Genomic DNA, 72,089 nt, shown 5'->3' with positions numbered 1-72,089 from the left:
TGGAAAAGTGTCTGTTCATATCTTCTGCCCATTTTTTGATATGATTATCTGTTTTGTGTGTGTTGAGTTTGAGAAGTTTTTTATAGATCCTGGATATCAACCTTTTGTCTGTACTGTCATTTGCAAATATCTTCTCCCATTCCTTGGGTTGCCGTTTTGTTTTGTTGACTGTTTCCTTTGCTGTGCAGAAGCTTTTGATCTTGATGAAGTCCCAAAAGTTCATTTTCGCTTCTGTTTCCTTGGCCTTTGGAGACATATCTTGAAAGAAGTTGCTGTGGCTGATATCGAAGAGGTTACTGCCTATGTTCTCCTCTAGGACTCTGACAGATTCCTGTCTCACGTTGAGGTCTTTTATCCATTTTGAGTTTATCTTTGTGTACAGTGTAAGAGAATGGTTGAGTTTCATTCTTCTACAAATCACTGTCCAGTTTTCCCAGCATCATTTATTGAAGAGACTGTCTTTTTTCCATTGAATATTTGTTCCTGTATTGTCGAAGCTTGTTTCACCATAGAGTGAGGGTCCATATCTGGGCTCTCCACCCTATTCCACTGGTCAATGTGTCCGTTTTTATGCCAGGACCACGCTGTCTTGGTGATCACAGATTTGTAGTAAAGCTTGAAATCGGGGTAACGTGATGCCGCCAGTTTTGTTTTTGTTTTTCAACATTTCCTTAGCATTTCGGGGTCTCTTCTGATTCCATACAAATTTGAGGATTATTTGCTCCAGCTCTTCGAAAAAAAAAAGGTGGAATTTTGATAGGAATGGCATTAAAAGTATAGAATGCTCTAGGCAGCCTCAGGAGAATTGGGGTTATTTCTTCTTTGAAAGTTTGGTAGAATTCCCCAGGGAATCCGTCAGGTCCTGGGCTCAAAAAACATCTTGGTATGTTTTTGATCACTGCTTCAATCTCGTTAATAGATAGCGGTCTATTCAGGTTGTCAATTTATTCCTGGTTCAATTTGGGGAGTTTGTAGTTTTCCAGGAATGCATCCATTTCATGTAGGTTGCTTAGATTATTGGCAAATAACTGTTGGTAATAAATTCTGATGATTGTTTCTATTTCCTTGGTGTTAGTTGTGACCTCTCCCTTTTCATTCATAATTTTATTAATTTGGGCTTTCTCTCTTTTCTTTTGGATTAGTGTGGCCAATGCTTTATCGATCTTATTGATTCTTTCAAAAAACCAGCTTCTAGTTTCATTGATACGTTCTACTGTATCTCTTGATTCTACCTCATTGATCTCTGCTCTAATCTTGATTATTTCCCTTTTTGCATGTGGAGTTGGTTTGATTTGTTGTTGATTCTCCAATTCTTTAAGGTGTAGAGACAGCTGGTGTATTCTGGATTTTTCAATCTTTTTGAGGGAGGCTTGGATGGCTATGTATTTCCCCCTTAGAACCGACTTTGCTCTTTCCCATAGGTTTTGCAATGAAGTGTCCTCATTCTCATTGGTTTCCATGAATTGTTTAAGTTCATCTTTGAGCTCCTGGCTGATCCAAGCATTCTGAAGCAAGGTGGTCTTTAGCTTCCAGGTGTTTGAGTTCCTTCTGAACTTTTCCTTGTGATTGAGTTCCAGTTTCAAAGCATTGTGATCTGAGAATATGCAGGGAATAATGTCAGTCTTTTGGTATCGGTTGAGTCCTGCTTTGTGACCCAGTATGTGGTCTATTCTGGAGAAGGTTCCATGTGCACTTGAGAAGAATGAGTATTCTGTTGTTTTAGGGTGGAATGTTCTGTATATGTCTATGAGGTCCATCTGGTCCAATGTTTCATTCAATGCTCTTATTTCTTTATTAATTTTCTGCTTTGATGATCTGTCTATTTCTGAGAGAGGTGAATTAAGATCTCCTACTATTATTGGATTCATATTAATATGACTCTTTATCTTGATTAATAGTTTTCTTATGTAATTGGGTGCTCCCATATTGGGGGCATAGATATTCACTATTGTTAGATCATCTTGGTGGATAGTCCCTTTAAGAATAATGTAGTGTCCTTCTGTATCTCTGACTACAGTCTTTAGTTTAAAATCTAATTTATCTGATATGAGAATCACTACCCCGGCCTTCTTTTGAGGCCCATTGGCATGAAAGATGCTTCTCCATCCCTTCACTTTCAGTCTGGGTGTATCCTTAGGTTCAGAATGGGTCTCTTGTAGACAACATATGGATGGGTCCTGTCGTTTTAACCAATCTACAACCCTGTGTCGTTTTATGGGCGCATTTAGGCCATTCACATTGAGAGTGATTATTGAGAGATAGGTTTTTATTGACATCGTGTTGCCTTTGAAGTCTTTCTGTCTGTAGATTGTTTCTATATTTCTGTTCAATGATATTCTTAGGATTTTTTCTCTTTTATAGGACCCCCCTTAATATTTCCTGCAGTGTCGGCTTGGTGGTTGCATAGTGTTTTAAGCCTTGCCGGTCTTGGAAACTCTTTATCTCTCCATCCATTTTAAATGTCAGTCTTGCTGGATAGAGTATTCTTAGTTGCATGTTCTTCTCATTTTGTACTCTGAATATATTTTACCAGCCCTTCCTGGCTTGCCAGGTCTCTGTGGAAAGGTCTGATGTTATTCTAATGGGTTTTCCTCTGTATGTAAGGAGCTTCGTTGTCCTAGCTGCTTTTAAGAGGGTCTGTCGTGAAACTTAATTCCTCATTCTAAGTATAAGGTGTCGTGAGGAATTTCGAGAATCTAAAATCTTGGGAGGAAATCTCTTTGCTTCTAGTACATGAACGTTGTTTCCATTCGTGAGATTGGGAAAATTTTCATAGACAACTTCTTCCACTATATCTTCTAGACTTCTTTCTTTTTCCTCCCCTTCAGGGATTCCAATAATTCTGACATTGGAACGTTTCATGGCATCATTTATTTCCCTGATTCTGTTCTCGTGGCTTCTGAGCTGTTTGTTCCAGGCTTCCTCCTGATCCTTTCTCTCTATCTGTTTGTCCTCCAGATCACTAATTCTATCTTCTGTCTCAGTTACCCTAGCTTTAACAGAATTTAGATTAGATTGGAACTCCTTGAGAGCATTTTGAACATCATCCCTGGTGGCTTTCAGTTCTGCCCTAACATTGTGAGCATCATCCCTGGTGGCTTTCAGTTCTGCCCTAATCAATTCTGTTTGGTCATCCATGGCTTTCTCCAACCTAGCTATTGCCTGGATAATTGTTAGTCTGAATTCCTTTTCTGACATATTGTCTATGTCGATAGCCATTAGTTCTGTTGCAGAAGGCCCATCCTCTGTATTTTTCTTCTGTTGGGCATTCCTCCTCCTAGTCATTTTGGTAAGAGATGACTGAACAGATGCAGCTGGACTTATCGATTGTGGTGCAGTCAATGTGCACCCTGGAATGCTTCTGTGCAATCAGGATTCCCCACCCAATGAGAGAAAAAAGAAAAGAAAAAGAAATAGAGAAGAAGAAAGAAAAAAAAAGGGAAAGAAAAGGGGAAAAAAAGAGAGAGAGAGAGAGAGAGAGGAAAAAGGGGAAGATAAAAGAGAAGGCTCAGCCCAAATGGGCCACAAGGTAAGATTTATGAAGTATACAAACAAAAACAGACAAACAAAAAGACTGATAAAAGTATATGACAAGAGAAAAAAATATATATATAAGTAAAAAAAGGGAAGAAACTCATCAGAAAGAACCCCAAGTATAAGATTTATATATTATTGGGACAAACACAAATTCACAGAAACACTGACAGAAGGAAAAATTGGGAGAGTGGTTATAAATTCTCATTGTGGGTGAGGAAGGTTATTTTGATTCTTCCTGAAGGTATCTTGATGTTTTTGTTAAGGGACTCAACTTTCCTAAGTTACAGGGGGATTAGAAACTGGTTTGCCTATAGGGGTAGCATTGATTGGGGAAAGTGGATTATCTTGAAGTTTAACTCTATATGTATAGTAGAAAATAAAAATTAAAAAAGAATAAACTAGACTAAACTAAGTTAAAATTAAAAAAGAATTAAAAAAATAGAAAAGCAAAAGAAAAACACGGGTGTATGTATCAAAAAGTTCATGTTAGAAGGTTATTAAAGAATTTGATGTACTGGACATCTCAGTGTGGTGGTAAATAGGTTAAAAATTATCTGTATGTATAAAAAAAAAGAACCAGAATATTGGTAAAGAGTTAAAAATAAAAGTTGTATTTATGAAGTAGTGGTGGTTGTTCTCTTGTAGTCTTTTTTTTTTTTCTTCCTTCCTGGTTGGTTTTCTGGGGTAGGGTCCTGCCACTTGGGTTTTCAGACAATGATGTTCCCTGAGTTAGGTCCTCCTGCTCCCCTCAAGGGCGTGAGCTCTGAGGAAACTGTTTTTTTCAGACCTTTGTTCTCTGGGGGTTTTTATGTTCTTTCATCTGCTTTCTCTTGCCTTGACAGCTTTTGATGGTTTTTGGAGGTTTAGAGGAGAGCAAACTGCACCCCGACCTCCCTCTCAGAGAGAAGCCTCAGAATGTTTTGCAAAAGCTGCTGGCAGAGTCAGTTCTGAGTCACTGTTCCTGGGGATGCAGGAGCTCCTCCTTGTACCCAAAACCAGGGCAGCGGTGGCTGTCTAGGCAGCTCCAGACCGCCAGAGAGGTTTGGAGCAGAGATCGCACACTGAGGTTTTCCCGCTGTCCCGGGCTGGGAATGTCTGGTTTTTCCTGCTGCCAGAGCTCCAGGCTAGCGCCTATGAGCATGTATCCCAAGGGAGGGTGTGGGACGCGCGTGTTTCAGTATTGCTGTCTGGCCAGGCTCCCAGCCCCTCACGGGAGCCAGACCCCACTCGTTCTCGGGCATGCTGGGGTTCAGGAGCACTGGCGGCTCAGGGACTGAGACCCGATTTCTCCGCTGCACTCTCTGGCTCAGCGCCAGTGGTGGCTGTCTTGGGTCCGGGGACTTAGGTCCCTGACCCTAACCGCCCAGGTTCCCACTATTACTCCCCCCCTCCCGCGATCCTTTGCTCTTTGTTTTTTGAGTGCTTTCAACCAGACTCCAAGTTAATGCTGGTCCCCAGACGCAGAGCACTCTCGTGTTGGGGTATTACTTTCCAATCGGTCACCTCTGGTGGCTCCCTCCCCCTTTTGTTTATCTTCTGATATCAGTCCGAAGCTCCCAGTCTGCTTTACCTGCCACTCGCGTCTTCTGCTCCTGTAGAGATCCAGACATGTATACTTCTCATCTCAGTCTGATTTCATGGGTGGTCGGAGTTCTTTGGTAGGTAATCAGCTCACTTTAGGGTACAGGTTGAAATGGTGCCTCCTCCTACTTCCCCACCATCTTGACTCCCCGAATACTCATTTTTCTTGAATGCACATGGAAGTTTCCCCAGAACAGACCACATACTGGGTCACAAATGAGAACTCAACTGATACCAAATGATTGAGATTTTCCCCTGCATATTCTCAGACCACAATGCTTTGACACTGGAATCTTATGGTTCTTGGTGCTATAGTAAATGGAATAGATCCTGTAATGACACATTCATTTGCTGTCTACAAGAGACTCATTTTGAACCTAAAGACACCACCAGACTGAAAGTGAGTGCTTGAAGATTTTTTCATTCCATCGGTCCTTAAGAGAAAGCAAGCTTGGGTAGCAATTCTCATGGCAGATAAATTATATTTTAAGCTAGCTTGTAGCATGAAATACAGAAGGACCCTATATTATTCTCAAGTGGTCTATAGAATAAGAAAATCTAAAAATTATACGTATCTAAGTCTCTAAAAGGGGAGCAGCCAACTACATAAGCCAGCTGTTACCAAAGATCAAGAGACATATTGATAATACTTAAATAATAGGAGAGCTCAACACTCCTCTCTCAAGAATAGACAGATCATCAAGGTGGAAGATCAACAAAGAAACATGAGGTTTGAATGACACAACGGATTAGATGGACTTCATAGATGTATACAGAACATTCCACCCTAATACAATAGAATACAAATTCTTCTTGAACACACATGGAACTTTCTCCAAAATAGACTACATACTGGGTCACAAGTGAGGTCTCAACCAATATGAAGAGATTGATATGATTCCCTGCATAGTCTCAGACCACAAAGCTTTGAAACTGGAACTCATTCACAAGAACAAAAAATGGAAGGAACTAAAACACTTAGAAGCTAAAGACCATCCTGCTCAAGAATGTTTGCATCAACCAGGAAATTTAAGAATAACTTAAACAATTCATGGAAACCAATGAGAATGAAAACACATTTCCAAAACCCATGGGACACTGCAAAGACGGACCTATGGGGAAAATACATAGACATCCAAGCCTCACTCAAAAAAGTAGAAAAATTCCTGAAATCACAAGCTAACTATTCATCTTAAAGAACTGGAGAAAGAATAAGAAATAACGCCTAAGCCATGTAGGAGAAAAGAAATAATAAAGATTAGAACAGGGATCAATGATTTAGAAACCACAAATACAGTACAGCATATCAATGAACCTAGATGCCTGTTCATCGAAAGAATTAACAAAAACAATAAACTCCTGGCCAGACTTATCCTAAAGAAAAGAGAAAAGACCCAAATTAACAAAATTATGAATGAAAGGGAAGAGATCATAACTAACACCAGGGAACTATAAATAATTATTAGAAATTATTATCAACAACTATATGCCAATAAATTAAGCAACATGGAAGAAATAGATGCCTTCCTGGAAACCTATAAACTGCCAAGACTGAAAGAGGAAGAAATTTGACAATCTGAATAGACCAATAACCAATGAGGAAATTGGAGCAGTGATCAAAAAACTCCCAGAGAGCAAAAGTCCAGAGTCTGAAGGATTCCCAAGGAAATTCTACCAAACATTTCAAGAAGAAATAAAACTTCTTCTTATGAAGCTTGTCCAAAATAGAAACAAAAGGAAAACTTCCAATCTTGTTTTATGAGGCCAACATTACCTTGAACCCAAAACCCAACAAGAGCGCCATCAAAAAGGAGAATTAGAGACAAATATCCCTGATCAATGTGGATAACAAAATTTCAACAAGATCCTAACTAATAGGATCCCACAGTATCTTACAATGAATACCCACCACAACTAGGTCAGATTTATTCCTGGATACAAGGGTGGTTTAACATTTGAGAATCAATCAGTGTGATAGAACACATAAATAAAAAAAAGACAAGCACCATATGATACTCTCAACTGATGCAGAAAAAGCATATGACAAAATACAGTGTCCTTTCTGGATTAAAAGTCTTCAGAATGTAGGGCTAGAGAGGATACTCCTCAGTTTCATAGATACCATCTACAACAAGCCCACAGCAAATACCATTCTCAGTGAGGAAAGGCTGAGAACATTTTAATTAAGGTCAGGAACACAACAAGGATACCAATTCTCACAACTATTGTTCAACAAAGTGCTAGAGGTCCTAGCATCAACAATCAGACAACAAAAATAAATAAAACGTATTCAAATTGGCATGAAGAGAGGAGTCAAGATAGCAGAGGAGTAGCAGGCTGAGATGACATTAGGTATCAGGAGATCAGCTAGATAGTTTATCAAACCATTCCAAATACCTACAAATCCAACAGGAGATCAAAGAGAAGAGCAGCAATTCTAGAAACAGAAAATCGACCACTTTCTGAAAGGTAGGACCTGCGGAGAGGTGAATTCAAAGCGACAGGAAGACAGACCGTGGGGGGAGGGGCTGGCTCCCAGCAAGTGGCAGAACAATGGAGCACAAAATCAGAACTTTTAAAAGTCTGCTCCACTGAGGGACATCACTCCAGAGGCTAACCAGAGTGAAGCCCCAGTGGGGACAATGTGGTCTCAGGTCCCGTGGGGTCACAGAAAGATTGGGGGTGTCTGAGTGTCACAGAGCTCACAGGTATCAGAGCGGGTAAGCCGCCTACGGAGAGCGAGCTGAGGAGTGAGCTCTCAACTCAGGGTTACCTTAAATTGTGATCCGTGGCACAGTCAAACCACTGCTCTTTGAGCAGGGACCCCACAGGATCCAGGGAGACCCCGCCCCCAGAAGAGTGCAGGGATCTGCTGGGTTTGGAGACACCAGGCGGGGCTGTGCGCCAAAGAGTAAGATGCTTGGTCACAGGCTTGGTGAGCTCGGAGCATGGCCGGTGGCCAGGGAGATGGGAGTGATTGGGCACTTTCCTCCAAGGCTGCACTAAGGTGTGGGGCCCCGAGCTCTTGGCACCTCCAGGGCAGAGATTGGGAGGCTATCATTTTTATTCCCATCCTTCAGAACTCTATGGAAAGTATTCAGTGAACAAAAGCTCCCAAGAGTGAACCCAAACAGACTACTTAACCTGGCCCCTGGTAAGGGCGATGCAATTCTGCCTTACGCAAAGACACACATGAATCACTACAAGAGCCCCCTCCCACAGAAGATCAGCAAGAAATCCAGCCAAGGCCAATTTCACTTACCAAGAAGAACAGTGGGATTCCAGAGGAGGAGAAAGCAAAGCATGGAATTCATGACTTTCTCCCCAAGATCCTTTAGTCTTACAAAGTTAATTGTTTTTTTTAATTTTATTTTTATGCTAATTTTATTTTTACGCTAATTATTTAACTTTTACTCTTTCTTCTTTTAACATTTTTAACTAGTTTATTATAACAATACCTTTCATAAAAAATATCTTTTTGGGGCGCCTGGGTGGCTCAGTGCGTTGGGCCGCTGACTTCGGCTCAGGTCATGATCTCAGGGTCCTGGGATCGAGTCCTGCATCGGGCTCTCTGCTCGGCGGAGAGCCTGCTTCCCTCTCTCTCTCTCTGCCTGCCTCTCTGTCTACTTGTGATCTCTCTCTGTCAAATAAATAAATCTACAAAAAAATATATCTTTTTGAACCTTCATTATTATAGACATATTTTATCCTTTATTGTATATAATTTTATTTTTTGTATACACATAGGGTTTTTTCTCTTTAAAAAATTTGGGATACAACTTCTTTTAATAGATCAATATATACCCTAAATCCAGCACAGGGCTTTGTTCTAGTCTCCAGTCTGAACAAATTCTCTCCACTTTCGTTTTCTTTATTCTCCCAAACAATATAACTTATCAACTTCTCTTTTAGAAATTTCTTAAACAAATTTTCATCTTTATATTCGTATTCCATACGCTCATTGTGGTTACCATTATTTTGTGCATACGTATGTATATGTATATATATTTTTTTTTCTTTAAAATTCTGGAAGGTAGTTTCTTCTAAGAGACCAAAATACTCCCAGAATTAAGTGGGTGACTCTCTTCTATTCACGAGTCAAATATATATATATATATTTTTTCTTTATTTATTATATTTATTAATTTTTTTTCTGAACTTCTTTTAATCCTTTTTCTTTCCCCCATGATTTGGGGTCTCCTCTGATTTAGTTAAAGCACATTTTCCTGGGGGCTTTGCCATCCTTTTAGTATTTTATTCTCTCCTTCATATATTCTTATCTGGATAAAATGACAAGTCAGAAAAACTCACAAAAACAACAAAAAAAAAGGACAAGAGGCAGTACCGAAGGCTGGAGACCTAATCAATATGGACATTGTTAATATGTGAGATCTAGAGTTCAGAAGGACGATTCTCAAGGTGCTAGCTGGGCTTGAAAAAGGAATGGAAGATACAAGAGAAACCCTGTCTGGAGAAATAAAAGTCCTTTCTGGAGAAATAAAAGAACTAAAATATAACCAAGTTGAAATAAAAAAAGCTATTAATGAGGTGCAATAAAAAGTGAAAGATCTCACTGCTAGGATAAACAAGAAAAAAGAGAGAATTAGTGATATAGATGACCAAATGATGGAGAATAAAAAACCTGAGCAAAAGAGAGATATACAACTACTGGACCACAAGGAGAGAATTTGAGAGATAAGTGATACCATAAGATGAAACAACATTAGAATAATTGGGATTCCGGAAGAAGAAAAAAGGGGGGGGCAGAAGGTATATTGGAGAGAATTATTGTGGAGAATTTCCCTAATATCACAAAGGGAGCAAGGATCAAAATCCAGGAGGCACAGAGAACACCCTTCAAAATTAATAAGAATAGGTAAACACCCCGTCATCTGATAGTAAAACATATAGGTCTTAGTGACAAAAAAAAAATCCTGAAAGCAGCCTAGAACAAGAAGTCTGTAACATACAACGTTAAAAATATTAGATTGGCAGCAGACTTATCCACAGAGACCTGGCAGGCCAGGAGGAACTGGCATGATATATTCAGAGCACTAAACAAGGAAAACATACAGTCAAGAATACTATATCCATCTAGGCTATCATTGAAAATAGAAGGAGACCATGACCTGAGCCAAAGGCAGAGGTTTAACCCACTGAGCCATCCAGGCATCCCTGAACCAGACAAGGATCCCACCAAAAAAGAGAACTACAGACCAATATCCTTGATGAACACAGACGCAAAAATTCTCGCCAAAATACTAGCCAATAGGATTCAACAGTACATTAAAAGGATTATTCACCACAATCAAGTGGGATTTATTCCAGGGCTGCAGGGTTGGTTCAGCATCCGCAAATCAATCAATGTGATAGAACACATTAATAAAAGAAAGAACAAGAACCATGTGATACTCTCAATAGATGCTGAAAAAGCATTTGACAAAGTACAGCATCCCTTCCTGATCAAAACTCTTCAAAGTGTAGGGATAGAGGGCACATACCTCAATATTATCAAAACCATCTATGAAAAACCCACCGCAAATATCATTCTCAATGGAGAAAAACTGAAAGCTTTTCCGCTAAGGTCAGGAACATGGCAGGGATGTCCATTATCACCACTGCCATTCAACATAGTACTAGAAGTCCTAGCCTCAGCAATCAGACAACAAAAAGAAATTAAAGGCATCCAAATTGGTAAAGAAGAAGTCAAACTATCACTCTTCGCAGATGATATGATACTATATGTGGAAAACCCAAAAGACTCCACTCCAAAACTGCTAGAACGTGTACAGGAATTCAGTAAAGTGTCAGGATATAAAATTAATGCACAGAAATCAGTTGCATTTCTGTACACCAACAACAAGACTGAAGAAAGAGAAATTAAGGAGTCAATCCCATTTACAATTGTACCCAAAACTATAAGATACCTAGGAATAAACCTAACCAAAGAGACTAAGAATCTATACACAGAAAATTATAAAGTACTCATGAAAGAAATCGAGGAAGACACAAAAAAATGGAAAAATGTTCCATGCTCCTGGATTGGAAGAATAAATATTGTGAAAATGTCTATGCTACCTAAAGCAATCTACACATTTAATGCAATCCCTATCAAAATACCATCCATTTTTTTCAAAGAAATGGAACAAATAATTCTCAAATTTATATGGAACCAGAAAAGACCTCGAATAGCCAAAGGAATATTGAAAAAGAAAGCCAAAGTTGGTGGCATCACAATTCCGGACTTCAAGCTCTATTACAAAGCTGTCATCATCAAGACAGCATGGTACTGGCACAAAAACAGACACACAGATCAGTGGAACAGAATAGAGAGCCCAGAAATCGACCCTCAACTCTATGGTCAGCTAATCTTCGACAAAGCAGGAAAGAATGTCCAATGGAAAAAAGACAGCCTCTTCAATAAATGGTGCTGGGAAAATTGGACAGCCACATGCAGAAAAATGAAATTGGACCACTTCCTTACACCACACACGAAAATAGACTCCAAATGGATGAAGGACCTCAGTGTGAGAAAGGAATCCATCCAAATCCTTGAGGAGAACGCAGGCAGCATCCTCTTCGACCTCAGCCGTAGCAACATCTTCCTAGGAACAACGGCGAAGGCAAGGGAAGCAAGGGCAAAAATGAACTATTGGGATTTCATCAAGATCAAAAGCTTTTGCACAGCAAAGGAAACAGTTAACAAAACCAAAAGACAACTGACAGAACGGGAGAAGATATTTGCAAACGACATATCAGATAAAGGGCTAGTATCCAAAATCCATAAGGAACTTAGCAAACTCAACACCCAAAGAACAAACAATCCAATCAAGAAATGGGCAGAGGACATGAACAGACATTTCTGCAAAGAAGACATCCAGATGGCCAACAGACACATGAAAAAGTGCTCCACGTCACTCGGCATCAGGGAAATACAAATCAAAACCACAATGAGATATCACCTCACACCAGTCAGAATGGCTAAAATTAACAAGTCAGGAAATGACAGATGCTGGCGAGGATGCGGAGAAAGGGGAACCCTCCTCCACTGTTGGTGGGAATGCAAGCTGGTGCAACCACTCTGGAAAACAGCATGGAGGTTCCTCAAAATGTTGAAAATAGAACTACCCTATGACCCAGCAATTGCACTACTGGGTATTTACCCTAAAGATACAAACATAGTGATCCGAAGGGGCACGTGTATCCCAATGTTTATAACAGCAATGTCTACAATAGCCAAACTATGGAAAGAACCTAGATGTCCATCAACAGATGAATGGATAAAGAAGATGTGGTATATATACACAATGGAATACTATGCAGCCATCAAAAGAAATGAAATCATGCCATTTGCGACAACGTGGATGGAACTAGAGCGTATCATGCTTAGTGAAATAAGTCAATCGGAGAAAGACAACTATCATATGATCTCCCTGATATGAGGACATGGAGAAGCAACATGGGGGGGTAGGGGGATAGGAGAAGAATAAATGAAACAAGATGGGATTGGGAGGGAGACAAACCATAAATGACTCTTAATCTCACAAAACAAACTGGGGGTTGCTGGGGGGAGGTGGGATTGGGAGAGGGGGAGGGGGCTATGGACATTGGGGAGGGTAAGTGCTATCGTGAGTGCTGTGAAGTGTGTAAACCTGGCGATTCACAGACCTGTACCCCTGGGGATAAAAATACATTATATGTTTATTAAAAAAAAAAATTTGGAAGGGGAGGCGAACCATAAGAGACTATGGACTCTCAAAAACAACCTGAGGGTTTTGAAGGGTCAGGGGTGGGAGGTTGGGGGAACAGGTGTTGGGTAATGGGGAGGGCACGTTTTGCATGGAGCACTGGGTGTTGTGCAAAAAGAATGAATACTGTTACGCTGAAAAAATAAATAAAATGGAAAAAAAAAGAAAATAGAAGGAGAGACAAAAAGCTTCCAGGACAAATGAAAACTAAAAGAATTTGTAAACACCAAACCAGCTCTACAGGAAATATTGAAAGGGGTCCTCTAAGCAAAGAGAGACCCTAAATGTAGTAGATCAGAAAGGAACAGAGACAATATACAGGAACAGTCACCCTACAGGCAATACAATAGCACTAAATATATATATCTCAATAGTTACCCTGAATGTAAATGGGCTAAATGCCCCAATCAAAAGACACGGGCTATCAGAATGGATAAAAAAAACAAAACGCATCAATATGCTTCCTACAAGAAACTCATTTTAGACCCGAAGACACCTCCAGATTTAAAGTGAGGGGGTGGAAAACAATTTACCATGCCAATGGACATCAGAAGAAAGCTGGGGTGGCAATCCTTATATCAGATCAATTAGATTTTAAGCCAAAGACTATAATAAGAGATGAGGAAGGACACTATATCATACTCAAAGGGTCTTTCCAAAAAGAAGATCTAATAATTTTAAATATCTATGCCCTTAACATGGGAACAGCCAACTACATAAACCAATTAATAATCCAAGCAAAGAAAGATATCGCCAATAATATGAGGAGATTTTAACACCCCTCTCACTGAAATGGACAGATCATCCAAGCAAAAGATCAATAAGGAAATAAAGGCTTTTCTCTGACAGGGAGGTCAGGGGGGAGTTTGCTTTCCTCTAAACCTCCAAAAACCATCAAAAGCTGTCAAGGCGAGAGAAAACAGATGAACAAACACAAAACCCTTCAGATAACAAAAGCCTGAAAAAAGCGGTTTACTCAGAGTCCACCCCCCTGAGGGGAGAGGGAGGACCTAACTAAGGGAACATCATTGACTGAAAACCCACGTGGCAGGCGCCTTCCCAAGAAAACCAACCAAGAAGGTAGGAAAAACAAAAAGAAAAAAAAAGACAACAAGATAACAATCACCACTAATTCATAAATAAAACTTTTATTTTTAACTTTTTACCACTATTATAGTTCATTGCTTTTTATACATATAGATAATATTTTAACCTGTTTACAATCACAGTGAGATATCCAGTACATCAAATTCCTTAATACCCTTGTAACTTGAACTTTTTGATATATACACCCGTTACTGCATCACAGTTGATAAATCCAGCTGTATCCGTTCATTGATCTCTTACCAAAATGACTAGAAGGAGGAATACACAATAGAAGAAAAATACAGAGGATGGACCTTCTGCAACAGAGCTAATGGCTATCGACATAGACAACATGTCAGAAAAGGAATTCAGTCTAACAATTATCCAGGCAATATCTAGGTTGGAGAAAGCCATGGATGACCAAACAGAATTGATTAGGGCAGAACTGAAAGCCACCAGGGATGATGTTCACAATGTTAGGGCAGAACTGAAAGCCACCAGGGATGATGTTCAAAATGCTCTCAATGAGTTCCAATCTAATCTAAATTCTCTAAAAGCTAGGGTAACTGAGACAGAAGATTGAAATAGTGATCTGGAGGACAAACAGATAGAGAAAAAGGATCAGGAGGAAACCTGGAACAAACAGCTCAGAAGCCATGAAAAGAGAATCAGGGAAATAAATGATGCCATGAAACGTACCAACGTCAGAATTATTGGAATCCCGGAAGGGGAGGAAAAAGAAAGAAGTCTAGGAGATATAGTGGAACAAGTTTTTTTTTTTTTTTTAAGATATATTTATTTGACAGATAGAGATTACAAGTAGGCAGAGAGGCAGGCAGAGAGAGAGAGAGAGGAGGAAGCAGGCTCCCAGCCAAGCAAAGAGCCCAATGCGGGGCTCGATCCCAGGACCCTGGGATCATGACCTGATCTGAAGGCAGAGGCTTTAACCCGCTGAGCCACCTAGGCGCCCCTGGAACAAGTTTTCTATGAAAATTTTCCCAATCTCATGAATGGAAACAATGTTCACGTACTAGAGGCAGAAAGATTTGCCCCCAAGATTATAGATTCTCGAAAGTCCTCAAGACACCTGATAGTTAGAATGAAGAATTAAATTCTAGAAAGACCCTCTTAAAAGCAGCTAAGACAACGAAGCTCCTTACATACAGAGGAAAGCCCATTAGAATAACGTCAGACCTGTCCACAGAGACCTGACAAGCCATGAAGGGCTGGAAAAATATATTCAGAGTAATAAATGAGAAGAACATGCAGCCACAAATACTTTAGCCAGCAAGACTGACATTCAAAATGGATGGAGAGATAAAGAGTTTCCAAGACCGGCAAGGTTTAAAAGACTATGCAACCACCAAGCCGACTATGCAACCACCAAGCTGACACTGCAGGAAATATTAAGGGGGGGGGGTCCTATAAATGAGAAAAAATCCTAAGAATATCATTGAACAGAAATATAGAGACAATCTACAGACAGAAAGACCTCAAAGGTCACACGATGTCAAAAAAAAAAAACTTATCTATCAATAATTACTCTCAATGTGAATGGCCTAAACGGGCCCATAAAATGACACAGGGTTGCAGAATGGATAAAATGATAGGAGCCATCCATATGTTGTCTACAAGAGACCCATTTTGAACCTAAGGATACACCCAGAATGAAAGTGAAGGGATGGAGAAGCATCTTTCATGCCAATGGGCCTCGAAATAAGGCCTGGGTAGAGATTCTCTTATCAGAAAAATTAGATTTTAAACTAAAGAGTGTAGTCAGAGATACAGAAGGACACTACATAATTCTTAACGGGACTATCCACCAAGATGATCTAACAATTGAAAATATCTATGCCCCCAATATGGGAGCAGCCAATTACAGAAGAAAACTATCAATCAAGATAAAGAGTCATATTGATATGACTATATTAATATTAGGAGATCTTAATACCCCTCTCTCAGAAATAGAAAGATCATTGAAGCAGGAAATCAATAAAGAAATAAGAGCATTGAATGAAACATTGGACCAGATGGACCTCATAGACATATACAGAACATTCCACCCTAAAACAACAGAATACTCATTCTTCTCAAGTGCACATGGAACCTTCTCCAGAATAGACCACATATTCGGTCACAAAGCAGGATTAAACAGACACCAAAAGACTGAGATTATTCCCTGCATATTCTCAGATCACAATGCTTTGAAACGGGAGCTCAATCACAAGGAAAATTTCGGAAGGAACTCAAACACCTGGAAGCTAAAGACCACCTTGCTTAAGAATGCTTGGATCAACCAGCAGATCAAAGAAGAACTTAAACAATTCATGGAAACCAATGAGAATGAAGACACTTCATTGCAAAACCTAAGGGAAACAACAAAGGCGGTCATAAGGGGGAAATACATAGCCATCCAAGCCTCCCTCAAAAAAATTGAAAAATCCAGAATACACCAGCTGTCTCTACACCTTAAAGAACTGGAGAATCAACAACAAATAAAATCAACTCCAAACCCAAGAAGGGAAATAGTCAAGATTACAGCAGAGATCACTGAGGTAGAACCGAGAGATACAGTATAACGTATCAATGAAACTAGAAGCTGTTTTTTTTTAAAGAATCAATAAGATCAATAAACCATTGGCCACACTAATCCAAAAGAAAAGAGAGAAAGCCCAAATGAATAAAAGTATGAATGAAAAGGAAAAGGTCACAACTAACACCAAGGAAATAGAAACAATCATCAGAAATTATTACCAACAGTTATATGCCAATAAGCTAAGCAACCTAGATGAAATGGATGCATTCCTGGAAAACTATAAACTCCCAAAACTGAACCAGGAAGAAATTGACAACCTGAATAGACCGATATCTCATAACGAGATTAAAGCAGTGATCAAAAACCTCCCAAAAAACAAGAGCCCAGGACCTGATGGATTCCCTGGGGAATTCTATCAAACTTTCAAAGAAGAAATAACACCAATTCTCCAGAAGATGTTCCAAAAAATTGAAGCAGAAGGAAAACTTCCAGACTCTTTTGATGAAGCCAGCATTACCCTGATCCCCAAACCAGGCATAGACACTACCAAAAAGGAGAATTTCAGACCAATATCACTGATGAATATGGATGCAAAGATTCTCAACAAGATCCTAGCAAACAGGATCCAGCAGCACATTAAAAAGATTATCCACCATGGCCAGGTGGGATTCATCCCTGGGTTGCAAGTGTGGCTCAACATTCACAAATCAATCAATGCGATAGAACAAATCAATAAGAGAAAAGAGAAGAACCACATGGTCCTCTCAATTGATGCATAAAAAGCATTTGACAAAATCCAGCATCCGTTCCTGATGAAAACGCTTCAAAGTATAGGGATGGAGGGAACATTCCTGGACTTCATAAAATCTATCTATGAAAGACCCACAGCAAATATCATCTTCAATGGGAAAAAGCTTGCAGCCTTCCCGTTGAGATCAGGAACATGACAAGGATGCCCACTCTCACCACTCTTGTTCAACATAGTATTAGAAGTTCTAGCAACGACAATCAGACAACAAAGAGAAATAAAAGGTATCCAAATTGACAAGGAAGAAGTCAAACTCTCTCTCTTCGCAGATGACATGATTCTTTATATGGAAAACCCCAAAGACTCCACCCCCAAACTACTAGAACTCATACAGCAATTCAGTAACGTGGCAGAATACAAAGTCAATGTACAGAAATCAGTGGCTTTCTTATACACTAACAATGAAAATACAGAAAGGGAAATTAGAGATTCGATTCCATTTACTATAGCACCAAGAACCATAAGATACCTGGGAATACATCTAACCAAAGAGGTAAAGGACCTGTACTCGAGGAACTACAGAACACTCATGAAAGAAATTGAAGAAGACACAAAAAGATGGAAGACCGTTCCATGCTCCTGGATTGGAAGAATAAACATTGTTAAAATGTCTATACTGCCTAGAACAATCTATGCTTTTAATGCTGGTCCGATCAAAATTCCACTGGTACTTTTCCAAGAGCTGCAGCAAATAATCCTAAAATTTGTATGGAATCAGAAGAGACCCCCGAATTGCTAAGGAAATGTTGAAAAACAAAAACAAAACTGGCGGCATCACGTTACCTGATTTCAAGCTTTACTACAAAGCTGTGATCACCAAGACAGCATGGTCCTGGCATAAAAATAGACACAGACACCTGTGGAACAGAGTGAAGAGCCCAGATATGGACCCTCAACTCTATTGTGAAATGATCTTCGACAAAACAGGAAAAAATATTCAGTGGAAAAAAGACAGTCTCTTCAATAAATGGTGCTGGGAAAACTGGACAGCGATATGTATAAGAATGAAACTCGACCATTCTCTTACACCGTACACAAAGATAAACTCGAAATGGATAAAAGACCTCAACGTGAGACAGGAATCTATCAGAATCCTAGAGGAGAACATAGGCAGTAACCTCTTCGATATCAGCCACAGCAACTTCTTTGAAGATATGTCTCCAAAGGCCAAGGAAACAAAAGCAAAAATGAACTTTTGGGACTTCATCAAGATCAAAAGCTTCTGCACAGCAAAGGAAACAGTCAACAAAACAAAAAGGCAACTCACGGAATGGGAGAACATATTTGCAAATGACAGTACAGACAAAAGGTTGATATCCAGGATCTATAAAGAACTTCTCAAACTCAACACACATAAAACAGATAATCATATCGAAAAATGGGCAGAAGATATGAACAGACACTTCTCCAATGAAGACATACAAATGGCTATCAGACACATGACAAAATGTTCATCATCACTAGCCAACAGGGAGATTCAAATTAAAACAACATTGAGATACCACCTGACACCAGTTAGAATGGCCAAAATTAGCAAGACAGGAAAGAACGTGTGTTGGAGAGGATGTGAAGAAAGGGGATCCCTCTTACACTGTTGGTGGGAATGCAAGTTAGTGCAGCCACTTTGGAGAACAGTGTGGAGATTCCTGAAGAAATTAAGAATAGAGCTTCCCTATGACCCTGCAGTTGCACTGCTGGGCATTTACCCCAAAGATACAGATGTAGTGAAAAGAAGGGCCATCTGTACCCAAATGTTTATTGCAGCCATGGCTACGGTCGCCAAACTGTGGAAAGAACCAAGATGCCTTTCAACGGATGAATGGATAAGGAAGATGTGGTCCATATACACAATGGAGTATTATGCCTCCATCAGAAAGGATGAATACCCAACTTTTGTAGCAACATGGACGGGACTGGAAGAGATTATGCTGAGCGAAATAAGTCAAGCAGAGAGAATCAAGTATCATATGGTCTCACTTATTTGTGGAGCATAACAAAGAACATGGAGGACATGGGGAGATGGAGAGGAGAGGGAGTTGAGGGAAACTGGAAGGGGAGATGAACCATGAGAGACTATGGACTTTGAAAAACAACCTGAGGGTTTTGAAGCGGCGGGGGGTGGGTGGTTGATGTACCAGGTGTTGGCTAATAGGGAGGGCACGTACTGCATGGAGCACTGGGTGTGATGCCAAAACAATGAACACTGTTATGCTACAAATAAACAAATAAAAAAAAATAAAATTTAAGAAAAAGAAGAAGAAGAGACATCAAAATGCCTTCCAACTCTCTCGCTCTCACTCTTGTTCTCACTCTCATTTCCTCTCTCTCTCTCCTTCTTCAAGAGTGCACAGAGAAAAGGCCATGTGAGAACAAAAGAAGAAGGAAGGGAGGTATCACCAAAAACTAACCCTAACATTATTTTTATTTGAGGCTTTTAGCCTCCAGAACTATGAGAAAACAAATTTCTGTTGCTTTAACCACCCAATATATGATATTTTTAAAAAGATTTTATTCACTTCTTTGAGAGAGAGAGAGTACAAGTAGGGAGTGGGGCAGAGGGAAATCAGACTCTCCACTGAATAGGGAATTCCAAAACAAGGCTCAATCCCAGGACCCTGGGATCAGGATGTGAGCCAAAGACAGGTGCTTAACCAACTGAGCTACCTCGGCTCTTCCAATATATGATATTTTGCTATGGAAGCCTGAGTAGACTAATACAGGTGGATATATGATATATGTATCTGTCAAAATCCACTGAATTTTATAGAGTATGAAAAACAAACCTTATGCAATCTTAAAAAGAATAATTTAGAAAGTAAGTGATACCAGATTATCAGATTAATGCAGACTGTAACACAAATAATGAATGCAGACTGTAACACAAATATCAAACTGTGCTTACAAATGTATTAAACAATGCACTGAAGGGGGTAGGCAGATAAGTTGCTCACCTATTTAACTTCGGAGATAAGTAGAACCTGTATATAGAACTGTGCTATATTCTGGTTTGATAAAGTAGTTTCCTAAAAATGGTTTAGGCTTAGCAAATCTGAATCAATATATACGTGTATTATAATTGAGCAATTTAGAAATGATTACGTGGATGTTGGGAGCCAGGTTTCTTGCTTTTAGAGTGAGAAGTTACAGAGAAACAAGGTAAACTACTCTACATGGCAATTGTTTTGATTTGAAGGCACTGCTACAGGTTCATGTTTAGTTTAATATAGGTACAGGTGGTTACATTTAAAAGTTTTTATAGCTACGTGTATGTATACACAAATTAGTATACACACATATATCTTCCTTCTCTGTCAGCTGAGAAAGCCTAGAAGAAATGACACTCCAGGAGCAATGAGCGCATCTATTACCCAGATCTTGTTTCTAATGTTATTTTCCAATAAAAGGTACCAGGACCTGCAACTGCCCCTCATAACAATGTATTACTTAAAATATGGGAAATTGGAGGGGGAGATGAACCATGAGAGACTGTGGACTCTGAAAAACAACCTGAGGGTTTTGAAGCGGCGGGGGGGTGGGAGGTTGGGGAACGAGGTGAAAGGTAATAGAGAGGGCACGTATTGCATGAAGCACTGGGTGTGGTGCAAAAACAATGAGTACTGTTATGCTGAAAATAAATAAATCAATTAATTAAAAAATATAACCCCAGGGAAATTTTACTAGTTACCAAGCACATTTAGATACATCCTTAAGAAAAACAGATACTGCAACAGTCCTCTGGGGGAGAGGACAATATACAGCCTTGAGGCTGAGCAGCTGGGGATGCCCGGCTCGCTCAGGGCAGAATGCCGCCTGCTTCATTTTTCTGTTATCTCCCCTTTCTCCCTGGACAGCACCTGTGACTACTTAGATAAGTCCTTTGAATGTGCTTGTTCAACTATAAACTTTATACTGCTTGTACAGTCATATTTTGCCCTCCTTTTTTATCTACAAGACATATGACTAATATTTGACCTTCATTGACTATTCTGTTGGTTACTGTTTCTATCTAAAAAAAGCAAGACTGAGGAGTTACTTGGGGCATCAGTCTTTTCGACTGTTGTCCCCTGCTCCCTTTCTCTTGCAGCTGACTTGTTTGTGCCTAATTCTTCTTCTGTTTGCCAACTGGAAGCGGCAAGGACCCCTTTGAGAAATTTATGATTCCAGGATTAGGGCATATAATATACAAGATAAGCCTAGAGAATCTTATAGTGTCAAAAAGTAAAGAGTTGCTCAAAAACAACATCCAAAATGATGCGGTATGTTAACAAAGCATAGGAGCTAACTGAAACACTCTTGTTGGTCAAAGCTAGAACTATTAGAGTAACAAAATAAATAACACAGTATTGGATTATAACACAAACTATAAAATAAATATCCATGGACCTAAACTGACATAAACAAATGATTAAATAGATGAATGATTAAATAAATGAATGAATAAATAATAAGGAAGAACAGAAAATCTCCCATGCAAAATAATTCAAAGTCATGTATATATATCTTTTTTTATTTTTTATTTTTTTATTTTTTTTTAATTAATTTATTTATTTTTATTTGCTTATTTACAGCATAACAGTGTTCATTGTTCTGGCATCACACCCAGTGCTCCATGCGGTACGTGCCCTCCCTATTACCCACCACCTGGTTCCTCAACCTCCCACCACACCCCACCCCCTCCCGCCGCCCCTTCATAACCCTCTGGTTGTTTTTCAGAGTCCACAGTCTCTCATGGTTCATCTCCCCTTCCAGTTTCCCTCAACTCCCTCTCCTCTCCATCTCCCCATGTCCTCCATGTTATTTGTTATGCTCCACAAATAAGTGAGACCATATGATACTTGACTCTCTCTGCTTGACTTATTTCGCTCAGCATAATCTCTTCCAGTCCCGTCCATGTTGCTACAAAAGTTGGGTATTCGTCCTTTCTGATGGAGGCATAATACTCCATTGTGTATATGGACCACATCTTCCTTATCCATTCATCCGTTGAAGGGCATCTTGGTTCTTTCCACAGTTTGGCGACCGTAGCCATTGCTGCAATAAACATTGGGGTACAAATGGCCCTTCTTTTCACTACATCTGTATCTTTGGGGTAAATACCCAGCAGTGCAATTGCAGGGTCATAGGGAAGCTCTATTTTTAATTTCTTCAGGAATCTCCACACTGTTCTCCAAAGTGGCTGCACTAACTTGCATTCCCACCAACAGTGTAAGAGGGTTCCTCTTTCTCCACATCCTCTCCAACACACGTTGTTTCCTGTCTTGCTAATTTTGGCCATTCTAACTGGTGTTAGGTGGTATCTCAATGTTGTTTTAATTTGAATCTCCCTGATGGCTAGTGATGATGAACATTTTTTCATGTGTCTGATAGCCATTTGTATGTCTTCATTGGAGAAGTGTCTGTTCATATCTTCTGCCCATTTTTTGATACAATTATCTGTTTTGTGTGTGTTGAGTTTGAGAAGTTCTTTGTAGATCCTGGATATCAACCTTTTGTCTGTACTGTCATTTACAAATATCTTCTCCCATTCTGTGGGTTGCCTCTTTGTTTTGTTGACTGTTTCCTTTGCTGTGCAGAAGCTTTTGATCTTGATGAAGTCCCAAAAGTTCATTTTTGCTTTTGTTTCCTTGGCCTTTGGAGACTTATCTTGAAAGAAGTTGCTGTGGCTGATATCGAAGAGGTTACTGCCTATGTTCTCCTCTAGGATTCTGATAGATTCCTGTCTCACGTTGAGGTCTTTTATCCATTTCGAGTTTATCTTTGTGAACGGTGTAAGAGAATGGTCGAGTTTCATTCTTATACATATCACTGTCCAGTTTTCCCAGCACCATTTATTGAAGAGACTGTCTTTTTTCCATTGAATATTTTTTCCTGTTTTGTCGAAGATTATTTGACCATAGAGTTGAGGGTCCATATCTGGGCTCTCCACTCTGTTCCACTGGTCTATGTGTCTGTTTTTATGCCAGTACCACGCTGTCTTGGTGATCACAGCTTTGTAGTAAAGCTTGAAATCGGGTAACGTGATGCCGCCAGTTTTGTTTTTGTTTTTCAACATTTCCTTAGCAATTCGGGGTCTCTTCTGACTCCATACAAATTTTAGGATTATTTGCTCCAGCTCTTTGAAAAATATCGGTGGAATTTTGATCAGAATGGCATTAAAAGTATAGATTGCTCTAGGCAGTACAGACATTTTAACAATGTTTATTCTTCCAATCCAAGAGCATGGAACAGTCTTCCATCTTTTTGTGTCTTCTTCAATTTCTTTCATGAGTGTTCTGTAGTTCCTCGAGTACAGGTCCTTTACTTCTTTGGTTAGGTTTATGCCCAGGTATCTTATGGTTCTTGGTGCTATAGTAAATGGAATCGAATCTCTAATTTCCCTTTCTGTATTTTCATTGTTAGTGTATAAGAAAGCCACTGATTTCTGTACATTGACTTTGTATCCTGCCACGTTACTGAATTGCTGTATGAGTTCTAGTAGTTTGGGGGTGGAGTCTTTGGGGTTTTCCATATAAAGAATCATGTCATCTGCGAAGAGAGAGAGTTTGACTTCTTCCTTGCCAATATGGATACCTTTTATTTCTCTTTGTTGTCTGATTGCCGTTGCTAGAACTTCTAATACTATGTTGAACAAGAGTGGTGAGAGTGGGCATCCTTGTCATGTTCCTGATCTCAACGGGAAGGCTGCAAGCTTTTTCCCATTGAGGATGATATTTGAACAGTTATATGCCAATAAGCTAAGCAACCTAGATGAAATGGATGCATTCCTGGAAAGCTACAAACTCCCAAAATTGAACCAGGAAGAAATGGACAACCTGAATAGACCGATATCTAGTAATGAGATTGAAGCAGTGATCAAAAACCTCCCAAAAAACAAGAGCCCAGGACCTGACGGATTCCCTGGGGAATTCTACCAAACTTTCAAAGAAGAAATAACACCAATTCTCCTGAAGCTGTTCCAAAAAATTGAAGCAGAAGGAAAACTTCCAGACTCTTTTTATGAAGCCAGCATTACCCTGATCCCCAAACCAGGCAAAGACCCTACCAAAAAGGAGAATTTCAGACCAATATCACTGATGAATATGGATGCAAAGATTCTCAACAAGATCCTAGCAAACAGGATCCAGCAGCACATTAAAAAGATTATCCACCATGACCAGGTGGGATTCATCCCTGGGTTGCAAGGTTGGTTCAACATTCGCAAATCAATCAGTGTGATAGAACACATCAATAAGAGAAGAGAGAAGAACCACATGGTCCTCTCAATTGATGCAGAAAAAGCATTTGACAAAATCCAGCATCCGTTCCTGATGAAAACGCTTCAAAGTATAGGGATAGAGGGAACATTCTTGAACTTCATAAAATCTATCTATCTTTTTTAAATTAATTAATTTTTTTCAGTGTAACAGTATTTTTTTTAAAGATTTTATTTATTTACTTGACAGAGAGAGATCACAAGTAGACAGAGAGGCAGGCAGAGAGAGAAAGAGGGAAGCAGGCTCGCCGCTGAGCAGAGAGCCCAATGCGGGACTCGATCCCAGGACCCCGAGACCACGACCCGAGCCAAAGGCAGCGGCCCAACCCACTGAGCCACCCAGACGCCCCAGTATTTATTGTTTTTGCACCACACCCAGTGCTCCATGCAATACGTGCCCTCTCTATTACCCTCCACCTGGTTCCCCAACCTCCCACCCCCGCCCCTTCAAAACCTTCAGGTTCTTTTTCAGAATCCATAGTCTCTCATGGTTCACCTCCCCTTCCAATTTCCCTCAACTTCCTTCTATCCATCTCCCAATATCGTCCATGTCATTTATATCTTAATTATACAGGGCTGCCTGTGTGGCTCAGGCAGTTGAGTGTATGTCTTCAGCTCAGGTCATGATCTTAGTTTCCTGGGATGGAATCCCACTTTGAGTTCCCTGTGGGGAGTCTGCTTCCCCCTCTCCGTCTGCTCCTTTCCACTACTTGTGCTTATTCTCTGTCTCCCTTAAATAAATAAATTAATAAATAATCTTTTTTAAAAATCCAAATGATGTCTGTAGATGAAAGAGATGGAACACAACTTAACTAGAGACTATAGATAGTGACTTCCTTCTAAAGAGTATGGGGAGAAAAAGTCTAACTTAACTGTGGAGTAACTGGATGAACATTACCTCAGCCAGGTAATGAAGGTTAGCATCAGCAGTGATAAGTCTCCTAGACAGTATGTACCCTTGATATGATGTGACAAGAATAGAAATTTATGTTTATATTCTTGCTACTAAAAATCCATGAACCCAGATTTAATCATTAGGGAAACATCAGACAAAACACAATTGTGGTATATTCTACAAAATACCCATAAGAACTTCTCAAAACTTTCAAGATCATCAAAAGAAAGAAAGTCTGAGAAACTGTCACAGCCAAGAGGAAGCATAGGCAACTAAATGAAATGTGACATCCTGGGTGGGATCCTGAAACAGAGGAAGGACTTTGAGTAAAAACAGAAAATGTGAATAAAGTATGGATTTGGTTAAAAATAATATATTAATATTTGTTTTGTAAATTGTGACAAATATACCATACTGATGTTAAATGTTAATTATAGGGGGAATTGGATGCATAGGAATTCTCCTGTATAATCTTTGCAATTTTCTGGAAATCTAAAACTATTCTAAAATAAAGGAGCTTATTTTTAAAATACCTCATTAGTGTTGAGAAGGTGATTGACTCTAGCGAATGGGTAACAAATACTTTTGTAAGTCAGGTTGTTTACAATTTGAAAGCAATTTCTTTTTGTGAAAGATCACTAAGTATTTTTGTGCCATTACTAAGTGTTTATGTTTGGAATTTAGAGAATTGTGTGATATTGTTATATCAAAATTCCTTCCAGTCACATCTAATTATTATGTGAAGAAGTATTTTCTGTACTTAAATCCATAGAAATGAGAAATAGATCTGGTATTGGTTATGAATTCTTTCTCATTCTAGCAATAAAAAACATTCATTAATGTGCATATGAACTAATAGTGTGGGGGGGAAAGAACCACAAACTGTATCAAGATGCATTTCCAGGGGCCCCCTGGTGATTCTGTGGGTTGGTCATCTGCCTTCAGTTCAGGTCCTTTGATGGAGCCCTAAGTCCTGCTCTCTGCTTAGCTGAGAGTCTGCTTCTCTCTCTCCCTCTGCCGCTGCACCTAACTCTGCTCTTGGTATCTCTCTCTCTCTCTCTCTCAAGTAAATTAAAAAAAAACTTTTTAAAAAAGATGTATTTCCACTAAAGTTTTATTTTTTTATGTTCCAAAATATATTTTATAATATATTTATGTCATTGCAAGCATTTACATACCAGTAATAATTGTAATAACTCAATGTATAAGAAAAAAAATAACTGTTAGTGATTTTTTGGGGTGGGGGAGGAGAAAAAAGAACACATCAAATATTCATTCTCCAACAAAACAAATAGCATCAGGAGGTAAAATTACAGGCATTTTTCTCCCTAGATCATACATTCACAAGGGCATCATATGCTTAACAGTGAGGAAGTTTCCAATGTGTTCTCTGTAGCAATATCCACTTCACAGTGTAAACAGGTACTAGCATTGTGTTCAGCTTACAGTTCCAGGAAGAAAAAAAAATTTGGATCCTGAAGTCAGGTGCAATAACACAGACAAACTTTTTTTTTATTCCAATATAGTTAACATACACTGTTATATTAGTTTCAAGGGTACAATATAGTAATTCAACAACTGTATACATCAACCACGGCTCATCAGGACAAATGCACTCCATAATCCCCATCACCTATTTCACCCATCCTTCCACCCACCTTCCCTCTGGTAATCATTTGTTCGTTCTCTATAGTAAAGAGTCTGTTCCCAAACTTTCGATTACAGTCTTGGTCTACTTGTCCATGAAGAGGGAGACTTTTCCACTCAAAAATTAAGGTATTTCTTTCTCTTTCTTTGTTAAACCCTTAGAGCATGTTTCATCATTACATATACAAAAAAAAAGGAGAGTTCAGGAAAAAAGAGTCATAAAAATATTTTAAAGGTAGAGCAGCTCCCACCACAGATCAACTCAGGTTTAAGACAGGGCATCAGAACACTTCAGTCATCATAAAATAGGAAAATAGATGCTATGGCTACAAAAATAAAACTTAAATGAGGTAGATAAATTGAAGATTTCACACCCATGACTCGTCTGTTCCAACTTCATAGACTTCATCCAATACCCAAGAACAGTCTTTATAATAACTTGGCATCAGCTGTGCCAAGGACATTTTTGTAAAAATTATTATGTGAACCTGTGAGGAACATGCCCTTTCATGAGTTTCTTCAAGAATGAAAACCCAGTTCTTCAAACAGTAGACACTGGTGAACCAAATTAAGTTACCTGAGGGTCCCTGCTCAGGTGCCCACCTCTCCTGATGGTTCAGCAAGGAGGCATTTGGAAAGCATAGCGAGTACATTTGCACTCTTGGGGCTCTAACCAAACTGTATTTCAATAAACAACAACAGGCACTGGCTCCCTAAGGACTAAACTCAGTCCATTTAAGGGCATCCTACTTAAGGTTCCAATGTTGAAGGAATTTTGTAATTCTACAAATTTAGTTTTAAAAAAGTACATTCACACACACACAAAAAGGAAAGGATGGATGCTGGGTTGGGGGTCATAAAAAACAGGTCCCTAAACAGATGCCAGATCTTGTCCATGCACCTGCATAGAGTCACAGGGAAGCATATAGTGCCACCCACCAAAGGCTAACAGTTGTCTTTTCCATTGTAGTTCAGTAAGTTCCAACTTGAAATAGGGGGATAATCTTTAAAAATAGTTACTCTAGTTGTATAAGGTTTTATGTATACAGTTTGTGGCAAGTAACAAAGCTACTTTGTAAGACCCACTTCCTTTCCAAAATTAAAGGGAAAAAAATCTAGTATTTGTTTTAGTATGTATTATCTTTTTTCCTGTTTTTGTTTGTGTTTTTTTTTTTTTTGCAAAGCAGCATAACAAAATCTAATTGTAGGACTCACCTGAGTTTGTGATCACAACTGTAAACATCATTTGTGCATCAGTAAGAAAACAAACAGGAGGAAATGGGTTCTTTTAAAAAGGGAAAAAAAAGGAAAAATAAATTTCTAGAGAGGTCGTTCTGCCTGCATTTCTCTTTCAACAATAGTTCTAGAATTTAGCTGACTGTGATCTTGTTTTTCTTGAGGAAAAGAAGGAACTGGTGTTTGGGGGCACTGTCAGCAGCACCTGGTTTTTCCACTTCAGCACTGATAGCGGACTGGGAGTCATCCATCTTAGAGATAGTGATGTTGTTCAAATGGAGATGGCCTCTGGGGAAACAGAAAGGATAGGAATATCACCATTCTGGATCACAGAGGTTTAGTTTGTCATCATGGCCAGACCTCCACTGAGCATAGTGGTGTACTTTTTTAAAGCTAACCTTTCCACGGGAAAGCTAACTGGTTCCACGGGAAAGGGTCCAGAGTCATCAAAGGGGCCAGGATTTCCTTTGAAAACATCTCAGGGACTCTCTTCCCTTCAGTTCTTAACAGAGACATAGTGTTCTCAGTGGCCAACTTCCTCCCACAAAGAATGGAGCTATTGTTGGCCCCATGCATCGTACAGTGGACCATCAAGTTGCCTTTGGTGGCAAAAGCTCGCCCATATATGTTATACATGAAAAGCTTGTGGGTCCATTTGTGAATCTGAAAAGCATTTGCAGAGAAGTTATTTCCTGCACCATGTGCAGCCATGTTGTTTGACCTGTTGGTGTGGCTGGGCCACTAACAAAGGTGTCATGCCTGGGGATATGGTCGAAGTCCAACAAATGTGCCAGGGACTTCAACTTTGACATAGGTTGCATGGGCTCAGATAAATGTTGATGGCAGACTATGACCTTCCATCTCAGTGCTGCTGTTCTCAGAGCTATCTGCTTTGCCACCAGCATCAGGAGATCTGGACTTGATGCTTTATGCCTGCCTACTGGCTGGGGACAGTGCCTGGAAGGATACAGTCTCCAGGACATCTGGACTTCAGCTCCAGTACTCCTGGTCTCCCATCACTAAGGGTGACAAGTGTCACATCAAACCATCTCTCTCCCCTGAACTGTTTTTCTGCTGTTCTGCTACTGCAGACAAAAGGAGCAGGACCCACCTTTCACAGAGCATCTAGGGAAGCCATAACAGCAAATCCAAGAGTGGATAGTGCCAAGTGTATGCTGGGAAGAGGCACGGGGACCTTAAAGGAGCTACTAGGGGCATCCTGCAGGCCAACCTCCTCAACATCCATGCTTTCAATAATGTCATCATGACAGACAGCACCTGCATTGCCATTTTCACCAATCATCATGGACTTGGACCCATAAAGTCACAGGGATTCTCAGGCAGTGGCATGTTGGAAATCTGGCCACCCATGTGCATCCGGAAATGCTGTTCCAGCAAGATCACGTTGGTAAACTTCTGGCAGATGGGGCACAAATGCTACTTCTTTATGGATGTGTTTGTTCTGTGGACCTTGAGGTGCATCTTCAGGTTGCCCTTGGTGGAGAGGACACGACAATAGTTTTTACACTGGAATGGTCTTTTCCCAGCATGAGTGGGGGGAATACATTTTGAGGGCTCTTTGGCAGCTTAAGGCCTGGTGGCAAATGAGACATCCATTGGAGTCAGTGATGGCATTGTTGATGTTCTCCACCAACTACTGCAATTTCAGAGTCTCTGACCCCAGTTTAGGTGTTCTACTCCCTTGGAAGCAACCAACACTTGGGAAATTGTGGTTTAGCCCCACTCCAGATAGTAGGGAGCCATCCTCACTTTCTGAGGAAGGCCTGGGCTGTAGGTACTTACCCATGAGTTTCTTGGGTTAGTTCCTGAATAGAGATTTTGATGTAGCCCTATGTTGGGTTCCCTGTTATAAGGACAGGTTTGCTGTCTAAAGAGAGACATGCTTCATCTATGGGAACAGGTACATAGAATGCATAGGGAATGCCGCAGCCAGCCACCATTTTGTTGTGGAACTTAGGAAACACCTGGGGGCTCAGCTTCCCCTGGGGATGTTGATAAAAGTGCACACGTAGGTTGCCCTTGGTGGTCAACCTGTGGCCACAGACAGAGCACATGAAGGGTCTTTCTCCTGTATGGGAGGGGAGGTGGATCTGCAAGTAGCTATCAGTCCAAAAAATATTGCTACAGTACTTATACTTGTGCTTACAGAAGATGGCCTCGTCTTTGGATTTGAACTCCACTAGAGGCATGTTTTCTGGCTTTCCTTTCCTTTTCTAGGATGGGTCTAACATCAGTGGATGGAAACAGTGGAGGAAATAGTGGAGGAAAAAGTTGCTATGGCTGAGGTCGAAGAGGTTGCTGCCTGTGTTCTCCTCAAGGATTTGGATGGATTCCTTTCACACATTGAGGTCCTTCATCCATTTTGAGTCTATTTTCATTTGCGGTGTAAGGAAATGGTCCAATTTCATTTTTCTGCATGTGGCTGTCCAATTTTCCCAACACCATTTGTTGAAGACACTGTCTTTTTTCCATTGGACATTCTTTCCTGCTTTGTCGAAGATTAGTTGACCATAGAGTTGAGGGTAGATTTCTGGACTCTCTATTCTGTTCCATTGATCTATGTGTCTGTTTTTGTGCCAGTACCATACTGTCTTGATGATGACAGCTTTGTAATAGAGCTTGAAGTCCAGAATTGTGACGCCACCAACTTTCGCTTTCTTTTTCAATATTCCTTTGCCTATTCGAGGTATTTTCTGGTTCCATATAAATTTTAGGATTATTTGTTCCATACCTTTGAAAAAAATAATGGGATTTTGATAGGGATTGCATTAAATGTGTATATTGCTTTAGGTAGCATAGATATTTTCACAATATTTATTCTTCCAATCCAGGAGCATGGAACAGTTTTCCATTTCCTTGTGTCTTCCTCAATTTCTTTCATGAGTACTTTATAGTTTCCTGAGTAAAGATTCTTTGCCTCTTTCGTTAGGTTAATTCCTAGGCATCTTATGGTTTTGGGTGCAACTGTAAATGGGATTGACTCCTCAATTTCTCTTTCTTCTGTCTTGTTGGTGTAGAGAAATGCAACTGATTTCTGAGCATTGATTTTATATCCTGACACTTTACTGAATTCCTGTGCAAGTTGTAGCAGTTTTGGAGTGGAGCCTTTTGGGTTTTCAACATAAAGTATCATATCATCTGCAAAAAGTGATAGTTTGACTTCTTTGCCGATTTAGATGCCTTTAATTTCCTTTTGTTGTCTGCTTGCTGAGGCTAGGACTTCTGGTACTATGTTGAATAGCAGTGGTGATAATGGACATCCCTGCCGTGTTCCTGATCTTAGCAGAAAAGCTCTCAGTTTTTCTTCATTGAGAATGATATTTGCGGTGGGTTTTTCATAGATGGCTTTGATGATACTGAGGTATGTGCCCTCTATCCCTACACTTTGAAGAGTTTTGATCAGGAAGGGATGCTGTACTTTGTCAAATGCTTTTTCAGCATCTATTGAGAGTATCATATGGTTCTTGTTCTTTCTTTTATTAATGTGTTGTATCACATTGATGGATTTGTGGATGTTGAACCAACCTTGCAGCCCTGGAATAAATCCCACTTGGTCGTGGTGAATAATTTTTTAATGTACTGTTGGATCCTATTGGCTAGTATTTTGGTGAGAATTTTCACATCTGTGTTCATCAAGGATATTGGTTTGTAATTCTCTTTTTTGATGGGATCCTTGTCTGGTTTTGGGATCAAGGTGATGCTGGCCTCATAAAATGAGTCTGGAAGTTTTCCTTCCATTTCTATTTTTTGGAACAGTTTCAGGAGAATAGGAATGAGTTCTTCTTTAAATGTTTGTTAGAATTCCCCTGAGAAGCCATCTGGCCCTGGTCTTTTGTTTGTTTGGAGATTTTTGATGACTGTTTCAATCTCATTACTGGTTATAGGTCTGTTCAGGTTTTCTATTTCTTCCTGGTTCAGTTGTGGTAGTTTATATGTCTCCAGGAATGCATCCACTTCTTCTAGATTGTCAAATTTGTTGCCATAGAGTTGTTCATAATATGTTCTTATAATTGTTTGTATTTCTTTGGTGTAGGTTGTGATCTCTCCTCTTTCAATCATGATTTTATTTATTTGTGTTCTTTTCTTTTCTTTTTGATAAGTCTGGCCAGGGATTTATCAATCTTATTAATTCTTTCAAAGAACCAGCTCCTAGTTTCATTGATTTGCTCTAATGTTTTTTTATTTTTCTATTTCATTGATTTCTGCTCTGATCTTTATGATTTCTCTTCTCCTGCTGGGTTTAGGCTTTCTTTGATGTTCTTTCTCCAGCACCTTCATGTGTAGGGTTAGGTTGTGTATTTGAGACCTTCCTTCTTTCCTGAGAAAGTCTTGTACAGCTATATATTTTCCTCTCAGGACTGCCTTTGCTGTGTCCCACAGATTTTGAAGAGTTGTGTTTTCATTATCATTTATTTCCATGAATTTTTTCAATTCTTCCTTAATTTCTTGGTTGACCCATTCATTCTTTAGAAAAATGCTGTTTAGTCTCCATGTATTTGGGTTCTTTCCAAATTTCCTCTTGTGATTGAGTTCTAGCTTCAAAGCATTGTGGCCTGAAAATATGCAGGGAATGATCCCGATCTTTTGATACCAGTTGAGACCTGATTTGTGACCCAGGATGTGATCTATTCTGGAGAATGTTCCATGTGCACTAGAGAAGAATGTTTTTACTGTTGCTTTGGGATGAAATGTTCTGAATATATCTGTGATGTCCATCTGGTCCAGTATGTCGTTTAAGGGCTTTATTTCCTTGTTGATCTTTTGCTTAGATGATCTGTCCATTTCATTGAGGGGAGTGTTAAAGTCCCCAACTATTATTGTATTATTGTTGATGTGTTTCTTTGAGTTTGTTATTAATTGGTTTATGTAGTTGTCTGCTCCCATGTTAGGGGCATAGATATTTAAAATTGTTAGATCTTCTTGTTGTACAGACCCTTTGAGTATGATATAGTGTCCTTCTTCATCTCTTGTTATAGTCTTTGGCTTAAAGTCTAATTGATCTGATATAAGGATTGCCACCCCAGCCTCTTCTGATGTCCATTAGCATGGTAAATTGTTTTCCATCCCCTCACTTTAAATCTCGAGGTGTCTTTGCGTCTAAAATGAGTTTCTTGTAGGCAACATATTGATGGGTTTTGTTTTTTAATCCATTCTGATACCCTGTGTCTTTTGATTGTGGCACTTATACCATTAACATTCAGGGTAATTATTGAGAGATATGTGTCTAGTGTCCTTGTATTGCTTGTAAGGTGACTGTTACTGTATATTGTCTGTTCCTTTCTGATCTACTACTTTTAGGATCTCTCTTTGCTTAGAGGACCTCTCAATATTTCCTGTAGAGCTGGTTTGGTGTTTGCAAATTCTTTCAGTTTTTGTTTGTTCTGGAACCTTTTTATCTCTCCTTCTATTTTCAATGATAGCCTAGCTGGATAGAGTATTCTTGGCTGCATGTTTTTCTCGTTTAGTGCTCTGAATATATCATGCCAGTTCTTTCTGGCCTGCCAGGTCTCTGTGGATAAGTCTGCTGCCAGTCTAATATTTTTACCATTGTATGTTACAGACTTCTTTTCCCGGGCTGCTTTTAGGATTTTTTCTTTGTCACCAAAACTTGTAAATTTTACTATTAGGTGACGGGGTGTGGACCTATTCTTATTGATTTTGAGGGGGGTTCTCTGCACCTCGTGGATTTTGATGCTTATTCCCTTTGCCATATTAGGGAAATTCTTTCCAATAATTCTAATATACCTTTTGCTCCCCTTTCTCTTTCTTCTTCTTCTGGAATCCCAATTATTCTAAAGTTGTTTCATCTTATGGTGTCACATATCTCTCAAATTCTCCCCTCATGGTCCAATATTTGTTTGTCTCTCTTTTGTGCATCTTCCTTATTCTCTGTCATTTGATCTTCTATATCACTAATTTTTTCTTCTGCCTCATTTATCCTAGCAGTAAGAGACTCCATTTTTGATTACACCTCATTAATGGCTTTTTTAATTTCAACTTGGTTAGATTTTGGTTCTTTTATATCTCCAGAAAGGGCTTTAATATCTCCAGAGAGGGTTTCTCTAATATCTTACATGCCTTTTTTGAGACCGGCTAGGACTTTGAGAATCGTCACTCTGAACTCTAGATCAGACATATTACCAATGTCAGTATTGATTAGGTCCCTAGCCTTTGGTATTGCCTCTTTTTCTATTTTTTTGTGGTGAGTTTTTCTGCCGCGTCATTTTGTCCAGATAAGAATATATGAAGGAGTGGGGCGCCTGGGTGGCTCAGTGGGTTAAAGCCTCTGCCTTCAGCTCAGGTCATGATCCCAGGATCCCGGGATCGAGCCCCGCATTGGGCTCTCTGCTCGGCAGGGAGCCAGCTTCCTCCTCTCTCTCTGTCTGCCTCTCTGCCTGCTTGTGATCTCTGTCTGTCAAATAAATAAATAAAATCCTTTAAAAAAATAAAAAGCAATTAATTAAAAAAAAAGAATATATGAAGGAGCAAATAAAATACTGAAAGTGTGGCAAAGACCCCAAGAAAATGTGCTTAACCAAATCAGAAGAGACCCCAGATCATGGGATGGGAGAAAGGGGATAAAAAGAATTTCAGAAAAAAAAAATTAAAAGAAAAGAAAACAAATTTAATAATATATAAAAAAGAATATATATATAAAACTAGTGACTAGTATGGGGGAATTAATTACACTTAGTTTGGGGAGTATTTTGGTCTCTTAGAAGAGACTAGCTCCCAAAATTTTAAAGAATGAAAACATATATAAAGGTAAACACAATGAAGGGATGGAATATGCCTATAAGGATGAAATTTTTTTTAAAATTTCTAAAAAAGAAGTTGATTAAGTAAGTTGCCTTGAAGAATAAAAAAAAAAAGAAAATGGAGAGATTTTGCTCGGGCTGGAGTCTAGAACATGCCCGTAGCTAGATTTAGGGCATATTTTGATCTATTAGAAGAAGTTATACCCCCAATTTTTTAGAAGAAAAAACCCTATGTGTATACAAAAAATAAAGTTAGATACAATGAAGGATAAAATATGACTATAATAATGAAGGTTCAAAAAGATTATTATTTTTTTTCATGAAAGGTATTGTTAAGATAAACTAGTTAAAAAAAGTTAAAAGAGGAAAGGGTAAAAGTTAAAAAAATTAGCAGAAGAAAAAACATAAAAGTAAACAAAAATTAGATTAATTGCAAGACTAAGGAATCATGTGGAGAAAGCCATGAATTCCATGCTTTGCTTTCTCCTCCTCTGGAATTCTGCTCTTCTCCTTGGTATATGAACTTGGTCCTGGCTAGATTTCTTGTTGATATTCTGGGGGAGGGGCCTGCTGTAGTGATTCTTAAGTGTCTTTGCCTGAGGCGGAATTGCCCCGTCCTTACCAGGGACTGGGCTAAGCAATCCACTCGGGTTCATTTTTGGAAGCTTTTGTTCCCTGAATGCTTTCTGTAGAGTTCGGAGGACAGGAATGAAAATGGTGGCCTCCCAATCTCTGGCCCGGAGGAGCCGAGAGCTTGGGGCCGCAGTCCTCAGTGTGCCTTCAGAGAAAAGCAGTCAATCACTCCCATGTATCTGGCTTCTGGCTGTGCTCTGTGCTCACCCAGCCTGCGACCGGTTCAAGGTAACCCCAAGCTGAGAGCTCACTCCTCAGCTCTGTCTCTGTAGCCAGCTTCCCTGCTCTAATACCTGCGAGCTCTGCAACACTCAGACACCCCCGATCCTTCTGTGACCCTGTGGGACTTGGGGCCATGCTGACCCCGAGTGGGCTTACCCCAGTTTAGCCTCTGGAGCCATGTCCCTCAATGCAGCAGACTTTTAAAGGTCCTGATTTTGTGCTCCATTGCTGCACCCCTTGCCAGGAGCCAGCCCCTCTCCCCATGGTCTATCTTCCCTTCACTTTGGATTCACTTCTCCACTGGTCCTACCTTTCAGAAAGTGGTCAATTTTCTGTTTCTAGAATTGTTGCTATTCTTCTCTTTGGTCTCCTGTTGGATTTGTAGGTATTCACAATGGATTGATAAACTATCTAGCTGATCTCCTGCTACCTGATGTAGTCTCAGCCTGCTACTTCTCTGCCATCTTGACTCCTCCCATCAGAAAATGTCTTTTTTAAAAGATTTATTTATTTGAGGGAGAAAAAGAGAGAATGTGAGCAGGGAAAGGGCAAAAGGAGAGGGAAAGAAGCAGACTCCCTTCTGAGCAGGGAGCCCCATGTGGGGATCCATCCTAGGACCCTGAGATCATGACCTGAGCTTAAATAAATTGTTCCACCCAGGCACCCTTGTAATGAAAATATTTTGATGCTATCCTAAAGCATGCAAGTGAGTGCACTAGTATTTTAGATTACTAGTGAGTACATGTGGTAAAATTTTTGAACACCACCACTTTCAGATGTTGATTTACATAAGAACAATATATTTAAGCTTACGGAATTTCAGTTGTAAATACCCACCAAACCTATGTCTCAGGCCTTCAAAGAATATATTGACGTTTATAAAATAACACAATACAACATCCCAGATGTTGGTGCAATAGGTAGAAAAAGCCAGGTAATAAGCTCTTCTAGCCTTTTATAGTTCCCAGAACTAGGTTTTCTTTTCAGATTGATAAGAGAAAAGCCTCATCAAGCGAAGGTCTTTAGGAGACATTCTACCTTAGTTTTTTTTTTTTAAGATTTTATTTATTTATTTGACAGACAGAGATCACAAGTAGGCAGAGAGGCAGGCAGAGAGAGAGGAGGAAGCAGGCTCCCTGCGGAGCAGAGAGCCCGAAGCGGGGCTCGACCCCAGGACCCTGAGATCATGACCTGAGCTGAAGGCAGTGGCTTAATCCGCTGAGCCACCCAGGTGCCCCCATTCTACCTTAGTTTTATTTGACCAAGAAGGTATTTAATGGAAACTCTACCTCTTGCTACTCAAAATGTAGTCCATGCAGCAGCAGTCTGGAATCTTGTTAGAAATGCAGAACCTCATATCCTACTCCAGACTTACCTGATTAGAATCTGCACTTTTAATAAGACCTACCCCCAGATGAATCATAGGGACATTAAAATTTGAGTTCTAGGAGGTTAGGCTGTACAGTCTAGAGTTTAGTCCGAGGGCATTAACTATTATTATTTAGGAAAACAAACTGTAATGCAGTTCCAAAAAGAGCCAAGCACTCAAATATTTTGAATGTACTTCAACAAGGAATTTAAACAACTTTAAACAATTGTTTCTTATTTTATGTTTTTTTCAGTTATTTCAACCCATAGACAATTATTTCATAAGGAAATATTTTAATCAGAAATCTCAGTACAAGCAGTTGATGTATCAGTTCAATGAAATCCTTTCTAACAATCATTTATACTAATTAGCCTTGCATATCCACTAATTTGCAACTTATCATTTTAAAAAATTTGCTTTACAATTAACAGACCAAATAAAATGACCTCCTAGAAGTCATTGGAAGATATTACAAAGATTTTATCTAAAGGCAAAGTGACACTTAAAGAGATTTTCCAGGGGCGCCTGTGTGGCTCAGTGGGTTAAGCCTCTGCCTTTGGCTCAGGTCATGATCCCAGTGTCTGGGATCAAGCCCTGCATCGGACTCTCTGCTTGGCAGGGGGCCTCCCTCCCCCTCTCTTTCTGCCTGCCTCTCTGCCTACTTGTGATTTCTGTCTGTCAAATAAATAAATTAAATCTTTAAAATAGAGTCAGATTTTCCAGTGACTTCAGAATATCATGGGGAAATAAGAACTTTTCTAAGTTTTTTGAAATACTATTTAATAGACCTCAATCCCATTCACCTACTTGCTGTTGACTAACAATATTTGTACGAAGGCAAGAGGCAGTGGCATCCCCAAGAGTCAGTTGAATATGCTCCCATCAGTTTCATGTCGATTCTCCGAGACCATAGCCAAAACCTGTTAAAATGGATCTGTGAGTCCAAGGCCGGTGAAGATCCTCTTCAGGCTGTAACTGTGATGCTGCCTATTGATATTGCATTCCTCCTCTGGAACTGCTTCAGAGTCTGTTAATGTAAATAGAGGAGGAGGCTCATTTGGCATGTTGCCAAGTACTTCTGAGTTTGCTTCTCTAAGAAGCTGGTTTTACAATTGGAAAGTGCCAAATATATGAGTTCTCTTTACACCTTAAAGAACTGGAAAATCAACAACAAATTTAGCCAACCCCATCCACAAGAAGAGAAGCAATCATGATTAGAGCAGAGATTAATGGAGAGATCAATGACATAGAAACTAGAGATACAGTAGATCCCATCAACAAAACTAGAAGCTGGTTCTTTCAAATAATCAATAAGATCAATAAACCACCAGCCAAACTAGTCCAAAGAAGAGAGAAAGGACCCAAATTAATAAAATTATGAATGAAAGGGTAGAGAAATCTACTAACACCAAGGAAATAGAAACAATCCTCAGAAATTATTATCAACAGTTCAATGCCAATAACTTAAGCAACCAAGAAGAAGTGGATGCATTCCTGCAAACCTATAAACTTCCAAGACGGAAACAGGAAGAAACTGACAACCTGAATAGACCAATGAAATTGAAGCAGTGATCAAAAACCTCCTAAAACACAAGAGCCCAGGACCTGACAGATTCACTGAGGAATTCTAACAAACATTCAAAGAAGAAATAATACCTATTCTCCTGAAGATGTTTCCAAAAATAGCAACAGAAAGAAAACTTCCAGACTTTTTTTTTTTTTATTAAACCAGCATTACCCTGATCCCCAAATCAGGCAAAGCCCCCATCAAAAAGGAGAATTCCAGACCAATATCCCTGATGAATATGTATGCCAAGATTCTCAACAAGACCCAAGTTAATAGGATCCAACAGCACATTAAAAAGATTATCCACCATGACCAAGTGGGAATTATCCATGGGATGCAAGTGTGATGCAACATTTGCAAATCAATCAATGTGATAGAACAAATCAGTAAGAGAAGAGAGAAGAACCACATGGTCCTCTCAATTGATGCAGAAAAAGCATTTGACAAAATACATTTGACAAAAAAAAAAGAGGTTCCTGTTTCTGATTGAAACTTCAAATTATACGGATAGAGGGAACATTCCTCAAATTCATAAAATCTATCTATGAAAAACCCACAGCAAATATCATTCTCAATGGGGAAAAGCTGACAGCCTTCCCTTTGAGATCAGGAATATGACAAGGATGCCCATTCTCACCACTATTGTTCAACATAGTACTAGAAGTCCTAGCAACACCAATCAGAAAACAAAAATAAATAAAAAGTACTCAAATGGGCAATAAAGAAGTCAAACTCTCTCTCTTAGCAGATGACATGATACTTTATATGGAAAAACCAAAAGACTCCACCTCCAAACTTTAAAAAAACTCATACAGCAATTCAGTAATGTGGCAGGATACAAAATCAATGTACAGAAATCAGTTGCTTTATTATACACTAACAATGAAAATACAGAAAGAGAAATTAGAGAATCAATTCTATTTACTACAGCACCAAGAACCATAACATACCTGGGAATAAACCTGACCAAAGAGGTAAAGGATCTGTACTGGAGGAACTACAGAACACTCATGAAATAAATTGAAGAAGACACAAAATGATGGAAAACCATTCCATGCTCATGGATCAGAAGAATAAACATTGTAAAATGTCTATACTGCCTAGAGCAATCTATACTTTCAATGACATGCATATCAAAATTCCACTGGCATTTTTCAAAGAGCTGTAGCAAATAATCCTAAAATTTGTATGGAACAGTAAAGACCCCGAATTGCTAAAGAAATGTAGAAAAAGAAAAACAAATCTAGGGGCATCACGTTACCTGATTTCAAGCTTTACTACAACACTGTGATCACCAAGACAGCATGGTACTGACACAAAAACGGACACATAGACCATTGAAACAGAGGAGAGAGCCCAGATATGGACCCTCAACTCTATGTCAAATAATCTTCAACAAAGCAGGAAAAATATTCAGTAGAAAAAAGACAGTCTCTTCAATAAATCGTGTTGGGAAAATTGGGCAGCTATGTGTAGAAGAATGAAACCTGAGCATTTTCTAACACTATACACAAAGAAACTCGAAATGGATAAAAGACCTCAATGTGAAGTAGGAATCTATCAAAATCTTAGAGGAGAACATAGGCAGTAACCTCTTTGACACCGGCCACAGCAACTTCCTTCAAGATATGTCTCCAAAGGCAAAGGAAACAAAAACAAAAATGAACTTTTGTGACCTCATCAAGATAAGATGCTTCTGTACAGCAAAGGAAACAGTCAACAAAACAAAGAAGTAACCCATATAATGGGAGAAGATATTTGCAAATGACAGTACAGACAAAAGGCTGATATCCAGGGTCTATAAAGAACCCCTCAAACTCAACACCGAAAAAAAAAACAGATAATCAGGTCAAAAAATGGGCAGAAAACATAAACAGACACTTCTCCAAAGAAGACATACAAATGACTAGCAGACACATGAAAAAAAGTTCATTGTCATTAACCATCAGGGAGAGTCAAATGAAAACCAATTGAGACCATTTGAGACCAATTGAGACCATTACACCAGTTAGAATGGCCAAAATTAGTAAGACAGTAAATAAAAAGTGTTGGAGAGGATGTGGAGAAAGGGGAACTCTCTTACACTATTGGTGAGAAAGCAAGTTGTTGCAGCCACTTTGGAAAACAGCATGGAGATTCCTTAAGAAATTAGAAATAGAGCTACACTATAACCCTACAATTGTACTACTGGGTATTTACCTCAAAGATATAGATGTAGTGAAAGAAGGGCCATCTGTACCCCAATGTTCATAGCAGCAATGTCCAAATACACAAACTGTGCAAAGAGCCAGGATGCCCTTCAACAGACAAATGGATAAAGAAGATATGGTCCATATATATAATGGAATATTATGCCTCCATCAGAAAGGATCAATACTCACGTTTTTTTATCAACATTAATGGCCCTGGAGGAGATTATGCTGAGTTAAATAAGTCAAGCAGAGATAGTCAGTTATCATATGGTTTCACTTACTTCTGGAGCATAAGGAATAACACGGAGGACATGGAAGAAAGGAGGAGGAAAGGAAAAGTGAATTGGGGGAAAATTGGAGGAGGAGACAAAGCGTGAGAGACTGTGGACTCTGAGAAACAAACTGAGGGTTTTGGAAGGGGGAGCGGAGGGTTAGGTGAGCCTGGTGATGGGTATTATGGAGGGCACGTATTGCATGGAACCCTGGTGTGGTCCATAAACAATGAATCTTGGAACACTGAAAAAATAAAATGATATTTAAAAAAGATGTTGGTTCTAGTAGGCAAGAGATTGTGTCCCAAAGTATGTGAATGCCCATACCTCTATATGCCCAGTAGAAATGCTCTATTTTCTGTAGAAGAATCCAGAAGTCCTCATTCCCAGGAATCGAAGTGTGGTCACACAAAGTTCATCATCTTAAACTTTTGGGCAGAGTAGATTGAATCATTTGGACACCTAAAGATAAACTGCAGTTCTTAGATTCTCATGGGGCTAAAGCCTTTCTCTGCTGAGAAGACAGAAATTGAATACAGGTGGGTTCTTTCCATAGAAATCAAGAAATAGTTTTATTTTGTTTGTTTGTTAAAGATTTATTTATTTATTTATTTATTTATTTATTTGACAGACAGATCTCAAGTAGGCGGAGAGGCAGGCAGAGAGAGAGGAGGAAGCAGGCTCCCTGCTGAGCAGAGAGTCTGATGCAGGGCTCGATCCCAGGACCCTGGGATCATGACCTGAGCTGAAGGCAGAGGCTTTAACCCACTGAACCACCCAGGCGCCCCAAGAAATAGTTTACAATTGAGGGGAATGAAGATTTAACACACTGAAGCTCCCTTTCCCAGTACTTCCAATATCAAGTGAGAGCCAGAATCAAGTGAGTTTGGCTAAGGAGTTATAACAGTGTAGGATTTACATAAATTGGCTCTTTGAAACAGGGTAAGATCAAGGACATACATATATGCCTGGAAAAGAGGTAGGATCTGACCTGGAAGGAAAATCACTTAAGGCTCGTTGTCAGGGTCACAACTTGCATTAGTCTGCTTGGGTTGCCATAACAAAATACCATAGACTGGATGACTAAAACAACAGAAATTTATTTCTCACAATTTTAGAGGCTTGAAGTTCAAGGTGCTAGGTAATTCGGTTCCTGTTGAGAACTTTCTTCTTGGCTTGCAGATGACCGCTTTCATACTGTATTCTTACATTGTAGAGACTGATCTCTGATGTCTCTTCCTCCTCATATAAGGGCACTAACCCTCTCATGAGGACCTTACCTTAATGGCCTCATCTAACCCATATTATCTCCTATAGGCCCCATCTCCAAATATCATCACATTGAGAGTGAGGGCCTCAAAATATGAATTTAGGGGGTAAGATTCAGTTGGCTACACAACCTATTTCCCAAGCCACACTGGAATGGCACAATGTGAGTTAAGATAGAAGAAGAGGTAATATATAGAGCTGAAAGGGGTGCCTGGTTGGTTCAGTTGGTTAAGTGTCTACCTTCAGCTCAAGTCATGATCAAGGGGTGCTGGGATTGAGTCCTGCACTGGCATCCCTGCTCAACGGGGAGTCTGCTTCTCCATCTCCCTCTGCTACTCTCTTTCTCTCTCTGTCAAATAAATAAATAAAATCTTAAATATACACATATTTTTAAAATATTACTTTAGTCCTGGTTAGTTCATGAATTAAATTATGGTCAGAAACAGCCAACCTTTCCTCACAAATTAAAACTAAAGATACATGTAAAGCACAGCTCTAGCATGCCCCTTTCCTCATGGCTCTGTGACTTTAAGACATTGAATTACTCCCCCTTCCCCCAAATCTGAGGTATTAGAGGTCTGTATAGTGTCTGCACATGGATAAATAAAAAGCATTTCAGTGCGGTCTTGCATAGTACCTTCCTGTCAGAGCTTCATGGTGAGAAGTAGTCTTACAAGGAACTGAATACATGATGACAAAGTCCACAAATATCTATCAACTGGCCACACATTCTTCCAATGAGACTTGAATGGGCTACACAGTTATCAGATCCAGGCCAGTAATTCCTGCTTGAGTCAGTGTTTAGATGGATAACTTCACCAGTTGTAGTTGCCCTTATTTACCAGTGAAGCAAAGCAATGGGAGAGACAGTTGTGAGCATCAACAACCTTTCCCCCTTTCTTAAAGACAACTAACTCTTTCCCCAAAAACATGTGCTTTAGAAGTAGAGTGCTAGTCCAGCGACCACAAAACTACAGAATAGTTCTTGCTTTCTTCCAGACTTCATTTATACCACAACTCCATGCAAATGCCATTATACATATTCAGTTTGAGGAACTTACCTGGAATTTCTTAACAGATGTATGGTTGAGTTCACACATGGAAAATACATCAAGTGCTGTGGAGTTCTGAAGATGTCTGGGTGACTCTAAGGTGTAATAACTGCTTAAAGGAGTATAGGAAGCCCAAAACTTTTGTGCAATGGGATGTCAAAGGCAAATGGCAAGATGTGAAGCAGTTTGAGAAAAGGATAAATAAGGCCAAGTCTAAAGAGAAGACAGTATATGAAAAACATATCTTCCCTTAAAACCCTTATAGTTTGGAGAAGGCACAAGGTGGAATAAATAAAAAAAACAGTTTAGAATGTTTGTCCCTCAGTGGTATTTAGGGAGACATTCTTACACAATGCATAGTTTTTACCTATAGTGGTACCAGGAGGAATACTAAGACAACATCAAAGTCATTCATGCAAGTACCCAATGGGCTTATTATCAGATTATGCTCACTTTATTTTAATTCCCAAGAAGGGACAGAGGTTAAGACTCACTAATTATGGGGCGCCTGGGTGTCTCAGTGGGTAAAGCCGCTGCCTTCGGATCGGGTCATGATCTCAGGGTCCTGAGATCGAGTCCCACATCGGGCTCTTTGCTCAGCGGGAGCCTGCTTCCTTCTCACTCTCTCTGCCTGCCTCTCTGTCTATTTGTGATCTCGCTCTGTCAAATAAATAAATAAAATCTTAAAAAAAAAAGACTCACTAGTTATTCCAGATACCCTTTAAAGACAGTGACTCTCAACAAAAGGTCAGAAAACTGTTTCAAGATAGAAGATTCTCATTAGTTTCTATGTACAATGTGAGCTTTGAGGCCCTGGAACATTTAATGTACTAATCTGATCCTACTGTTTACCCTTACAGAGTCCAACAATTCAAAATCATGAATGTGAAATGATAACTGTAGGAAGCTCATCCAAATTTCTGTGAAAGATTTTTATAAATTAAGTCCAAAGAGAGCAGATGTCATAAGGAATTGTGTAAATATACCCACACATTGAAAGAATTTAGAAAAAAAATTTTTTGAAAAAGTGTAAATTGTTGTGAGCTAATCAAAAAAATCTGAATAGCTAGGCAATAGCATAATTAGGCACAGTATCAGAGAAACACAAATTTTAGAAGAATGATAGATGTTTTCAGATTGTCTTTCAAAATAATATCCTGGAATTGCTCTAGACTTTGTTGATTATCTCACCAATATCCATTTTTCTTTTTTAACACACGATTTTAATTTTTAGAATTTTTTTTCCATTTTATTTATTTTTTCAGCATAACAGTATTCACTCTTTTTGCACAACACCCAGTGCTCCATGCAAAACGTGCCCTCCCCATTACCCACCACCTGTTCCCCCAACCTCCCAGCCCTGACCCTTCAAAACCCTCAGGTTGTTTTTCAGAGTCCATAGTCTCTTATGGTTCGCCTCCCCTTCCAATTTTTTTTTAATAAACATATAATGTATTTTTATCCCCAGGGGTACAGGTCTGTGAATCGCCAGGTTTACACACTTCACAGCACTCACGATAGCACTTACCCTCCCCAATGTCCATAGCCCCCTCCCCCTCTCCTAATCCCACCTCCCCCCAGCAACCCCCAGTTTGTTTTGTGAGATTAAGAGTCATTTATGGTTTGTCTCCCTCCCAAGCCAAAGTTGGTGGCATCACAATTCCGGACTTCAAGCTCTATTACAAAGCTGTCATCATCAAGACAGCATGGTACTGGCACAAAAACAGACACATAGATCAGTGGAACAGAATAAAGAGCCCAGAAATCGACCCTCAACTCTATGGTCAACTCATCTTCGACAAAGCAGGAAAGAATGTCCAATGGAAAAAAGACAGCCTCTTCAATAAATGGTGCTAGGAAAATTGGACAGCCACATGCAGAAAAATGAAATTGGACCACTTCCTTACACCACACACGAAAATAGACTCCAAATGGATGAAGGACCTCAATGTGAGAAAGGAATCCATCCAAATCCTTGAGGAGAATGCAGGCAGCAACCTCTTCGACCTCAGCCGTAGCAACATCTTCCTAGGAACAACGGCAAAGGCAAGGGAAGCAAGGGCAAAAATGAACTATTGGGATTTCATCAAGATCCAAAGCTTTTGCACAGCAAAGGAAACAGTTAACAAAACCAAAAGACAACTGACAGAATGGGAGAAGATATTTGCAAACGACATATCAGATAAAGGGCTAGTATCCAAAATCTATAAGGAACTTAGCAAACTCAACACCCAAAGAACAAACAATCCAATCAAGAAATGGGCAGAGGACATGAACAGACATTTCTGCAAAGAAGACATCCAGATGGCCAACAGACACATGAAAAAGTGCTCCACGTCACTCGGCATCAGGGAAATACAAATCAAAACCACAATGAGATATCACCTCACACCAGTCAGAATGGCTAAAATTAACAAGTCAGGAAATGACAGATGCTGGCGAGGATGTGGAGAAAGGGGAACCCTCCTCCACTGTTGGTGGGAATGCAAGCTGGTGCAACCACTCTGGAAAACAGCATGGAAGTTCCTCAAAATGTTGAAAATAGAACTACCCTATGACCCAGCAATTGCACTACTGGGTATTTACCCTAAAGATACAAACATAGTGATCCGAAGGGGCACGTGTACCCGAATGTTTATAGCAGCAATGTCTACAATAGCCAAACTATGGAAAGAACCTAGATGTCCATCAACAGATGAATGGATAAAGAAGATGAGGTATATATACACAATGGAATACTATGCAGCCATCAAAAGAAATGAATTCATGCCATTTGCGACGACGTGGATGGAACTAGAGAGTATCATGCTTAGTGAAATAAGTCAATCGGAGAAAGACAACTATCATATGATCTCCCTGATATGAGGACATGGAGAAGCAACATGGGGGTTAGGGGGATAGGAGAAGAATAAATTTTTAGAATTTTTTATTATATTCAATTAGCCAAAATATAATACATCATTAGTTTTTGATGTAGTGTTCAACGATTCATTAGTTGCTAATAATACCCAGTGCTCATCACAACACGTGCTCTCCTTAATTCCCATCACCCGGTTGAGTATGAAATGGGTATATTTCAATCTTCCTCGATTGTGGAGTACCTATATAATTTTGATGAGATTGACACCTCCTCTGACCTTAGGGGTACCACCTGATCAGAATAAGCCAATTATTCAAATGGACCACTTCGTTAATGTGATTCTTTTTCAAGTAAGTATATACACTGGACCTAAGATAAGTGAGCATGGCATTATCTTTATCCATATTATAAGAGCAGGCAAAGGTTCTATGCTGGTCCCAATAAAAGCAAAGAAAAATTTTGATCAAAAGTTGTTGTACAGGTTCTCTCTGTCCCTGCATAATAATAAGGAAGTATATAAACTTATATATAATAATAAGGAAGTATATATGCCAAAGTTGTTGACAGCCATATTGTAACATCAGCTTCAGGATGAAACTGACATCAGGGAGAAAATAGAAGACAAAACAAAACTGGCTTTGGTTGTCATTCCTGAGTATATTCATTTATTAGGATTGCCATAAAAAAGAAACAAAGACTCAGTAGACCAAATAATGCAAATTATTTTCTCCCAGTTCTAAAAGTTATAAATACAGTATCCAGGTGTCCAAGTCCAAGATTTAAAGCTTTTCTCCTTGGCTTGTAGATGGTCATTTTCTCCGGCTGTCTTTGCATGGTCTTTCTTTCATGTGTGTCTATGTTCTAATAGCCTCTTCTTATAAAGACACCAGTTATATTGGATTAAAGTCTACACCTGTGAGGTCATTTTACATTAATTACTACTTTAAAAGTCCTACCTCCAAATACATTCACATTCTGAGGTACTAGGGGCCAGGACATAAACATACAAATTTGGAAGGGACACAATTCAGCTCAAGAAACTAAGCACATAGATTAACACTTATCTGATGCCTATCAGAATTTTCAAATAATGAACTAGTAAATGCCATTTATTTTTAATCAGTTTGAGATTGCTGTCCTATTTTTTTAATTTATTTATTTATTTGAGAGAAGGAGAGAAAGAGAAAACACGAGGGAAGAAGGGCAAAGGGAGAGGAAGAAACAAGCTCCCTGCTAAGCAGGAGGCCCAAACTTGGGCTTGGTCCCAGAACCCCCAGATCATGACCTGAGCTGGAGGCAGATGTTTAACCAACTGAGCCACCCAGGCACCCCAAGATTGCTTTCATCTTGCAAGTAAATGCTAACAGCCTACCAGATATAGTAGCATAATATTGATATTTTTTGAGAATTATAAGATATTGAAAAACTCTATTCATAACAGAAAACGTTACAAACAAGTGTCAAAATTGATGCCATTCTATGCAAAACTACCTAAGGTTGTCACTAATTGTAATTACATTCAAGAATAACTCCCCCAGTTTAAAATAAGACACTATTTCTCCAAAGCTAGATCTCCAAATCTAAGATGCCTAACCCTGCCTTGGAAAAACACTTATTATATGTATTTCTGTTTATGTGTAAGCAGAGACTTATGTCTGTGTGTTGTGTAATTGGGGAGATGTGTATTGGGGATTATATGTATGGAGATATGATTATCTGGTAATACATAGAGACCATATATATATATATATATATATATATATATATATATATATATACACATATATTTTTGTACAAATATAAAGGATTTCTCCATCCATATGTATTTTGGGTATTTCTTGATCAATTTGTATGTATACAAAAAGTGTACAGAATATGCAAAAAATGAAAAGGCACTTTAGCTGGGGAGATGGGAGGTGGAGCTAGAGAGCAAGAGATGGTGCAGGTACACAGGAAGGGGAAAGGACAACCTATAAGTACCATGGATCTGAATTTTGAAAGAGGAGGAGCAGAACAGGAGTTCATTCAGGACTACCACTGCTGGTTGTCTAGTGTTCTGCAGGAAGGGGAGGCCTCTTTACCAACAGGAAACTGAAAGTCTACTCCTTTACGGAAAAGGGGAGGAGACTGCGGCGGAGGCAGCGGCTGGTGGGAGCCCGATGTGGCAGAGGGGCCGCCACCGCCGACAGGGAGGCGGAGGACCCGCGAAGCTCAGAGCTGGGGATACCGCCGCCATCCTCTTCGCCTACCCAGACGCCCTCCTAGACGCGCTCCCCGCCTACGGATCCTCCCCTCCCAGCCGGGGCAGGCACCCGGCTCGTCGCCTGCTGATCCGCCTTCGGCACAGGCTAACGGCGGAGGCAGCTGCGAGGTGTCCGATTTGGGCACGTGAGGCCCGCGATCCGGGGCGGTGGACGCCAGGCAGGGCAAGGCCATTGGTGGGCTCCAGGATGGAGAAGGGGGATGGGATGGACTCCTGCCGGAGATAAGGGATGGGGGCGGGCGCCGGGTGAGGCTGGAGTCGGAGAGTGCGATGGGAAATAGGAAACGGGGGTGGCGTTAGGAGCCAGGCAAGAAATTGAAGGTGAGCCTGGGGAAGCGAGGGCGCTGAGTGCCAGGAAAGCGATCCTGGGTAGACAAGGGGCGTATGGGCAGCAGGCTGAGGCGTCCAGGGCAGGACGACAGTGAGTGCGTGCGGGTCAAGGCGGTGAAGGGATAGGCGTTTTGCGGGGGACAGAGAGTGGGCGCCAGTGGCGGGTGATGGAGGCAGTGGGTTCTGAACAAGGAGGTAGCCCGCCCCCTCCTGCAGAGTCCCTAACCCCAGCCAGCACCGCTGCCGCTGCCGCCTTTCCCCGCAGCCTAAAGGAACCTGGGAGGCAGAGCACTTGGCAGGCACGCAGCCAGAATTTCCAGCACTGCTGCCAGGCTCATGGGGAAAATTTAGGTTCTGGCGCAGGGTACACAGACACATCGCTGTTGGGAGAACTTCACCTTATGTCATATTGAATGTTTCTGTCTTATCGTTTCTCCTCCCCCTGCAGGCATGAAGACCCCCAACGCACAGGATGCCGAAGGGCAACAAACCAGGGCAGCTGTGGGCCGGGCCACTGGGTCAGCAAACATGACGAAGAAAAAAGCCTCCCAAAAGAAGCAGAGGGGCAGACCTTCGTCCCAGCCCCGCAGGAACATCGTGGGCTGCAGAATTTCGCATGGATGGAAGGAAGGTGATGAGCCCATCACCCAGTGGAAAGGAACCGTTCTGGATCAGGTGCCTATAAATCCCTCTCTTTATCTGGTGAAATATGATGGAATTGACTGTGTCTATGGACTAGAACTTCACAGAGATGAAAGAGTTTTGTCTCTTAAAATTCTTTCCGACAGGGTGGCATCATCTCAAGTCAGTGATGCAAACCTTGCAAACACCATAATTGGTAAAGCTGTGGAACATATGTTTGAGGGTGAGCATGGTTCTAAGGATGAATGGAGGGGAATGGTCTTAGCCCAAGCACCAATCATGAAAGCCTGGTTTTATATTACCTATGAGAAAGATCCTGTCTTGTACATGTACCAGCTTCTAGATGATTATAAAGAAGGAGACCTCCGTATCATGCCAGAGTCCAGTGAGTCTCCTCCAGCAGAAAGGGAGCCAGGAGGAGTTGTAGATGGCCTGATAGGTAAACATGTGGAATATACCAAAGAAGATGGCTCCAAACGGATTGGCATGGTCATTCACCAAGTAGAAGCCAAACCCTCTGTGTATTTCATCAAGTTCGATGACGATTTCCATATCTATGTCTATGATTTGGTGAAAAAGTCCTAACTGTTAGGGTAAACTTTGCCACATTTGTGAAAACAAATGTATACTTTGTAGACTTGCAAAATAATGTTGCTTTTCAGTGTATTGAAAGCTTAAGGGTCCCTGTTAATTCAACACCTCTGCCAGCATAACTGTTGTTTTGTTCTGAAAAAATACAAATTTATGTGGACATGACATGCTGTGTGTAAGGACTTTGTCATGTTGAAAAGATTGGGTGTGTTTGGTGGATGGGGCATGAAAGGAAGGGACAGCTGTAAATGCAGGCTGTGAATAAAGTTCAGCTAGTATCATAATCAGTCATCTAAAAATGGAATAGGACTTAGCTGGCCTGGTCTGGGGGCGGGGAGGAGAAGGAACTAGAGATGGGCTGTGGGGGGAGGGAGAAGGGGAGGTGACTGCTTAGGAAGAGGTGGGGGCAGGGCCAGAAATGGAAAGGCTCCCTGGGGGAGGGATGACCTAAGAGAGAGGCACCCAACTGGGAGGGGGGTGGAGAATAACAGGGAGAGTGAGATCTTGGGGCTTAGAGGAAAATAGACAGAATGCCTTGAGTAGAGAGGGACACAAAGGAGCTTAGAAGAGGTCCAGAGCAAGGGGACAGAAAAGAAGAAGTTGGCAGGAATCTGGAGAGGGGCTAAAGGATACTCAAAGGGAGGGTCTATGCATGAGCAAGGAGCCAGAAGGGGAGGAACACTGAGGAAGAAAGAATTCCAAGGAGAAAGACTGACAGAGGAAGTGAGACCATAGAAAAGGAGGTGTGGGGAGTGGGGCCCATGAGAGATGGGGTGGCCCAGGGAAAAGCTGGACTTCTGGCAGTATCCACATTTTTCTCTCTGGCTCTGTGCAGAAAGGACGTGACAGCTGTCAAAGAACCAAATGGGCTGGAAGTTCCCTGGAATGGCATTTTGACAGGGATGACTCAAGAGTTAAGCAGGAGCCAACGTTATACCCAAAAGGCTTTTCTTGCCTCAGGGAACTCATGCCACACCTGCCGAGTAGAACCCCAAGTCTCAGCCTAAACACATTGATCTGACACCCCGTGAGCAGGGGGCTGTGAGCAGCCTCTTCACCTTTCCCAGAGGACCCAGGTGCAGTAAATCTTGGACCTGAAGTTCTCGGTTCATTCCCCCTACACTGGATAAACAGTTCTTGTGGGGAATGGGTCGGCGGGGTGCTCAGGACTTAAGAGATATGCCACCTTGGGTTTGGAAAGTATTTTATCCAAAAAAAAAAAAAAAAAAAATGGAACTTTGCTGAACACAGGTACTACAGGAGTCCCCTCACTGTTCTTTCTCCTACTGCACTGTGCCTTGCCTCCCTGCAGTGGAAGGGCATCAGAGGATTGAGCCTAATGTTTCTCTCCAGGACATGGGGAGTTCTTGACAGTCCATGCTTTTCTCAGCAGCTGCCTGAAACCACAGGTGGCTCCACCCACTGCTTCACTGAATGGAGGTCTGCTGCCTCCAGAAGCCCCATTCAGGCTATACCCCAACAAAGCTGGGGGCTACCAACCCTTCACAGGTACATCCTGGCCAGTCTTGTCCACCCCAAGCACACAGAGAAGCTGTGATGGAAGTTTGTGCAGCCCTGTTTCCAGGTAAGATGAATGGCATGGGGCAGTTGGGCTGTGAGTTGTGACTTTGTATAACTAACTCCTTCAACCCTCTAATGCCAACTAGAGGGGCTGTGGTTGGTGGGGAGAGAGTGCAGTAACCCCAATAAAGTCCCTCAGAGATATGGTGCCTCAACACATGGGTCTGTGTCCTCTTTTTCTCCTGCTTGCCTTTCCCCAGTCCTGCTGTGGACAGTCCCTTCAAGACCCTCTCTCTGGTTTCCCCACCCCACACTTCACTAAAAATATACCCCTGCCCTCAAAGAAAGAGTTCAGGTGACCCCACTGCCCAGGCATCCCTAATTCCATACAAAGTGGGAGGGGATGGGTATAGCTGTTGGCAAGGAGCTTCCAGAAGTTGAAAAAAGATGGCAATTCCAGGTCACTCTCTCCACCCAACATGGCCTGAAATGGATTGCCTGAAGAATTATACAAGGCAAGCCCACCTCACAGGGATTAGTTTTCTTTGTTTCATACATCACAAAATTTAGTCTAGCAAAACACCTGCAGGCCACCCATGGGCCAATTTCAGCCAGCTGTCATGTTTTGTTTGATCCTTGTGTTTTTGTTGTTTTCTGTGTTTAAATTAATTACTTAGACATTTGGGAGGTTTCACACTACAAAAATCCATATTTCTTGCCCACCTGAAAACAAAGCAATAAACTGAGGATTAGGGCCCATATTCCAACAAGGATACAAGCAGCTGGGTCTGAGGAAGGGCTCAGCCCATTTTAGACCCTGAGTATTCTCTCAAACTAGCCATGCCCCCAGCTGCCCTGATTCACTCTAATAAAATTCCCAGTTGTCCCCTAAAGGCATTTGCACTTGTAGCTTTGGGGCTAGACCCAGGGGGAACTGCCTAGCTCTACTTTTGGCTTAAGCTGACCCCATTTGCTTTCTAATTCATTTGCTTTGTCTTCATCCCACCAATACTTACTTTAGGTGGGCTCTCTGGAGGAAAAATACAGCAAGGAATGGGGAATTGGAGTTCCAGGTGGGAGGCTGAAATTGGATAGATAGAGTCCAAGGAGGGGCTCACTGAGAATGTGGATTTTGAGTAAAGACCAAGGCAGTGAGAGGACTGGCCCTGTGGTTGTCCAGGGAAGGAGCATTCCAGGTAGAGGGACAGCAGGGAAGGAGTAAGCCTCACATGCTCAAGGAACACTGATGGTACCAGCATGGCTGGAGCCAAGTGAGTGAGGTAGAGAATATCAGGAAGTGAGTTCAGAGAGGTGATGGGGATCTGGCAGAAGCTGATAGCTTAGAGCCTTAGAAGTCCTAGAATGGAATTGTTTGTTATGCTGAGGGTGATGGGGAGCCATTTGAGTATTTTCAGCCTAGGCACGACATGATTTCCCTCATATTTTAACAGGAGCACTCTCGCAACTCTGGAGAGTCGTCTGTATTTGGTATATGGTAATCCAGTATTCCAGGTAATATAATCCAGTATTATATTAATATAATATATGTTAATATAATAATACACATATATATAAACATATTAATCCTGTCTGACAGTAGTTGGTATGATGAGAATGGGTTGAATTCTGGATATATTTTGAAGGATCCCCTGTATAATTTGCTCTTAGAGAAAATAACTGGTCGAAAAGTAATTGTTGGGGGTAGTCAATGACAACACCAAATTCCAGATTCCAGATTCCAGATTTTGATACCCTTGAGCCAAATACCATCTCAAGAAAAATAACAAATGAACCATTTGGGCTCTTACTGTGTCAGGTTGGGTGTATCATGCTGATGTAGTGACCTCCTGGTGAAAGAGAAACTGACCACAACAACTTATGCAAAGTTTTATTCTCAGCTTTACCTCCTTGGAATGTTTTCTAGTTCTATTGCAACCAATTGAGAACTTAAAGAAGCTATCATGGTAATGGGAAGCAGGTACCCAAGCTGATTTTGTCATGGATTTAAAACAGCTAGTTTCAAAGGATTTAACATAATAGGATTTAACATAATTGACTGTTCAAAAGCAGGAAGGTTTTAGACAGGTCTTGAACTTGTTACTGTGTCTTGGTAAAGGACAGAGATGTATACTTAAATACAGAATTATTCCAAGTGTATTGCCTAGGTCACATCCCATTCCCCATTTCCCAAGCCCAAGTGATATTGTCCTTTCTGAGTATAAGTTTAAAATGGAGGTGGTATTGTAGAGTGATTATATTAGTGACCAGATCACACAGTCAACCTAGTTTTTGTATGCATTACTATTAGAGATATGATCAGAATCTCCCAACACCTTTCCAGGTCATTACTAGAAACAATTGCAAAGTACCACTTTGGAATGTCAAAAGTCTTCTTTCCTATCTTAGAGATGACAATACATTTCCTAAGAACCCATTTCCTTTATTTATAGTAGAGAAGTAATGCACATCCTAGCACACCCATAAGGGTTATTCCTTCCCTCCCAGATTAAAATTGTGCCACAGCTCAACATAATGTTTTGGTTGAGGTTTCAGAATACTGATAAAATCCTTTTTCTTTTTGTAAGTTTGTAACCATTTGAGAGACAAGCATAATAATTATACAACTAGAGGTAAAAACACCTCCTTTATAACTGATAAAAGCTGAATTGGAGGACATGCTTAAAGATGAGACCACAAGGGCTTCCTCATACTTCACCTAGTCATAGGCAGAACTGAATAACTGCAGGCTTCCATGATAGACAGGTACCCTGGCCTGCAAAACTTATTCTGTGTTTGAATATAAATTGGATTGCATCTTCTGCCTGAAAGAGATAAATCCCAGAGACAACTCAAATGGTTTCTCACATGTCCAACTCCTAGCAAACTTACCAATTAAAGAGTCATTGAGACATATGAGGCCAGGGGAATGAAGGTCCTATTTGACAACTATTACACATAGACCTGGTAGGAGAATCAAAGTGAAATGTCTTTTTAAAAAAATTGCTTACTGAAGTCTATCATTGATACATTATATTAATTTCAGGTATATAACATTTTTGTAAATATTCTGAAATAATCACCACACATAGTTACAAAATTCTTTCCTTGTAACGAGAACTTTTAAGATCTACTCTCTTAGCTATTAAGTATGCAGTGCAGTACGTTAGCTATAGTCATCACAGTGTGCATTACATCCCCATGACTTATTTATTTTATAATTGGAAGTTTGAAGATTTTGAACCCTTTCACCCATTTTGCCCACAATTACTTAACTTTGTGTAGTTAATATACTGAACATAATTTTCAATGGGTTATAGTATAGGGGATTAATATTTTAATATTTTAAAGTATTTTCATTTAAAATATAAATATATTTGTATTAATATAAATATTATATTACATATTATATATAATTATATGTAACTATATAATATGTAATCACATATATTTATATACTTATATGTAATATCTATAATATATTATTAATTAAAACATTTAATATATACTTATATAATCTATAATATATTTACTAGTTACATATCATATATTGCATGCTATATATAATATTGTTTTTATATATTAATATGACAATACATTATATATTATATATTACATATATTATATGTAATATAATTAATTATATATTAATATAATATATGCTAATATAATACACTTATATAAACATATTAACTTATTATATATAAAAGATATATAAATTTATTATATTATATAAAGTAATGTATGATATAAGTATATATCTAAATATAAATATATATTGTATATAATATAAATAAAATATTAAAAATATTAAAACTCTTTTTAAAGTATGTTAATGTCCTTTTTAAAATCAATTCGAGAGGCTTCTGAGATAAACTGTGAAATGCCTAGCTCAGTCTTTAAAAAAGCAACAGCAGATATTCAAGGAGAACCTTCTTAAAGTATGAGTTTGACTTATCTGATTCTCCTATAATCCTCATATCTGCATCATGAAGAGAGAAAACTACACCACTGGTTGTCCACAGGAGTGCCTAATTAACCCATTGGCTTCAAAGAGACTAAAATGTGGATGGAAAAATACTCTTTCATTAAAATCACTTTAAATGTTAGCTAAAATATATGACAGATCACCTATTCCATGTATAGCTGAGCTTTAAAGAGTGTTAGGAAAATCCCCAGGGGCAATGAAAAGAACTGAAAACAAAAATAATAAACACATGACCTGATGCTTTGGCAGGTTGGAGGGAGAAGGATGTTGACTCAGTAATTAAAAATTGTAGAACAGAAGGTTAGTCCTTACCCCTGATTAAATTGGGTGTGGGGAACTAAGGTCTCCTTGCTTTTCCTTCAATTCTCCACATAACAGCTAGTGATTTTTTAAAAATATAAGTGAGATTATATTTAAAACTTAAAACTCTCCAAAGGCTTCCTATTACAATTGCTATTCAACTGAATTTTCTTGCTTTACTCTGCAATGCCTAGATCAGCATTCTCAACTGGATCGTATTGCCCCCAAAGAGGAAGAAAGTTGATCCCTGGTGTGGGAGATGAAAAGAATCTTACCTCCAAAGCTCAAATGTATTTGGCAAAATGTTATTTTTAAAATCATTCTCATTGGGTTTTCTTGGATATCCCATGAGCAACACTGACATTGAGTTTATGGAAGATGTACAAAACGTATGCTTGATCAGATCAGTATTAACGATACCTTAGCATATAAGTGGCTGTGGTTGGAGGACTTCTGATCCATTGCTTATTCCTGATGCCATATCATGAGAAGTGGCTTATGTGTGCCTATTGGCTGTCTTTGACTATCTTTATGTTTTATCATCCATGCCCTCTTGTGTAACATGGGCTTTGAGAATTAAAACAGCATATATTTAATTCTACAAAAGAATTTGTGCCAAATAATGCAAAGAAAAAATGTCAGTGATATATGAATAAATAGCAGCTAGTTATATCAAGACAGAAGATGAGTTCACTAAAAATAACGTTTAAAAAATTATTTTTTCAGGGGATGCCTGGGTGGCTCAGCAGGTTAAAGCCTCTGCTTTCGGCTTGAATAGTGATCCTAGGGTCCTGGGATCAAGCCCCACATGGGGCTTTCTGCTCAGCAGGGAGCCTGCTTCCTCCTCTCTCTCTGCCTGCCTCTCTGCCTACTTGTGATCTCTGTCTGTCAAATGGATAACTAAATATTAAAAAAAATATTTTTTCAGGTTGCCTGGGTGGCTCAGAAGGTTGGGTCACTGCCTTCAGCTCAGGTCATGATCCCAGGGTCCTGGGATTGAGCCCCACATCAGGCTTCTTGCTCATCAGGGAGCCTGCTTCTCTCTCTCCCCCTGCCTGCTACTCTGCCTGCTACTCTGCCTCCTTGTGTGCTCTCTCTCTGTCAAATAAATAAATAAATAAATAATTCTTTTAAAAAAATTTATGTTTTCAATCATTTTGCTTCCGTGGGAAAAAATAGTTTTCAAATTATTTTAAAAATGTGATTAAAGGTCAGCTGTACCCCAATGTTTATTGCAGCAATGGCTACGGTCGCCAAACTGTGGAAAGAACCAAGATGCCCTTCAATGGATGAATGGATAAGGAAGATGTGGTACATATACACAATGGAGTATTATGCCTCCATCAGAAAGGATGAATACCCAACTTTTGTAGCAATATGGACGGGACTGGAAGAGATTATGCTGAGCGAAATAAGTCAAGCAGAGAGAGTCAAGTATCATATGGTCTCACTTATTTGTGGAGCATAACAAAGAACATGGAGGACATGGGGAGATGGAGAGGAGAGGGAGTTGAGGGAAACTGGAAGGGGAGAGGAACCATGAGAGACTATGGACTCTGAAAAACAACCAGAGGGTTTTGAAGGGGTGGAGGGGTGGGGGGGTGGGAGGTTGAGAAACCAGGTGGTGGGTAATAGGGAGGGCACGTACTGCATGGAGCACTGGGTGTGATGCCAAAACAATGAACACTGTTATGCTGTAAATAAACAAATTTAAAAAAATGTGATTATAATGATATGCATATAAATTTATAATTTGTGCATGTAAATTTTATACATTATCATTTATGTAGGTAAATAAATTCCATTAAAATCCTTCAATACAGTTAAGTTAGACGTTAGTAGCTTCCTAATTTTAAATTTAATTTCTATCTTCAAATTTTACTTATTCTTAACCTTACATCAAGCTTGATATTTTTATATATGTATTTTATATATGTATTTTACATATTTTATATATGTATATATATGTATTTTTATATATGTATTTTTATGTATAAAGCACAGATACACATACATTTATTAAACAAACCCTTTGCCATTTAAGATCCCTTGAATTTCAAATATTAGTAAATATAGACTCAAAATGCTTTAACTATGAAAAAAAATCTTTCTATCTCATAACTTGAAGTCAGAAGTAGGACGCCAGAAATGGGTCTTATGAGCAGCTAAATAAGTGATCAAAGGGCTCAGAGTATTCCCATTCCCCCCTTTGTCATCTTTATTATGCTAGTTTTGCTCTTGGGCTGGTTACAGAAATTCCAAGTGTTATATATGGCATAGCATCCTAAAAAAATAAAAGGAAACATCATTTCCTGTTTCTCTTTCTTAAGAGGAAAGACATTTTTTCCAGAGCTCCCGGCAGACATATTACTATGTTTAATTGGCCAGGATTAGATCATATGCCAAATGCTAAACCAACCACTTGTGCGAGGAATATTACCATGATTAGCTTAGAGTAACGTTTTGGAGTGGGATCACTAGGACAACAATCTCTTTTTGCTTATCTTGGCTCTGATCTCTTCTCTGTGCTTCTTACCTCCTTAGTCTCCAGATGATGGTAAGCTTAATAGAGCAACTTGATCTTCCTATCTTCTCAGGTTCACTTATGTCCAATGGAAAAGGTCATCTACTTCATACCCAGGAGTTTGTGTAAAATACCATTGTGCCTCATTTTCTCTGACTTGGTTGTGTGCCTACTCCTAAAACAATCACTCTAACAGTGTTTCAGTGGTCTGAAAGGTCAGACTTAAGTTGTTCCAAAGAGGAAAACAGGGACATTATTACTAGAAGAACTGTGATCGGGGCGCCTGGGTGGCTCAGTGGTTTAAGCCGCTGCCTTCAGCTCAGGTCATGATCTCAGGGTCCTGGGATCGAGTCCCACGTCGGGCTCTCTGCACTGAAGGGAGCCTGCTTCCCTCTCACTCTCTCTGCCTGCCTCTCTGCCTACTTGTGATCTCTCTCTGTCAAAATTAATAAATAAAATCTTTAAAAAAAAAAAAACATTTTAGAAGAACTGTGATCGGATGCTAGACTGCAATATCAAAAGATATTACAATCCAACACATTTTGCTGCTTAGCATTTATATGAACCCTTCTTGCCATATATACTCATTCAAAAATGTCTCCACAAAAGTGTTCTTTTATCAAGTACTGGTGGAATGAGAATTGTTATCATTTGTTTCGAAAATATCTTTGCAAGAGTAACTGTTATTTTAACTTTCAAAGCAATAGAGTAGTTTGACTGTTTTTGGTGTTTAAGTAAATTGGAAAGAAAATGTGTGCCCTTTCGTTGTCTTCATTTTTTGACATATTTGTAAGATTTATTCATGTTGTTGAATGTGGTTATAGTCCCATGTATGAATATGCCAACACACATACAGTCTACTGTTGGTGGAAATTTGGGTGATTTCCAGTTTAGAGCTATTACAATAGTTAAACACATATATTTTATAATAAATTATTAGGTTTTGGGATTTAGTGATAGGAACCAGTAAGTCAAGTTTTTTCATTGAAAAAAAAAAACAAAAACTGAATGAAATAGCAAAAACTAAATCTGCCAAGGCAACTGAAGACTAAGAATATAGGAAATAGTTACCCAGCTAAGATATACAGAAGAACAGGTTCAAGAAAGAAATGAGTGAACTTGGTGAATGTTTTTCCCTTGAGGAAGTTAACCTACTCCAGAAGGAACTACTAAAAGGCTTAGAAGCTCAGAAGAGATTGTGACCTCTTGTTAAAAATAAGGATAAAGAATTTGGAGTCTTGAGCCCTGGTAAGCCCCCTTCACTTTTGGTTGGCATGTCAAGTGTGATATCCCAGGAATAAGGGTTAATAAGAACTAAATAAATGCTTATGTAAAGGGAAGTGTATCTGCAAATTCTTCTCCATAAAAAAATGGATGAAGTTTCATTTGCATCAGCACTAAATGTGAAAAGTTTTCCTCATGTTCAGTGACATTAATATTTCAATGTTCTTTCATACTTTGATTGTTGAGTCAAGAATCTTATCAGTCATATTCTCCCTTTTAAGAAATATTTTGTTTAAGCTTATTCTGTTAACATTCAACCTGATTCAGTAACCATTCACATGATTCAATGCCTATTACATATTCATATTGTTTACTGCTTTTTGGTTTATTCATTTGCTTTTTCTTGTGTGTTATTCCCTTCATTTTACATTTTAACAAATTCTGATATGGGAATAAATGTAGTGTAAAATTTCCCCAAATATTCAAAGAACTATATAAGCATCTCTTAAAGTATACCCAATCATTCTCCACTGAATTGTAAAACCATCGTTTCCCTAATTTTTTTGTAAAGTCGTTTTTCCAAAGCTTTCCTTTCTGATAAATGGATCATATTACCATTATGGCGGAAACATTATACTAAATCTACAATAATGGGAGAAAAGTTAACTTGTGGTCACTTTAAAATTGACATTTATAGAATGATGACCAGACATATAATAACTGCTCAATAAATATTTCTCAAGAGGCGCCTGGGTGGCTCAGTGGGTTGGGCCTCTGCCTTCGGCTCAGGTCATGATCCCAGAGTCCTGGGATCAAGCCCCGCATTGGGCTCTCTGCTCAGCGGTGAGCCTGCTTCCTCCTCTCTCTCTGCCTGCCTCTCTCCCTACTTGTGATCTGTCTGTCAAATAAATAAATAATATCTTTAAAAAAATAAAATAAATATTTCTCAAATAAATAAGAGAAATAATGGTTTCAAAAATATCTAATGCTTGAGAGAATGCTTACTCTATATGGAAAAGAACAGGACATGAAACTGCATATGGAAAATTATCCCAGTTTTGTAAGAGCCTAGAAAAATGACAAAAAGAAATAATGAGTATTAATATTTTTCTGTGAGCCCTGGTAAATGGGATCTGGGATAAATTGCATTTGATTATTTTCTTCACATCAATTTTCTGAAATTTACAGTGTTATAGTGCAAATAGTAAAAGAAAAAAGAAAGAAAAGAAATAGCGAGAAAATTCTCTAAGAAGTAAAATCCAGGAATAAATAGTTATTTAAAAAATTACACAGAGATTGGGTCAAGATGGCAAACTGAGCACTAACACATTTTCTCTCTTCCTACCACAAATCCTTGTAAATTACAAAAACAAATAAAAACCCCCACAGATTTATGTATAAAAAATAAGTACATAAGGGTCCTGGGAAGAAGAAAAGACTAATATCTGGAAGATGAAAACAGATTGGGCAAGGGGCACTGAGAGGGTGGAGTTGGAGGTGAGCAGAGGGAACTAATGGGTCTAGAAATGGGTAGGAGAGAGGGTCCAGAAATGGGGAAGGGGCCGGTAGTTGAGAGCTCCCCGACTTCTTTCCGAAAGGGCCAGGACCTTGATACCAAGAGCAACTCTCAGGCCCAAAGTGGTGGGCTTAAGAATGGGGGGGGGGGGCATAAATGGTGCTTGGCAGGAAGGGGAGGCCTCACTCCAGGCAGGAAGCTGCGCTACGGAAAGAGGGAGGAGACTGCAGCGGCGGCAGCGGCTGGTGGGAGCCCGATGTGGCAGAGGGGCCGCCACCGCCGACAGGGAGGCGGAGGACCCGCGAAGCTCAGAGCTGGGGATACCGCCGCCATCCTCTTCGCCTACCCAGACGCCCTCCTAGACGCGCTCCCCGCCTACGGATCCTCCCCTCCCAGCCGGGGCAGGCACCCGGCTCGTCGCCTGCTGATCCGCCTTCGGCACAGGCTAACGGCGGAGGCAGCTGCGAGGTGTCCGATTTGGGCACGTGAGGCCCGCGATCCGGGGCGGTGGACGCCAGGCAGGGCAAGGCCATTGGTGGGCTCCAGGATGGAGAAGGGGGATGGGATGGACTCCTGCCGGAGATAAGGGATGGGGGCGGGCGCCGGGTGAGGCTGGAGTCGGAGAGTGCGATGGGAAATAGGAAACGGGGGTGGCGTTAGGAGCCAGGCAAGAAATTGAAGGTGAGCCTGGGGAAGCGAGGGCGCTGAGTGCCAGGAAAGCGATCCTGGGTAGACAAGGGGCGTATGGGCAGCAGGCTGAGGCGTCCAGGGCAGGACGACAGTGAGTGCGTGCGGGTCAAGGCGGTGAAGGGATAGGCGTTTTGCGGGGGACAGAGAGTGGGCGCCAGTGGCGGGTGATGGAGGCAGTGGGTTCTGAACAAGGAGGTAGCCCGCCCCCTCCTGCAGAGTCCCTAACCCCAGCCAGCACCGCTGCCGCTGCCGCCTTTCCCCGCAGCCTAAAGGAACCTGGGAGGCAGAGCACTTGGCAGGCACGCAGCCAGAATTTCCAGCACTGCTGCCAGGCTCATGGGGAAAATTTAGGTTCTGGCGCAGGGTACACAGACACATCGCTGTTGGGAGAACTTCACCTTATGTCATATTGAATGTTTCTGTCTTATCGTTTCTCCTCCCCCTGCAGGCATGAAGACCCCCAACGCACAGGATGCCGAAGGGCAACAAACCAGGGCAGCTGTGGGCCGGGCCACTGGGTCAGCAAACATGACGAAGAAAAAAGCCTCCCAAAAGAAGCAGAGGGGCAGACCTTCGTCCCAGCCCCGCAGGAACATCGTGGGCTGCAGAATTTCGCATGGATGGAAGGAAGGTGATGAGCCCATCACCCAGTGGAAAGGAACCGTTCTGGATCAGGTGCCTATAAATCCCTCTCTTTATCTGGTGAAATATGATGGAATTGACTGTGTCTATGGACTAGAACTTCACAGAGATGAAAGAGTTTTGTCTCTTAAAATTCTTTCCGACAGGGTGGCATCATCTCAAGTCAGTGATGCAAACCTTGCAAACACCATAATTGGTAAAGCTGTGGAACATATGTTTGAGGGTGAGCATGGTTCTAAGGATGAATGGAGGGGAATGGTCTTAGCCCAAGCACCAATCATGAAAGCCTGGTTTTATATTACCTATGAGAAAGATCCTGTCTTGTACATGTACCAGCTTCTAGATGATTATAAAGAAGGAGACCTCCGTATCATGCCAGAGTCCAGTGAGTCTCCTCCAGCAGAAAGGGAGCCAGGAGGAGTTGTAGATGGCCTGATAGGTAAACATGTGGAATATACCAAAGAAGATGGCTCCAAACGGATTGGCATGGTCATTCACCAAGTAGAAGCCAAACCCTCTGTGTATTTCATCAAGTTCGATGACGATTTCCATATCTATGTCTATGATTTGGTGAAAAAGTCCTAACTGTTAGGGTAAACTTTGCCACATTTGTGAAAACAAATGTATACTTTGTAGACTTGCAAAATAATGTTGCTTTTCAGTGTATTGAAAGCTTAAGGGTCCCTGTTAATTCAACACCTCTGCCAGCATAACTGTTGTTTTGTTCTGAAAAAATACAAATTTATGTGGACATGACATGCTGTGTGTAAGGACTTTGTCATGTTGAAAAGATTGGGTGTGTTTGGTGGATGGGGCATGAAAGGAAGGGACAGCTGTAAATGCAGGCTGTGAATAAAGTTCAGCTAGTATCATAATCAGTCATCTAAAAATGGAATAGGACTTAGCTGGCCTGGTCTGGGGGCGGGGAGGAGAAGGAACTAGAGATGGGCTGTGGGGGGAGGGAGAAGGGGAGGTGACTGCTTAGGAAGAGGTGGGGGCAGGGCCAGAAATGGAAAGGCTCCCTGGGGGAGGGATGACCTAAGAGAGAGGCACCCAACTGGGAGGGGGGTGGAGAATAACAGGGAGAGTGAGATCTTGGGGCTTAGAGGAAAATAGACAGAATGCCTTGAGTAGAGAGGGACACAAAGGAGCTTAGAAGAGGTCCAGAGCAAGGGGACAGAAAAGAAGAAGTTGGCAGGAATCTGGAGAGGGGCTAAAGGATACTCAAAGGGAGGGTCTATGCATGAGCAAGGAGCCAGAAGGGGAGGAACACTGAGGAAGAAAGAATTCCAAGGAGAAAGACTGACAGAGGAAGTGAGACCATAGAAAAGGAGGTGTGGGGAGTGGGGCCCATGAGAGATGGGGTGGCCCAGGGAAAAGCTGGACTTCTGGCAGTATCCACATTTTTCTCTCTGGCTCTGTGCAGAAAGGACGTGACAGCTGTCAAAGAACCAAATGGGCTGGAAGTTCCCTGGAATGGCATTTTGACAGGGATGACTCAAGAGTTAAGCAGGAGCCAACGTTATACCCAAAAGGCTTTTCTTGCCTCAGGGAACTCATGCCACACCTGCCGAGTAGAACCCCAAGTCTCAGCCTAAACACATTGATCTGACACCCCGTGAGCAGGGGGCTGTGAGCAGCCTCTTCACCTTTCCCAGAGGACCCAGGTGCAGTAAATCTTGGACCTGAAGTTCTCGGTTCATTCCCCCTACACTGGATAAACAGTTCTTGTGGGGAATGGGTCGGCGGGGTGCTCAGGACTTAAGAGATATGCCACCTTGGGTTTGGAAAGTATTTTATCCAAAAAAAAAAAAAAAAAATGGAACTTTGCTGAACACAGGTACTACAGGAGTCCCCTCACTGTTCTTTCTCCTACTGCACTGTGCCTTGCCTCCCTGCAGTGGAAGGGCATCAGAGGATTGAGCCTAATGTTTCTCTCCAGGACATGGGGAGTTCTTGACAGTCCATGCTTTTCTCAGCAGCTGCCTGAAACCACAGGTGGCTCCACCCACTGCTTCACTGAATGGAGGTCTGCTGCCTCCAGAAGCCCCATTCAGGCTATACCCCAACAAAGCTGGGGGCTACCAACCCTTCACAGGTACATCCTGGCCAGTCTTGTCCACCCCAAGCACACAGAGAAGCTGTGATGGAAGTTTGTGCAGCCCTGTTTCCAGGTAAGATGAATGGCATGGGGCAGTTGGGCTGTGAGTTGTGACTTTGTATAACTAACTCCTTCAACCCTCTAATGCCACCTAGAGGGGCTGTGGTTGGTGGGGAGAGAGTGCAGTAACCCCAATAAAGTCCCTCAGAGATATGGTGCCTCAACACATGGGTCTGTGTCCTCTTTTTCTCCTGCTTGCCTTTCCCCAGTCCTGCTGTGGACAGTCCCTTCAAGACCCTCTCTCTGGTTTCCCCACCCCACACTTCACTAAAAATATACCCCTGCCCTCAAAGAAAGAGTTCAGGTGACCCCACTGCCCAGGCATCCCTAATTCCATACAAAGTGGGAGGGGATGGGTATAGCTGTTGGCAAGGAGCTTCCAGAAGTTGAAAAAAGATGGCAATTCCAGGTCACTCTCTCCACCCAACATGGCCTGAAATGGATTGCCTGAAGAATTATACAAGGCAAGCCCACCTCACAGGGATTAGTTTTCTTTGTTTCATACATCACAAAATTTAGTCTAGCAAAACACCTGCAGGCCACCCATGGGCCAATTTCAGCCAGCTGTCATGTTTTGTTTGATCCTTGTGTTTTTGTTGTTTTCTGTGTTTAAATTAATTACTTAGACATTTGGGAGGTTTCACACTACAAAAATCCATATTTCTTGCCCACCTGAAAACAAAGCAATAAACTGAGGATTAGGGCCCATATTCCAACAAGGATACAAGCAGCTGGGTCTGAGGAAGGGCTCAGCCCATTTTAGACCCTGAGTATTCTCTCAAACTAGCCATGCCCCCAGCTGCCCTGATTCACTCTAATAAAATTCCCAGTTGTCCCCTAAAGGCATTTGCACTTGTAGCTTTGGGGCTAGACCCAGGGGGAACTGCCTAGCTCTACTTTTGGCTTAAGCTGACCCCATTTGCTTTCTAATTCATTTGCTTTGTCTTCATCCCACCAATACTTACTTTAGGTGGGCTCTCTGGAGGAAAAATACAGCAAGGAATGGGGAATTGGAGTTCCAGGTGGGAGGCTGAAATTGGATAGATAGAGTCCAAGGAGGGGCTCACTGAGAATGTGGATTTTGAGTAAAGACCAAGGCAGTGAGAGGACTGGCCCTGTGGTTGTCCAGGGAAGGAGCATTCCAGGTAGAGGGACAGCAGGGAAGGAGTAAGCCTCACATGCTCAAGGAACACTGATGGTACCAGCATGGCTGGAGCCAAGTGAGTGAGGTAGAGAATATCAGGAAATGAGTTCAGAGAGGTGATGGGGATCTGGCAGAAGCTGATAGCTTAGAGCCTTAGAAGTCCTAGAATGGAATTTGTTTGTTATGCTGAGGGTGATGGGGAGCCATTTGAGTATTTTCAGCCTAGGCACGACATGATTTCCCTCATATTTTAACAGGAGCACTCTTGCAACTCTGGAGAGTTGTCTGTTTGGATTTCAAAGAAGAACAAAGGTAGGTCATGTACAGCAGGGAAACAGAGTAGAGACAAGAAAACAGATTTTCACATAGAAAATTTGAAACATATGAAAGATGACATATGAGGGTTAATGATGAAAAGATTTTATTTGAGAAATATTTCAGGATTATGTGTTTTCTGTTTTCCAATAAGTAAATTTTAATCCCTTTATTACATATTCTACTCAAATTTGAAATGGAAATAGTTAAGACTTAAATTTTGAAAATATCATTTGTAAGAAAATATATGGGAATATATATGGGAAATGGGAAAAAAGTTTTCTTAAGGCAGAAATCCACAAATAATGAAAAATTTGTTAAATTTGATTTTATAGACTTGAATTTTTCTAATTTCTGGAATCATTCTCTACAAAGTGGGGTAAAATAAGATTAGGGTAAACTTTGATAGTTAAAGTGAATAAATAAAGTATATATTAATTAGAATAAAACCAACATCCTATAGAGATCTTGATAAATATATTAACAGACATTTCACAAAATATGAGATTCTATGGTCAATAAACAATCATTGTTTTTAAGTGCTTCCCATTATATTTTTATTTTCAATAACATATGTCCTTTCTAAAAATTCTGTATAATTTACTTAGTTAGTACTTCTTTTTTTTTTCTTTACCCCTTCTCAGAATATAAGCTCTGTACTATGTGGTTTTCCTTTCTTTTTTTCACTCCTGTATCTCAAATATTTAAAATAGTATCTAGCATGTAGTAGGTGTTTAATAATTATTTCTTGGTTTCATGTGTCTCACCAGTAATTAGAGAGATGGAAATTTAAGTGACATACAATTTCATATGTATTAGATCAGCAATTTGTATGAATTTTGACAATACGCTTTGTCAACCAGATAAAGAAGTGGGAGATCCTATATATATCCTGTTGGTGGGAGTTCAGTTGGAGATAAATTTGCCATTATCTAGTGTTTTTTGAAGATGGCATGTTTAGAGCAATTTTTGTCTTTTACTATTTTTGAAGACAATTCTGTATGGATCTCTCATGTTTCTGTAAGTTTTGCAATCAAGGCACTCAATGTTTTTTGTTTGTTTGTCACATTCCTTTGATGGAGGTGTGAATAACAAACATATTTGTAAGAAGAGATAGTATTTCTCTGTGTAGCAGTGGGCAAGGATGCTTACCTAAGATCTAATAAATATTAATGTCTCCTTCCAGAGGAAAAAAATCTTAAAGGGCATGTTTACTACTCATTATAAAATATTAGGTTAATTAAACTGGCTTCTTTTCCTGTAATGCAGTCTACTGTGTACAGATATGTCAAGTGCCCATTTCACACCACCCTGTGGTATATGGGTCTCAGGAATTTAGAGTTAAATTGCTCATTTTCCAGTTGTCATTCTTGATGTGAAAAATAAAAGGTTAATGAGGACAGTTTGAGGAATTGGTTCCAGGATGAGTACCAGGAAGTAGAATCAAAGACAGAGGCTGGAACTTCACATTGTTTCTTGGTAATTGAACTCCTGGTGGGGGAACTTGCTCCTCAATCTGTTCATTAGCCTCAGGCCCACTCTATCGTATCAAATAGCACTGAGATTGATACTGGGTAAGCAGACGTTTTTGTTTTTTAGGTAAAAGAGTTTATACACAAAGACACTGAGAGTTAAAGGAAGGACATCACAAGAATCATAAGCAGAAACTGGAGAATCCTTAGAACTTTTGCTAGGTGGCTATGGAGATGAGAGGGCTGGACAAATAATGGTTAAAACTGAAGGATATAAATAGGTGGACTATCTTATGACTCAGCCCATCCTTCACGTGACCATACAAACCTCAGATTAGTTTGGACATAACAGCAAATATCTCAATTACTTTTTGTTTTGTTGGTTGGCTTTTGAAGTGATTACTGTGTGCAAAAGTGTGTTTTGACCCACTTGGGGAGAGTTTCTAAGATTCTTGTGTATACCATAAATGAGTCTTTGCATAGTACTCAGGCTCTTACTACCCAAGATTTTACTAATGACATCAGCCAATAATAATGAGAAACGGAACTAAAGAAATGTATATAAATTCATGTTGATCAATCTCACTTCCCCTAGAAAATTCCTCAGCTTTTGTGTTGCAAATATGTGAGAAAATATAGAGACAATATTTTCCTAAGGAGGCAGGAGAGACCCTAGGTTATGGTGACTTTCTCAGATAGGTTTACTGCTATGTGAGCCACGTCAGCCTGAGGGCACAATACCACAATTTTGCTGAAAGTTAATGTGACTGTGGTTGCTGAGTCAAGATGTTGTCTAAGGCTAAAATAGATGATGTTGCCAATTAAACTGTTTTCACCTAACATAGAACATTGAGTCATTTGAAAACATGGGGAGTTTGATTCCCTGAGACACAGGCAGCCACCATGCCACACGAAATTATAAGTAAATACAGTCTTTTTAATGGTTACAGAGCCACACTCTCCCTCCATGCCATCTGATCTTTCCCTCTGCTTTAACTCAGTCATAGCTTCTATATGGGAAAAATAGAGATGAGACTGAGATCTCTCTGTCCCCAGTGGAAATCAAATGCTATATGGATTTGGATGGGTGAATAGGCTGGGGAGTTTTGATGAGAGAAGAGAATGAAACTTTTATAGCTCTGTTAAATATGGATACCTAAGTCACTTATTCTACAGGACCCATTGAATGAAACAGCATCCAGAATCAAGTTATGGGTTTTGGCCATATTTAGAGTAAAGAGAACTCATATATGACATTGTGAATGAAACCTTTGGGGTCAATTCTGTGCAATCTTGGTGTAACCTTTACATATGAATGTATAATAAAAACATGCTTATTTCCCTGTCCCATAAGTGCTAGATGAAATTCAATCACATGTAGAGAAGTGTTATTGGGAAACCTAAATAGCCTCCCCACCATCCTTTCTGTCTCATCCTGGGTAGTTTAACACAAGGTGTATTGAAGGAGGAAATAAGAAAATCACAATCCTGATTAGATACTTAGAGGAAACAGACATGCAAGATCACTATAGAACAGCCATGTATGTCCAATATAAAGTTCTTAAGAGGAGCTGGAGTTTTATAGTGGATTACTGTTAAATAAATTCATTTGGTTTCCTGTATAATTTCAGCAGTTGCAGACAATATGACTCTAACTGAAACCATTATACACACTTAATGACACATGGTACACCTTTTTAAACATTGACAGCATCTTCTTTCCAATACTACTGGCACCTGACGATCGATATCTGTTTGCATGTATATAACAAGGCCTCTGAGGTATGTTTTGTACTTCTTCAAGGTTACCTAAATAAACTTCATTGTCATTTGTGAAAATTGGATAAATCAGAATTTAGTGCTGGTGTTTACACACTCTTGATTTCCAAAACCTTTATGCATATACATGATGTACTGGTTATCAGTAATCAGAAGGTTCAGTTTCAGAACTGTTGGTTGTGGCATTATTACACACCTCCCAAGAAAATTTTCTGAAAACCTCCAACAAAATCCAAGAGTCTGCTTGCCAAGTTACGTTGCCTGGGACTGTATAGGCAGATTCACAATACTGAATCCTCTGGCAGCTAAAGAAAAAGTGTTGTCTTTTCAGCCCCTCACCGCTGAAAAGGAGGCCTGGCACCAAACTGGATCCTTTGGATATTGGATTTGGATTGCTTGAAATTCTGCTTGGTCCTTTATATCACTGAATCTACAAACTAACATCTTTTGAATAGGGCCCAAAACGGGATTCTGCTATGGAAAGTGTCCAATGAGTTGTGTCAGTCTTTTTATCTTTAGGACGCTGCATTCATAATGGCCACTTTGAGCTTTAAGTCTCTGTAACTAATGATTTTTTTTAAGATTTTATTTATATATTTATTTGTCAGAGAGAGAGCAAGAGGGCAGAGTGGCAGGCAGAGGCAGAGAGAGAAGCAGGCTCCCTGCGAAGCAAGGAGCCCAAAGCAGGACTTGATCCCAGGACCCTGGGATCATGACCTGAGCCAAAGGCAGGGGCTTAACTGACTGAGCCACCCAGGCATCCCTCTGTAACTAATGATTTTATAATTGGAGTCTCTGACAAAGGGAAGCAGTCTATGCCTTGGGTTTTGGACTCAACTTCTCATTGACATGACTGTTAGATACATCCCTTTTGAAAAGCAACTATTAGTTTGCTACTGGGGTCTTTTCCAAACTGAACACCAAAACCATAGTGACCTTGTGTCTCTCTAGCCTGATGTTTCCTTTTTTGTTGGCCAGTTCCAACTTAACACCTGTAATGGTGAGAAAATTTCAATAAGCCTTGTTTCTCAAAGGTAAATTATATATTTAAAAAGTTACCTGGGAATGTTCCCTCTATCCCTATACTTTGAAGCGTTTTCATCAGGAACGGATGCTGGATTTTGTCAAATGCTTTTTCTGCATCCATTGAGAGGACCATGTGGTTCTTCTCTCTTCTCTTATTGATGTGTTCTATCACACTGATTGATTTGCGAATGTTGAACCAACCTTGCAACCCAGGGATGAATCCCACCTGGTCATGGTGGATAATCTTTTTCATGTGCTGCTGGATCCTGTTTGCTAGGATCTTGTTGAGAATCTTTGCATCCATATTCATCAGTGATATTGGTCTGAAATTCTCCTTTTTGGTAGGGTCTTTGCCTGGTTTGGGGATCAGGGTAATGCTGGCTTCATAAAAAGAGTCTGGAAGTTTTCCTTCTGCTTCAATTTTTTGGAACAGCTTCAGGAGAATTGGTGTTATTTCTTCTTTGAAAGTTTGGTAGAATTCCCCAGGGAATCCGTCAGGTCCTGGGCTCTTGTTTTTTGGGAGGTTTTTGATCACTGCTTCAATCTCATTACTAGATATCGGTCTATTCAGGTTGTCCATTTCTTCCTGGTTCAATTTTGGGAGTTTGTAGCTTTCCAAGAATGCATCCATTTCATCTAGGTTGCTTAGCTTATTGGCATATAACTGTTGGTAATAATTTCTGATGATTGTTTCTATTTCCTTGGTGTTAGTTGTGATCTCTCCCTTTTCATTCATAATTTTATTAATTTGGGCCTTCTCTCTTTTCTTTTGGATTAGTGTGGCCAATGATTTATCGATCTTATTGATTCTTTCAAAAAACCAGCTTCTAGTTTCATTGATACGTTCTACTGTATCTCTCGTTTCTACCTCATTGATCTCTGCTCTAATCTTGATTATTTCCCTTCTTGCATGTGGAGTTGGTTTGATTTGTTGTTGATTCTCCAGTTCTTTAAGGTGTAGAGACAGCTGGTGTATTCTGGATTTTTCAATGTTTTTGAGGGAGGCTTGGATGGCTATGTATTTCCCCCTTAGAACCGCCTTTGCTGTATCCCATAGATTTTGGACCGAGGTGTCTTCATTCTCATTGGTTTCCATGAATTGTTTAAGTTCGTCTTTGATCTCCTGGTTGATCCAAGCATTCTTAAGCAAGGTGGTCTTTAGCTTCCAGGTGTTTGAGTTCCTTCTGATCTTTTCCTTGTGATTGAGCTCCAGTTTCAAAGCATTGTGATCGGAGAATATGCAGGGAATAATGTCAGTCTTTTGGTATCGGTTGAGTCCTGCTTTGTGACCCAGTATGTGGTCTATTCTGGAGAAGGTTCCATGTGCACTTGAGAAGAATGAGTGTTCTGTTGTTTTAGGGTGGAATGTTCTGTATATGTCTATGAGGTCCATCTGGTCCAATGTTTCATTCAATGCTCTTAT

General features: G+C 40.2%; 2 protein-coding genes and 1 pseudogene across 8 annotated transcripts; 2 read left to right on the top strand and 1 right to left on the bottom strand.

Annotated features, from left to right (window-relative positions):
- Positions 1-28,460: 28,460 nt before the first annotated feature.
- On the bottom strand, positions 28,461-48,777 carry LOC123934644 (annotated as a pseudogene).
- LOC123935040 (spindlin-2) lies at positions 48,686-50,658 on the top strand. 4 transcript variants are annotated; one of them, XM_045995453.1, is made up of 2 exons: positions 48,686-48,912; positions 49,583-50,657. In XM_045995453.1, the coding sequence occupies exon 2, from the start codon at positions 49,585-49,587 to the stop codon at positions 50,359-50,361; it is 777 nt and encodes a 258-aa protein (XP_045851409.1). In that variant the 5' UTR covers positions 48,686-48,912; positions 49,583-49,584; the 3' UTR covers positions 50,362-50,657. The 4 variants fall into 4 exon arrangements, with proteins under 4 accessions (XP_045851409.1, XP_045851408.1, XP_045851407.1 ...); XM_045995452.1 differs by having other exon boundaries at positions 48,686-48,967; XM_045995451.1 differs by having other exon boundaries at positions 48,686-48,979.
- An 11,025-nt stretch (positions 50,659-61,683) lies between these two features.
- On the top strand, positions 61,684-63,651 carry LOC123935041 (spindlin-2). 4 transcript variants are annotated; one of them, XM_045995457.1, is made up of 2 exons: positions 61,684-61,905; positions 62,576-63,650. In XM_045995457.1, exon 2 carries the CDS (start codon positions 62,578-62,580, stop codon positions 63,352-63,354), a length of 777 nt encoding a protein of 258 aa, XP_045851413.1. In that variant the 5' UTR covers positions 61,684-61,905; positions 62,576-62,577; the 3' UTR covers positions 63,355-63,650. The 4 variants fall into 4 exon arrangements, with proteins under 4 accessions (XP_045851413.1, XP_045851412.1, XP_045851411.1 ...); XM_045995456.1 differs by having other exon boundaries at positions 61,684-61,960; XM_045995455.1 differs by having other exon boundaries at positions 61,684-61,972.
- Positions 63,652-72,089: the final 8,438 nt, after the last annotated feature.

This window comes from Meles meles, chromosome X (genome assembly GCF_922984935.1).
Source record: "Meles meles chromosome X, mMelMel3.1 paternal haplotype, whole genome shotgun sequence".
In the NCBI taxonomy this organism is placed as follows: Eukaryota; Metazoa; Chordata; class Mammalia; order Carnivora; family Mustelidae; genus Meles; species Meles meles.
The sequence above is the reverse complement of the archived record's forward strand: the minus strand, read 5'-3'. Positions and strand labels throughout refer to the sequence as shown.

Coding starts and splice junctions, on each gene's coding strand:
- LOC123935041 (XM_045995458.1), top strand. CDS start 62,578: ATGAAGACCCCCAACGCACAGGATGCCGAAGGGCAACAAACCAGGGCA.
- LOC123935040 (XM_045995454.1), top strand. CDS start 49,585: ATGAAGACCCCCAACGCACAGGATGCCGAAGGGCAACAAACCAGGGCA.